This window comes from Cherax quadricarinatus, chromosome 81 (genome assembly GCF_038502225.1).
Source record: "Cherax quadricarinatus isolate ZL_2023a chromosome 81, ASM3850222v1, whole genome shotgun sequence".
NCBI lineage: Eukaryota > Metazoa > Arthropoda > Malacostraca > Decapoda > Parastacidae > Cherax > Cherax quadricarinatus.
Genome location: NC_091372.1, coordinates 11,075,610 through 11,147,698, shown reverse-complemented (window position 1 = coordinate 11,147,698; position 72,089 = coordinate 11,075,610). Strand labels below are relative to the sequence as shown.

General features: G+C 42.3%; 4 protein-coding genes and 1 long non-coding RNA gene across 10 annotated transcripts in view; 2 read left to right on the top strand and 3 right to left on the bottom strand.

The window, feature by feature from the left end:
• Window positions 1–191, top strand: part of LOC128699804 (E3 ubiquitin-protein ligase MARCHF6) — a 47,226-nt gene extending 47,035 nt beyond the window's left edge. Inside the window, exon 18 of the mRNA XM_070102409.1 lies at window positions 1–191. This exon is cut by the window's left edge and continues 693 nt beyond it. The gene's annotated coding sequence lies outside the window, so the exon portion shown is untranslated.
• Window positions 192–21,312: 21,121 nt separating this feature from the next.
• Window positions 21,313–32,573, bottom strand: LOC128699805 (uncharacterized). 5 transcript variants are annotated; one of them, XM_053792556.2, is made up of 11 exons: window positions 32,555–32,573; window positions 31,617–31,852; window positions 31,139–31,205; window positions 30,339–30,559; window positions 29,657–29,791; window positions 28,239–28,338; window positions 26,863–27,027; window positions 26,051–26,139; window positions 23,623–23,708; window positions 21,976–22,115; window positions 21,313–21,817 (listed from the first exon to the last, which is right to left on the bottom strand). In XM_053792556.2, exons 2-11 carry the CDS (start codon window positions 31,775–31,777, stop codon window positions 21,533–21,535), a joined length of 1,449 nt encoding a protein of 482 aa, XP_053648531.2. In that variant the 5' UTR covers window positions 31,778–31,852; window positions 32,555–32,573; the 3' UTR covers window positions 21,313–21,532. The 5 variants fall into 5 exon arrangements, with proteins under 5 accessions (XP_053648531.2, XP_053648529.2, XP_053648528.2 ...); XM_053792554.2 differs by having other exon boundaries at window positions 32,513–32,571; XM_053792553.2 differs by lacking the exon at window positions 32,555–32,573 and adding an exon at window positions 32,415–32,552.
• Window positions 32,574–35,019: 2,446 nt separating this feature from the next.
• LOC138855110 (uncharacterized) lies at window positions 35,020–35,210 on the top strand. The gene is made up of 2 exons (XR_011394264.1): window positions 35,020–35,083; window positions 35,130–35,210. It is a non-coding gene; the product is annotated as an uncharacterized lncRNA (long non-coding RNA).
• Window positions 35,211–35,306: 96 nt separating this feature from the next.
• LOC128699806 (uncharacterized) lies at window positions 35,307–55,232 on the bottom strand. Its single transcript, XM_070102406.1, has 7 exons — window positions 55,128–55,232; window positions 54,422–54,596; window positions 53,000–53,112; window positions 52,483–52,694; window positions 36,655–36,847; window positions 35,891–36,110; window positions 35,307–35,728 (listed from the first exon to the last, which is right to left on the bottom strand). Exons 2-7 carry the CDS (start codon window positions 54,592–54,594, stop codon window positions 35,536–35,538), a joined length of 1,104 nt encoding a protein of 367 aa, XP_069958507.1. The 5' UTR covers window positions 54,595–54,596; window positions 55,128–55,232; the 3' UTR covers window positions 35,307–35,535.
• A 9,522-nt stretch (window positions 55,233–64,754) lies between these two features.
• LOC128699745 (uncharacterized) overlaps window positions 64,755–72,089 on the bottom strand; it is an 8,149-nt gene continuing 814 nt past the window's right edge. Inside the window, exons 2-5 of one of the 2 annotated variants that reach the window (XM_070102400.1) lie at window positions 71,539–71,678; window positions 70,022–70,084; window positions 68,708–68,845; window positions 64,755–66,592 (exon numbers count right to left, since the gene is read on the bottom strand). In XM_070102400.1, the coding sequence (XP_069958501.1) occupies window positions 65,849–66,592; window positions 68,708–68,845; window positions 70,022–70,084; window positions 71,539–71,678 (1,085 nt within the window). In that variant the 3' untranslated portion in view covers window positions 64,755–65,848. The remainder of the gene's footprint in view (window positions 66,593–68,707; window positions 68,846–70,021; window positions 70,085–71,538; window positions 71,679–72,089) is intronic. The other variant, XM_070102401.1, reaches the window with a different exon arrangement.

Here is a 72,089-nt window from a genome sequence, read left to right as displayed (position 1 = left end):
GCATATATTTGAAAGAAAATTTTTTAACACACCGGCCATCTCCCAGCAAATCAGGGTGACCTGAAAAAGAAAAGACAAAAGTTTTTCTTTTTACATTTAGTAATTTATAGAGGAGGAGTTACTAGCCCCTTGCTCCCAGTATTTTAGTTGCCTCTTACCTGGAGTTTACCTGGAGAGAGTTCCGGGGGTCAGCGCCCCCGCGGCCCGGTCTGTGACCAGGCCTTATGACACATATGAGGAAGGATTCTTCTTCACTTTCCTACAGAATCGTACATTGTGTTCATTTTATGCATGTGTAGAGAGCTCACATTTCTTTAGTAGAGGAAAAAGGAGAAAAGAGAGAGAGATGGAAGACAGGGGTGTGAAGGAGGGTGTGGTGTAAGGTCCTGTGCCATACCTATGGAACATGTCCAGTGCATGATAGTAACTAGGGGCTACCACAGCACAGACACACGGCCTTAAGGAAATTGTATATATAAATTGGTTCTTGACCATTATCTACCCAGCAAGTAAAGAACAAAGGCACAATACTGTGACCAGAACAATAAACATGAAATGAACCAGCAGGAACAGCCTGGTTGACCAGGTAATCAGGCAAGTCTGACCCAGGGCCGGGCCGCAAGATTAGGAAAACTCGGAACCCATCAAAGTTATACATAGAGTAGGAATATTTTTGATAAAAACTAACCAAGAAAAAAAATAGACTAATTCAGCCTTTGGAACATGATAAATATTAAATCTGTAGTTCTTGACAATCTTTACCAAGTAAATATGAAATGAACATACACATAATTATTGCATTTGGTAAAAAAAAAGATATTTAAAAGTTTTTTGCTTCAATAAAGTATTTGCAATGATTGTAACTACAGCTCAGCATTCATAAGTGATTAATTGATTTCAAGCTGCTAATACCATGAGTGCAAAATTTTTATAAAGTGGGACTCTACTGTATGGTGAAATTAAAACTTAGGCTTGTGAGCACTTGCTAAAATATGTATGTGATCATTCTGGCATTGGTACATTCTCTGTTGGGTTTTTCCCTTAATTTACACCTTTTTCCATAACATAATAGTTTTGTATCACCTCTTTGTCCCTTCATGGCTAATAATATTTTAAATAACATCACTTCTCATTGTACAAATGAAAGATATTCCCTAATGATAGCCAACGCATAAGATAACAGGTAAATCTTGAACATCTACTTACATGCTTCTGTTTACATTCAGTATGCACTTTCTGGTATTATTTTTATATTTTCTGTAATCTCTCTAATTTAGGAGGCCTGGTGTAAGACCAGGTAGCAGGGGCGATGATCCTTACATCCGTTGATTGATATGTAGTCAGCCAGTGCAAGGTAGTGAAAGTGTTGTTGTTACCTAAATCACTTTTGCAAGCATATATACAGTGAGAGGATAATATTCTTGGTCTGAGACTGGGTCCCAGGGGTCAGTAATCCTTGGAACCATTAACAGATATAACTCCTTTCATGAGGTCAGAGAGACATAAAAAGTTTTGATAAATTCATATACAATATTGTATTTTCTAAGTGTTACTAGTTAATGGATCTTAATAATTCCAAACCAAGATTTTAATATACGAACTGTATTTTATTTCTGAATTAAAAACATGCTTTATAAGAACAATGTTAATTAGTGTTTAATGTGACTTTATTTCAGTATAATATGCAAAGGATAGCCATTAATACTTTTGTCTATTCATGTCATTTGTCCTTGCTTAATGATACAAGGTTATAAGGTGACCTTAAGAGACCAAAAATTTGGCTTGTATAGATCAGGCTTCGTACAGTAAACCCTCAGTTTAATAGGGAAAGGGAGTGGGTGGCCAGTAATGACGATTGTTGTAGATATGAGATTGTTTGCTGTGATCATAACAATAACAGTGGACTTTGACCATTTCCAAATCATTTGGCCCAGCACATTTTTTTTCCGGTATTTCTGAAGATTGTTAAATCTGGGGTTTACTGTAATAGTGCATGCTTACTGGCAGATGTAATTTTATTAAGAAATGGTGGTTATTATTATTGTGTCCTATAGATTACTGACTAAATCATAGTCTGAATCACTACAGAAGCTGTACCTTACAATCATTAAGAATGGGATCTCGGCTCATTTGTAACATACTAGTGATATGTTTTCATATGTTTTTCATAATACTGTATTTTTTTTTAAAAATCTAATGTTCTCCACATGATAATTAATATATACGTGTATGTTTACCTGATTATCTAATGTATCTTCTTTAGTTATATATCACAGTGCCCTCTTCTTCAGTATTGAATATCCAGGGTAAAGTACTGGCCCACAGCTGCATTTTATAACAAAAAAAGGCACAATACCGTGACTGGAACGATACACAAATAACCCACACATAAAAGAGAGAAGCTTACGACAACGTTTCGGTCCGACTTGGACCATTGACAAAGTCACACTGTGACTTTGTCAATGGTCCAAGTCGGACCGAAACGTCGTCGTAAGCTTCTCTCTTTTATGTGCGGGTTATTTGTGTATAGCTGCATTTTACACAATCTCTTGCCATTTTTTTTCATTTATCTGTATTTTTCTTTAGTAAGACCTGAATCTTTCATTTGCTTCTGAGTGTAAAATATCCCATTTATGCTTCCATTTTAAAAGCCTTGCTCAAATTTTTAAATTTCAGATATTAAATTGGTATGATTTTTTTAAATTGTGGAATTGTTTGTTCTATCTTGGTAATTAATAGGCAGAATTTGTTCATCACTGTTGATGAAGAATACTTGACATGATACAGTAGAGAACTTAATGTAACACTGTTTCATCTGTAGCCCATAAACTTGCATAGAGACAGAGACAGAGTGAAGTAGGAGTTGTATATTTCAACCTCTGAATGAGGTCTTCTTTAGCAGATAGGGTACAGAGGAGAAAATTGCAAATATATATGAGAAAAGTGCATCTGACTAATTTGGGTGTTGGTCTCTAGAAGACAAAGTAGGGACCATTAAGTTCAAGGTTTAATTGCATTGTTTTATGTTTTTTTTTTTCCATGTGGCGACTGCATTATATTGATCAAATTACACTATACCATTGTAAGTACTCGGAAGGAAACCAACGAACTCGTCAAATGTCATTTTTGAGAAAATTGCATAGAATCTTTTGCAACATGTTTGCAACAATATCTTGGTAATTAACCATACCATTTTGATCACACTAGTCTCAAATTTTACAGCATATTTAATGAGCTTTAAGATGATATGGCAAGTTCGTTGTTTTTCTCTGCAGCCAAATCACTGTTTTTGGACATGACCACATGGTTAAACATCCCTTTATTCTCATTGGGAAAGGGAGGGTAAAAGTGAGGAACGTATCACCCAGAGTGATGTATATGATACTCAAAAAATGATGGACGTTTTGGCAGAGAAAACGCAGGTATTGATCACTGGCAAGTTCGTTGGTTTTCTTTTCAGTGCCTCATGTTGTTTTAACCTTCTACACAACTACCAAAATGTGGAAAAAAGACATATGTGTAGCTCTGGACATTTTTTAGAGAAAATGTTGTGCCTTGAGCACTTTCTTCATTCTTAATACAGAGATAACTAAGAAATGAGTACAGGTACTCCTCACTTAACAACTGAGTTCCATTCCTAAGAGTAGGTTGGTAAGCGAATTGGTCATTAAGCGAGGAGCTGCCTCTTACCGATATTTCAGACGTGCTGTACTCCTTGTGGGTTTGTGTTAACCATCTTTAGATATTGTTTTAATGTCACCTTTGCACTATTTTTAACATTTTTCGGATGCAGCCTCTCCTCACTTAGTGTCGTACTTGTTTACTGATGCCTCGGACTTGTGACAGGCCCTCTGACTAGTATTCATACCTAAATAATGTATATTAGAGCTGATTTCCTCTATTCTGTTTATTTCAATATATGGTACACTACTGTATAAACATTCAGAAATATATCAGAAATGTTCTAAATGATGCAAAGGCGACATTGAAACAATATCAACGATGGTTGACACAAACTCACTACCATTATAATATGGTCCTCACTTAGCGACGAATTCGTTTAACGACGTGGTCTTAGAAACAGAACCCCGTCATTAAGTGAGGAGAGACTATATATAGTGGCAGGAGTCAGGTTGTATGCCCCGAGAGGGCACTAACAGTTGCTTGTTTCTGTATTAGGACTGAAGAAGCCGCTCATGGTGAAACATTTCCTGTATCAAATGTCCCGAACTGTACATAAGTGTCTTTTTCCACATCTTGTCAGCATCACTAAACCGTTTTTCAGTTGTGCTAGTGATGGACGTTTTAAACATACTATGGACATTGTGGCTTTACAAGGGGTCAGAATCATAATTCAGTTTTATTAATGTGTGAAAGTTATTTCATACATTTTTACTAAATTTTAATCATGTGAAGTTAAATGGTATTGCACTTCTCTTTGCAGTTAGAGGGTAATTTATAAACTTCATTCATCGGGCTTTTGAGAAAAAAGTGAGGAAATATCTGTGATAATGGTGGTGTTATTCTCTTTGGTTATAATAGGCCAGGTTAAGATTTTTATCAGGTGTTGTAAAGCTAAGTCTTTAGGGTAAGACATGAGACTGGAGACTTGAGCACTGTACAGGTGGTGCTCGATTTACATAGGGGTTATGCTCCGAGGAACCCATTGTAAGTTGAAAATGTCGTTAAGTCGGATCTGATATGATAAGTAATTAAATAAGTACCGTCACTGAATGTGTAAATAAACAAATAATTACGAGATGTTTCAATGTGAGCAGGGTAATGTTTTGTGAAGGGATTCAGGGAAACTGGTTAACCGGACTTGAGTCCTGGAAGTGGGAAGTACAATGCGTGCACTTTAAAGGATGGGTTTGGGATATTGAAAGTTTGGAGGGACATCTAAACTGTCGTATCTGAACGCCTCTGCAAAGACAGTGATTATCTATGAGGAATGGTGAAAGTGTTGAATGATGATAAAAGTTTCTTTTCTTTGTTTTTGGGTTTTTCTGTTTAGGTCACCCTGCCTGGGTAGGAAATGGCTGACATGTTAAAGAGAAAATTTACTGTAAGTACCAGTATTGAAAAGTAAGTCAGTGCATACAAGTTTATCCTATCAATAAATGTACTGTACAGTACAAAAAAAGTTTTGCAATTTTCTCACGGCATTGTAAAATCAAAATATTGTAAAACGAGGACCATATATACTTGTTTTGTGGTTTATAAATACATTTCCTTTCATTATTTAGTTTAAAGTGGAGATGTGTGGTCTTTGAATACAAATTTTTCAAATGTATACATTACCTCTGATAATTTGATTGTCATTGTACCAAAATTTATAAGTATGGAAAGACCTGTAGATTTGTGAACAGTTATAGGGTATTTTATAAAGGGGAAATATATTGCTCCATGTTGCTTTTATTGACCAGATTTGTAGGAGTATTACCAAATATTGCAATGTACTTCCATGGCAGAGGAGAACCATAAAAAAAAAAATTGGAAAGCAGTAGTGGGGTATACAGTGAATAACTAGTAAGCTTTTCCTCGGATCCTTTTCTATGTTAATTGGTATAGTGTGTAGTGTGCCAGCCTCATGCTTGTGTTGAGGGTTGAATCCTTGTGATTTATGGTACTCTGTATATGCACACTCACACTTGTGCACGTACACACACACATGCACGTACACATGCACACACATGCATGTACACAAACACACACACACACATGCACGTACACACACGTGCACGTACACACACGTGCACGTACACACACACACATTCACACTCTCATGCTGTTTCTGGCTTTCTCGTTCTTTCTCTTGTTTTCCTTTGTTCTTCTCTCTTTTATTCTCTCTCCTGCTCTCACAGTGTTATAGTGTATAAGAATTTTTATATTTGGAAGAAACACGAGAAGAATAATGAGAAAAATGCCCTCTGGGTGTATCAGTAGCAGCTGCCACAATAGTCAAAGCTTACACAATTAATGTTCCTAATTTATGTAAATGACTTGCCAGAAGGCACAAAAACTATACTTGCAGATGATGCGAAGATCGTATGCAAATTAAAAAAATACTTATCCATCTGCTCAATTTTTCATTCTTCCTGAATGTTAAATTGAGCAGATGGAGTGATGGATCATGGAATTTCGTGTTTCTGTGCACCTCTGGCAATATAGTGATAGTGTACGTGATGGTGAAAGTGTTTCTTTTTTGGGTCACCCTGCCTCAGTGGGAGACAGCCAGTGTGTTAAAAAAAAATAAGGCCACATGAATCATACTTGTACTGTATGGTGATAAAATATTAAAAGCATCTGACAGAGAGAAGAGAGATCTAAAGATCACAAGTGAAATTGCAACAAATTCATATACTGCTCTGACAAATTTTTAAATAGCTTTCAGTTATATAGATAGAACAATTCTGAAAAAATTGTTCACAATGTATTTTAGCCAAAATTGAAATATGCAGCAGTGCACTCTGCTTAAAATATGCAGCAGTGCACTCTGCTTAAAATATTATGCAGACAAGATATAAAAAGATCTTAAAGATGAGCTTAAAAAATGGCACTTAGGAACCATTTAATTTCTTAAGAACTACAATGATAAAATAGTTTATGATCTGCCCCGGTAGAGAATAAAAGTCAATACCACGGCTGGAGCAGTTCGCGAATACCTGCACGTATTTTATTTATTTTATTATCACACTGGCCGGTTCCCACCAAGGCAGGGTGGCCCGAAAAAGAAAAACTTTCACCATCATTCACTCCATCACTGTCTTGCCAGAAGGGTGCTTTACACTACAGTTTTTAAACTGCAACATTAACACCCCTCCTTCAGAGTGCAGGCACTGTACTTCCCATCTCCAGGACTCAAGATGGGAAGTACAGTGCCTGCACTCTGAAGGAGGGGTGTTAATGTTGCAGTTTATAAACTGTAGTGTAAAGCACCCTTCTGGCAAGACAGTGATGGAGTGAATGATGGTGAAAGTTTTTCTTTTTCGGGCCACCCTGCCTTGGTGGGAACCGGCCAGTGTGATAATAAAATAAATAAAATACGTGCAGGTATTCGCGAACTGCTCCAGCCGTGGTATTGACTTTATTGCACTTATGAGAGGAAATTCCAGACAATGTTTTGCACCATCCTGGTCAGCTGTGACTCGGTTAAAGACAACCAAAATATAATTTGGTGGTGTCTCAGAAGTGCAGGTTTTTGTGAAGCAAAGTAGATGTATCCAGTAAAGATGTGTAGGTCATTACATTTAGCAGAGTACTTGTATTGAACTTAAGGGGAGTAAAAGTTATTACAGCACTAAAGTATTTTCCCAAATATTTAATGTACTTACAAACTGTACAAAAAGAGGTTTAACATTTACGAAATAGCTGTCCGTCGGTGCAACACTGACTGCATGTGGGGCAGAATGCTGCGTGTTGATGTCCTGTGGGGAAATGTCATGAAATTTTGAAAAAAAAAAAAAAAATGTGCAATGTGGAGGCAATGTTCAAAATGCCAAATGGTACTAAGTCACAAATACTGCCTTCTGTACAGTGTTTAGTACCTAAATGTCATTTCCCTTTGTACAAACATTGTATCATGCTGAAATAAAGTATTATTTTTTTTTTTTTCAACAAGTCGGCCGTCTCCCACTGAGGCAGGGTGACCCAAAGAGAAAGAAAATCCCCAAAAAGAAAATACTTTCATCATCATTCAACACTTTCACCACACTCACACATAATCACTGTTTTTGCAGAGGTGCCCAGAATACAGCAGCTTAGAAGTATATATGTATAAAAATACACAATATATCTCTGCAAACTGCCAATTATTATTATTATAATGTGAGAGAAAATGACAAATTCTCAGCCACAATGAAATGTTTTGGGGTTTTTCATGCTTGTTAACACATTTTTGTAGAAGCCATGGCAAGCAGCACTATTTTCCTGGAACTAAGAGGTAAATGTGACAATATATCACATTATTAAAGTGGAAGCTCTAAACCTGTAGGGATCATGCAGTGTCAGAGAATGAAAAAAAATCCACCTCTTTTTACCAAAAGTGATCATCAAGGCACATCTAGAAGGATCAGAGTAAAGAAAACTTCATACCCAATGGTAATTTTTTCTTTTTAATTCGTGTAGGTCATTCAGTGCAGGATGGAGTGGAGGCTCGATCCTTCATTTGCTGAGCACAAGACAGACACTCATTCTATTTGTGCTTACCTAGCATATCAGTTAATGGTAATAAGTTGGGCATGCTGTGCCAAATTTATCAGTGGAAGACGAGGCAGTCAGACCCCCAGTCTTACAGAATTATGCACAGAAGACAGTGGAATAAGGGGGAATGAGCCTCGAAGCTGGTGTTCAGTACCTTACTTTTTATGAACCTAATGCATATTTCTTCATGTTGTCAGCATAACATTGCTGGGGAAATAGCATTGTTATGGCTGCTAGCCAAAAAAAGATCACTTCAAATACAAAATATTTGAAAATCAGCACTGAAGTAGAGTTAAAAGTGTGTGACATTAAGTGAAGAACATTAACCCATAAACAGTCCAAACGTTTACTGTATATGCGTTCTCTCACCCAGCACTCCAAGTATTTTGATTTTTTTTTTATAGAATTAGAGTGCATTTTTCTAAGTGTTATAGGATAAAAAAAATGTTTAGGATCATTACTTACTGAGATATTGAGGCTGCAAAGTTGGCACTGGATGCTCACCTGCCACTTGCAGAAGTGTTGCCAATATATCTTTTTTTCTCGTTTTTATATTTTATATAATTTTTATGTTTTGATAATTACAATTTATAGGAGTTCTTGTGACTTCATAGCCATTCTTTGTTCTGACACTGATGTTAGGTACTGAAATTGTTCTCATATTGTCACAAACACAATGACAGGTGAACACTTACACCTGCCTTGGTCATTTACTATTGATAGGAATATATACAAAGTATTTATAGGTCCCAACAATGTTTTGGATACGCAGGAGTATATAATATACTGTAATAATAATAATAATAAATTCCCTTGAAGCATGATGTGAGACAAAGTGTCAGTCACTGCTGACAGTGTAGTGGTGACATTTGATGAGCGTCCACAGCCCTGCCTTTATTTGTTTTCACTGTTACACACAAGCATGTCTATCTGTCTGTCTAGCTCTCCATCTATCTGTCTGTCTAACTCTCTGTTTATCTCTGTCTCTGCTTATCTGTCTCTCTGTCTGCTTGTCTCTCTCTGTCTGTCTCTCTCTTTCAGAGAGCGCCACTCGTGAACCACCAGGTATTACACACGACTTTGTCATCACGTCAGGTTCCTGAGCAAATATGAATACGTATATGTCAGTCATGTTTATGCATTAGATCGACAAGCACAGTGTAGCACTTTGTCTGGATTTTTTGGGTTATCCTAGGTAATTTACACTATGTATAATTGTATTTGTGTACCTGTGAGACAGAGATAGAGACAGATAGACAGAGGTAAACATAGATACGACAGACAGACAGATGGAGATAGAGCCAGCTAGCCAGCAGCCAGCCAGCCAGTTGGCCAGGCAGCCACCCCGCCAGCCAGCCAGTTGGCCAGGCAGCCACCCCGCCAGCCAGCCTGCCGAACACATATTACACTTTCCAGAATTGTTTCTCTTTACTTAAGGTATAGGTTATAAGACATTCTGAAAGGGTGTTGCACAAATGTTGCACATGGGTAATTATCGAGGTTTTTGATATTTCCTCGACCACTTATGGCCACATCCACCTCAAAGCCACTAAACTCGGGGTCAACATCACTTTCCTCTTAAAATGGGAGTGTTAATACTACATGTCAGTGAATCCCAGGTGTTTGCCATGCTGTTTGCTCAAGTTGGATCTCAATTGAACTGGTGCTCCCACAAGGTACTAAGTGGTCCCAGATTATTTTAATACTGTGCATTCTATGCTGACCAGGCACCGCAGGCCAGTCGTGCCAAATTTGGAGGCAGGAAGAATAAAATGTAGATCTACATTTGGGGCGCTAACAGTAAGGACATATGTATATATACATTTGGACCGTTTACGGGTTAATGAGAGGGAAAATTAGTGTTATGTTCCAGACAACTCCAAATTTGCTAATTTCCTTTTTACTATTGCACTTGTTAAAATTGCTGTATGCATAACTTAATTCTGGTAGTGCTGCTTTTGGAGATAAAAGTTTCAGGAGATAGATGATGCAAGTCTACTGGGTTAAGGTGCATGGTTATGGTTCCTCTGATGTAGATGCAGAGGTATCAGTACTTGACGGTTTTATTGAAGTGCTCACTTAATCTCTATAAATACATTCCTGGTATGTTTTTATCACTGGAGCACTAAATGTATAGAGCTGATCAGTAAAGTCCCCTCAAGGAAGGTTCCTTGATGCTGGTGAGGGGCTCTTGATCTAGGGAATTGGATGTGTGTTCCAGTTCCCCGAATTAAACCTGAATGCCTTCCACATCCCCCACAGGTGCTGTATGATTCTATGGGTTTAGTGTTTCCTCCCTTGATTTTAATAATAATAATGATCAGAAAACTTTGTTGCAAAGATGATTGCACTTTTGACACCTTGGTGTAAAAAATTATTGTACTTTTTAAACTGTTGCAGAGATAATTTGCACTTTTGAATTTGTCGCAAAGATGATTGCATTTTTTAAAACTTTGATACAAAGATTATTTCACTTTTAAAATTTTGTTGCAAAGTTTATCACACTTTAAAACTTTGTTGTAAAGGTTATTGCACTTTTCCAACCTTATTGCAAAGATTGGACTTTTCAAACTGTTGCCAAGATGATTGCACTTTTGAAACTTTGTTGCAAAGGTGATTGCACTTTTTTTTTTTCAAGTCGTCCAGCACCGAGCTTACACAGTTGTGAAGGTTCTCCTTCCTCCTCATACTCAACTTTTTAGTAGAATAGGTCTTTGTGTCTTATTATCTGAGCACTAAGATGGACAACTTTTTTTGTTCGGTTTTCTGCTGTCCACACATTAACTATTCCATCTTATTGAGCATAGTGACTTTGATATTCTTTGGAGCAAGTCATCCATGTTGCATAACTAACACATAGGTAACAGTTACACTCACAGCTTGTGAAAAAAAAAAACTCCAATATCTCGGCTATAAGTTGAAGACGTGCTTGTGCCTATCCTGGGATGGACTAATACACTGTTTTTTAAACCATGGAAGTAACAGTCTTTACTAAATGAACAAGCTCTTATTTTTTCTCGTCATTTCTAATTGTTTGACTGGTTGATTTAGTCACACAAATCTCTTGGGCAATTTCCATCACTAATTTTTTTTTTTTTTTTTTTTAACAAGTCAGCCTGTTATACAACTTTCCATCACAAGTATGCCATCTCATATTTATTATTCTTAGCACCTCCAGCATCACTGATATTCCTCTGATTCTTTAATGCTTTATGGAACGTTATATCCAATTTCTACAGAGTATTGAATCTCTTTGGTTGCACTCTTTGAATCAGGCTACAAAAAAAAAAAAACGTACAAAGCTGCATTGTAAGAGGGTTTGTGTTACGTCATGTACATTTCTGGAAGACGACTGGCATGTTAAAAAAAAAAAAATCTGTGAATGGTTCTGGGGATCATTGGCCCCACTGTCTAGTCTTAAGAGTTGCGGGATGCTATTCCTCGTGTGTTTAATGAAGAAATGTGTATTAATGCTTTGTTTTTTGCTTTTGATGCACAGTGCACCTTCCAAACACACACAAAAAGACAGACTTAAAAGAGGTCAAGACTTGCCCCAATATACATGTAATTAGGATCTAAAAACAGTAAAGGAAATCGTGAAATACAGTCATATTGGTAGCGTGTTTCTTGGGAGTCAAAGAAACAAGTTGTCGTAATGGGACAATGTTTCACTGCGTCGAGTACCCCGAATTAAGCCTGAATGCCTTCCACATCCCCCTCCAGGCGCTGTATAATCTTCCGGGTTTAGCGCTTCCCCTTGATTATAATAATAATTCACTGCGTTGAAACTTGAGTACAGTAAATCCTCACTTTAACAGACCAGTTGGGAAGGGGCGGAGCAGGTGGTTGGTGTTAGTAATTGTGGTGGATAGGGATAGGATTGTTGTGCTGTTATAATCAATGCACCCAGTGGATTTTGTCCTGTATTTCCGCAGTCTGCAAGTCTATTTAGTGTCTTTATTTATCTTAGGAAAGTCATTGTCCCGGTAAAAGTTTGCCATTCATGTTTGTGTTCATTTTAGTTGGCAGTGCACCATGTTATCCATATCTATATTTTCAAATTTATGTGAATCCATTTCTTCCTGATTTTAAACTTTATTATTGTGATTGTGCAATTTCACTTTGTACTTAAATTTTCGTTCTATTACTCTGTTTTGAATCCTTTGTAAGCCTGTTTTTTTTTTTTCAGTTTATTGCCAATACTGTATTTTTTGTAATGCTTTATTTCCTAAAACCTCCAAAAAAAAATAAATTTTTCTATTCATGTGGGAGGTCAACTTTTTAAATAAAAATAAAGCTATGAATGTTGTACATACACAATTTTTTATCTTATTGTATATATTTTTGCATTTACAGTATATATTATGGTCCCTGTCATGGCTATAGTTGCAGTGTTTAATATTCAAACATTAATCTTACTTTTGTATTGGTTTCTTCCTATTTTCTGGTTTCACGTACATTTTCAGCATTCTTTTTTATAGTTATACTTGCTGATGCAGCCATCATTCTTATATTGTAATTAATATATATATATATATATATATATATATATATATAGCCATACTAACATGCAGATCCTTGATATGAACCTTGGTAATTGATACTGACAAATTGGTTGAAAATGACACATGAAGAAACACTAGGACATTTATTAGAAACATTTCAGTCCTGGGACCTTGATCAAGGTCCCAGGACCAAAATGTTTTCTAATTAATGTCCTAGTGTTTGCTCACATGTCATTGTAAACCATGCAAATCTTTCAACACACAATTTAGTTATTTTGTGCTTGAGGAAGTGCTGAATCCGTAAGTGTCATACAGCGCCAGGGAGAGGGAGATCAGGTTTGAGTCGAGCAAAGGGAGACTACAGTAATTCCTCAACTTACGAAAACGTTGAGAATCTTCTGTGTAATATTCATAATACAGGAAGTCTTCAGCATACGAACACACTGGGGCCTTCTGTATTGTGTAAAATAATGATATACATATTATTATTATAATATATACAATCCAGAAGATTCTCAACGTGTTTTTTAAGTCGAGGACGTACTGTACTGCATAGCTTCATGTGCAACACCTGGGTTCTTTATGTAAAGATGTTTTTATAACGAGTGACTTTGTCAAGTCAGTCGTGGTATATCATTTCTGCAGTGAAGATTAAGTAGTTAGTTCCCAGTCTTGCAGAACTGCACAGAAGACAGTGGAAGTTGAGGTAAATAGCTTGGAAGCTGGTGTTCAGTACCTTTATGAACCTGATACTTAGGTGTTGCATGTACACTTCTTCACGTTGTCAGCATAACATTATGTGTAACTTCAATTACTTAGATCAAGCGCCTTTCACCAAAAATGAAAACACTCCCTTGAAGGGGCACTTTTCTAGCTTTTACATTGAATCACAAATCCAAATCACTAGGAAGTACAGTAGCTGGGGGGTATTTATAGAGGATATTGTAAATGGTACCTTGATATAACAGGAGCAAAAGCAAATTTTATAAGATTTTTTATATACACAAATGACAGTACTGACTAGCTGGGGATTAACAAACCTCCCAGCACGCTAGGCAAATTTTTTGATGCATTCATTCTCTAGGCCACCATGCACGGTGGCCTAGTGGACAAAGGCGTCCTGCCAGGAGGCTGGTTAAATATCCTGGGTTCATTTCCCAGCTAATCACAGTACTGTTATTTGTTTAAAACAATTTTGTGGATGCATTGATATATATACATGTATATATTTATCATGTATTTTCATACTTTGTGCCCTTCATAATTTCATTAATAAAGTGATTAACAGCTGCTCCATGATTAGGGGAATAAGCAAAAGAGGAAATTTGGACATTCGAACATTTAGTGCATAAATAGGCAGTCTGATAAAATTATAAATGTATTTAGTGTGGAGAACTGTTAGTTTTGTTTATTCCACTCTTGTGCATTTCCATGATGCTGTTCTTTTATTTAACAAAAGTAGTTTCAACCTGCCTATTAGTTATTAGGGAAATAGTCAATTTGAGTCGGTGAACCATTTGAATGGCATGAATTCTGGAATAATTTTAAATTTGCACTAATGATTGAAAAATGCCTAGAATCCAAATTTGAATGTTTCAACTTCCAAATGCAAACTGAAATGAAGTCTTGCCTTCAGCAAGAGAAAGTAATGATTGTCATTGTAATCTGCATAGTATATTTATATTTTAAAAAATGTGAAGTCATCTTGGGATGTTTTATAATTATAGAATATTGTGGGCTGTATGACCCGTATGGGTTCGTTTTTTACATTTGAAAATATTTTAAGGATTATGAGATTTTATTTAATTTGTAGCAAGTTATTGGTACTTGTGTATTTGTATACCGGTACATTTAATTGCCTTTTAGAAATACATGTATCATACCTGTGAGCTCCAGGAAATTTTAATCACTAAAATGCTCTAAATCCACATGGGTCAAAGAGAAAGGGCTAAGAATGAATATCTTTTTGATTATAATAAGAATGAATATAAATAAATATATAAAAGCTTTGGTACCTTTTTTTCATGAATTGGTATCAGTGTACTGATGGAAGCTTTTAAAATAAATTAGTAATTAGTTCCAGCCCAAGAGATTATAATGTACATTGTACTGTGATGTAAACAGAGGGTTATGTCGTTTCACAAACTTTCAGATTACGCTTTCCACAATCGTCTAGCAAATTTTTTTTCGCTTCATTTATTTAACCCTCCTTAGATATTTAATTTTGGAATGAATTTTTTTTTCTCTGCAAATATTTTGGTAAATGCTACTTATCTTGTACAAAACTGTAGTCAAAAAAATAAAAATTTATTATACTTCAAGGAAACTTCCCAATAATTTATTTTTTGTAAGTGAAATAGTTACATTTAATGATTATTTGTGTAATTCAAAAATTATTTTCTCCCTGGTTGAATTGCTAAGCCATGGGAACTTAGGCGGGTTTCTGTGAAACCATTATTAATTGTACGTGTTATATAGGTTTGTTATGACATTTACTCCAATATTGTAGTGCATCCGTGTCACAGCCTTGCTTGGGTCAACTTGTAGAAAGATGCATTAATGCGAGAACGGACCACAGCCGAGAAGTCAACGGCTGTATAGTATTCTCTGTACAACGAGGCGAGCCTTTTCAGGTTTAGCACTTAATTTGATTATTATTATTATTGTACAATGAGGTTAATGATCCAGTGACTCATAAAACCGCTTCCATTCTTCCTGCCTCTTTCTCTCCTCTCCCATCCTTGACCCCATTTCCATGTTCATACGCTCTCCCTTCAACTAGTGCCCATCAATCTAGAATTTTTTAAAGACTAAAGTAAAATTTGACATGTTAATTTTAAACCACTTTATACCATTTTTAACTAAATCCCCCCCCCCCCCCAGGTTTCTTAATTATGGGTAGTGGAAGAGATTTTTTTTTAAGAGCACAGCCTATCAGAAAAATTTAAACAGAAATAAAGCAATGACTTGGTTATTTTATGGGTTATCAATAGTGCTGTGTACTATTTGTTCACCCTTAATGTACATATTCAGATGTAAATATCATATATCATCTGCTTATGTGGAAATGTGTATAATAGCATTTTCTTTGAATAAATGTTTACTATTTTTTGTCTTTATGTATATACCTACAATCTTTGAAGGGCATTTTCAAAATAGAAACTAAATACAGTGGACCCCCGGTTAACGATATTTTTTCACTCCAGAAGTATGTTCAGGTGCCAGTACTGACCGAATTTGTTCCCATAAGGAATATTGTGAAGTAGATTAGTCCATTTCAGACCCCCAAACATACAGGTACAAACGCACTTACATAAATACACTTGCATAATTGGTCGCATTCGGAGGTAATCGTTATGCGGGGGTCCACTGTATATTAAACTTGAAGTGTTAATTCCACAGATCATACACCACTTGGGGAATGGGTAGTAATTAGATTCTGTCCTAGAGCCCTTTATCAGCATGCATTGCACAAGGTTGCAATATTTGCAGCTGCTCTTATCTACTTATAAAATTCCAGGACAGCAATTTAGCATACAATGGCTAAGAGGTGCGGTGGGTGTACTGCTGCTCCGAGTCCGAATGGGTATCTTATCTGGATGAAGCCTCTTAAAGTTCCCAGTTGGTGAACAGATTCATATTCTTGTATTAAAGAATTAGACATTTATTCCATGAACAGTGAACAACTACACGACAGAAAAACAGGTAAAGTACATCAGTCTCAGTTTACGGAGAAAAGTCAGGTCGAAATGCAGATGTTAAATTTTTCCATCGCAATATTCTTAAGTAATTATTTCAGCTAGATTAATATATTATTATTATTATAATCAAAAAGAAGCGCTAAGCCACAAGGGCTATACAGCGCTGCAGGGTAGGGAAGGAAGCAAGGGAATTGGATGGCAGAAGGGAGGGGGGATGATCAGCAGGTTACAGAAAACAGCGGGGCAGGGGATAGTACGGGGGTAGAGGGTAGCAAGAGATACAAGTAGAAAGGGCTGAAAGTATCAGAATTTGTGAAGTAAGTCAGTCGTTGTCAAAAAGTCAATGAGAGAGTCCGGATGAAAGGTGGGTCCATCAGCGAGAAGGGAAGGTAAAGAGAGAGCAGCGGGGCGAAGACGACGACAGAGGTAAATTTTGCGTGCTCGTTGATAAAGTGGGCAGTCCAACAGAATGTGGCTGACTGATAATGGAGCTTGGCAATTCTCACAGAGAGGAGCAAGACGCCTCTCCATGAGATATCCATGAGTAAGACGAGTATGGCCAATGCGAAGACGGGAGAGAGTAGTCTCCCAACCTCGACACTGGTGATAAGAAGACGGCCAGTAACCTATACTCGGTTTAATAGACTGAAGTTTGTTGCCGAGCATAGTAGACCAACGTTGTTGCCAACGGGTGTGAAGGTGGGAAGATATTACAGCAAAATAGTCCGTACATGGAATACCTCTATAAGAAACTGGTAGGTCATGTACTGCTGACCGCGCAGCAGTGTCTGCCTGTTCATTGCCCTGTACGTCAACATGACCAGGGACCCAACAAAAAACAATATCTTTATGCTTAGTAAAGATGCGGCGTAGCCAAAGTTGGATACGGAGGACTAAGGGGTGAGGTGTATCAAATTTTTGTATAGCCTGTAAAGCACTAAGGGAGTCTGAGACAACCACAAATGATGACACAGGCATAGATGCAATACGGATAAGTGCTGTAAGGATGGCATATAATTCAGCAGTAAAAATACTAGCTGAAGATAGTAAATGCCCTTGTACGATGCTGTCCGGAAACACTGCTGCGAATCCTACGCCGTCAGAAGACTTGGAGCCATCTGTGTACACAGCAATGGCATGAGAATGAGAGTGAAAGTGGTCAAGAAAAAGAGAGCGGGAAGCGACCGTAGACAGTTGGGCTTTCGAGCAAGGGAGGGAGAAAGAACAGACTCGAACAGCTGGAACTTCCCAGGGGGGTAGGGAAAAGTGAGATGCTACATGTACATAGAAAGGTGGTAGTTGAAGAGAAGACAAGAGCGAATGAAGGCGAAGAGAGAAGGGACGGAGTAAGCAGGGGCGGCGAACAAATAAAGAATGTCTACTAATATCAGTGACCATTCTATAAATGGAAGGATTGCGGAGATCATGAGAGCGTACATAGTAGCGCAGGCAATGGGCATCACGGCGATCGGATAAGGATGGAACGTTCGCTTCTGCATAGAGGCTTTCGACAGGGGAAGAGCGAAAAGCACCAAGGCATAAACGTAATCCTTGGTGATGAATGGGGTTAAGGCTAGAGAGAGTAGCAGGAGATGCCGCTGAATAGATCTGGTCACCATAATCAAGTTTCGATAAAATAAGGGTGGAATGTAGGTGAAGGAGGGTTCGACGATCAGCTCCCCACGAAAGATGAGCAAGGGTTTTAAGAAGGTTCAGCCGGCTGTGACAAGTTGCCTTCAGAGAGGTAATGTGAGGTTTCCAGGATAACCTACGATCAAAGAGGAGGCCCAGAAACTTGACTGTATCACGTTCAGGGATACGTGAGCCATAGAGGTACAAAGGATGATCAGAGATGACAGAGCGTCTAGTGAAAGTGATTTGGTGGGTTTTAGTGCTGGAAAATTTAAACCCATGTGTGGTGGCCCAATTGGAAACACGGTCGACTGCATGCTGGAGAGAAACTGTAAGGAGGTGACAGTCAGCGCCTGCACAGGCAATAGCAAAGTCATCAACATAGAGTGATGACCAAATATTTGATGGAAGACTAGAGGCCAAATCATTAATAGCAAGGAGAAAAAGTGTTGTGCTCAGAACACATCCCTGGGGGACACCTTCAGCTTGGACAAAGTCCGGGGAGAGCACATTATTAACCCGAACACGGAAATGCCTGTCAGTTAAAAAGTTCTTAAGGAAGGATGGTAGATTGCCTCGAAGGCCTAAGGAGTGGGCTTGGGCTAAAATATTATACCTCCAAGTTGTGTCATATGCCTTCTCAAGGTCAAAAAATATGGCAATAACTGAGTGGTTATTCGCAAAGGCATTACGAACATACGTATCCAAGTGCAGTAAGGGGTCTATGGTAGAACGTCCCTTACGAAAGCCATATTGACGAGTGGAGAGACTGTTGTGTGTCTCTAAATACCACACTAAACGTCTATTTACTAGACGTTCCATTACTTTGCAAACTGCACTGGTAAGAGCAATGGGACGATAGTGGGAGGTTTCATGTCCCGTAGTGCCTGGTTTGCGGAAAGGGAGAACAATGGCGGATTTCCACAGCTGTGGAAGAACTCCTTGTGACCAAATAAGATTGTAAAGGCGTAATAGGACTGCAAGGGCTGACTGATGTAAATGTTGTAGCATACGGATATGAATGTCGTCAGGCCCAGCTGCCGATGATCGACAAGCTGAGAGTGTTGCCTCCAGTTCTTGAAGTGTAAAAGGCACATTATACTGTTCTTCTCTGAGAGAAGAAAAGTCCAAGGGTGCTAACTCTCTGGCAGACTTTGAGGAAAGAAATGAGGGGCATAGATGGAGTCCCTGAGAAATACGGACCAGATGATTGCCAATTTCATTGGCAACATCTAGTGGGTTTGCTATATCAACACCGGCAACCCGCAGAACAGGAGCCGGGTCAGGAGAATATTTACCACTCAGTTTTCGTACTTTTTTCCAGACTGCACTCATAGAGGAAGCAGAGGTGATGGTGGAGACATAATCTCGCCAGCAAGTGCGTTTAGCGTCACGGATGACACGGCGAGCGATCGCACGCTTCTGTTTAAAATCAAGGAGTCGCTCTGTGGTTCTATTGTACCGGTACCTGCCCCATGCAGCGCATTTCAAACGTACTGCACGAGCACAAGCAGGAGACCACCAAGGCACGCATTTCTGAGAATGCCTGCCCGAAGTTTGGGGTATAGAATGAGAAGCTGCGGTGAAAACGGAGGACGAGAAGAGGTGTAAAAGCTCATCGATGGAGGACGAAGAAGGAACCTCTTTAAAAACAGTCAGGTGTGAGTAAAGGTTCCAATTTGCCCGATTAAATTGCCAGCGTGGGGTGCGAAGAGGTGGCGAATATGAAGGGGAAGTAAGAATGATTGGGAAATGATCACTGTCATGTAAGTCCGGGAGAACAGACCAAGTAAAGTCTAATGCGGCGGAGGAAGAGCAAACTGAGAGATCGATGCAAGAGAGAGTATGAGTCCGAGGATCAAAATGGGTGTGAGTACCTGTATTTAAAACATGGAGGGGGTGGGTGGCAAGAAAAGCCTCTAACTGAATTCCACGGGAATCACAGTGAGACCCTCCCCAGAGGAAATGGTGGGCATTAAAATCACCAAGTAACAGAATCGGTGGCGGTAATGACGAAACAAGGAAGGCAAAATCCGGAATAGATAATGCCCGAGAAGGAGAGAGATATAAAGAACAGAGCGTATACCACCTATGTAAGTGGATACGGGCTGCTGTGTAATGCAGCGAAGTATGAATAAATAGCTGATGGTACGGAATATCAGTGCGGAGAAGAAGGGCACTTTCATTAAAGGTCCCATCAGGAAAAGGATCTGAAGAATACAATAAATTATAGCCTGAGATGTGAGAAATAACAGCAGAGTGTAATTTTGGTTCCTGTAAGCAAACACCAACAGGGGCAAACTGGGAGAGTAACATCTGAAGCTCACCCCGATTACCCCTGAGGCCGCGTATATTCCACTGTAAAAAGGCCATGATTGGCAATGATAAAGATACTTGAAATCCGCAGGTAAGGGTTCCTACGTACTAGAAGGGTTAGAAAAGTCCACATGCGGAGGCAGTGGAAAATGTTCAAGCAGCGAAGGAACGGTGCGCTGTGAAGAAAGGAGTTGCGCAGATGGAGCAGAGGAGAGAGAAAGAGCGGAAGGTGGATCAGTGAAAATTGATGGTTTGGTCTCTGCAATATATTCAGAGATTGCTTCAAGTGTTTCGGAATTCAGAGATGTCGTATGGGAGACAATATTGGGAATGGTAGGGGGAGGATGAGTAAAGATTGGAACTGTATTGGACTGTACCAAGGTAGGGGGGGGGCGAAAGGGTGGAGGGAACTGGAGAAGCGTGGCAGGGGACAGAAGAGACAGGAACCTGGGAGGTGGCAGAAGAGGAAGAAACTTGGGAGGGAACAGGGGAGGAAGGTACATTACGAGGAGGAGGGTGAACCTCTGCACTTGTAACTGAGCCAGTGAGAGGGGAAGAACTAGGGACAGAGACAGGGAGGGTAAAATGAGGAGGTAGATTAATATAAAAAGTGCTATTTCAGCTAGAGTAGTGTATTATACACCACTCTTTATTTAACCATACTAAAGATCTGAAATACTGTTAAATTTTGAGCCTACTAATTGGTTATCTTTTAATACCTTCAATTAAGGCAATTTGCTATTCAATTTTTTGTTAAAATACGTCAGTACAGAAACCGATAAACTAAATATTTAAAAACTACAAAAACTTAAAATTTAAAATACAAGCAACTTGGGGAATCTTATATCATTAATTTAGTCATTTGGGTCAAGTTTATATGTAATGTCATGCTTCACTTAAGTAGGAAAATCTGTATAGGAAACTTTGCAACCAGTTGTGGAAATCACAATTTTCAATATTAATTATATTTTGTTTTATGCAATATAATTTTTTGTTGTAGCATGTGCAGCATGCTCAGTAAAACCTAGCATCATCCTTTTACTAAATTAGCATCTAATGTCTATGTACAGTGCATTTGTGGGTTATAGGGACAGATTTTTTCTTCTGTGCATGCTTCAGTTAATGCCTATGTACAACTCTCCATGTTCCTTTCGTCAACAAAGCTATTTTAAAAATTTAAAATACATTTATCACTTCCATTCCTTCTCCAGTTTTTGTCAAGGCAAGACATTTAGAGTTTCCATTTGTGTTGATCTGTGTCACAGAGCTGCTGCTACGCTTTATCGTAGACAAGTGCCATACTTGGGCACGTGATTTATGTCTAGCAAGAGTCTCCAGGTGCCTCATCGTGCGTGCAAAGGAGTCTGCAGTCTCCAGGGCCACCAGTGGGTTCTGTTGCACTTCCTTTGGTCGTGGTCTCAGTGAGTAATGTGCTTCCTTCCTGCCACCTTCATTCGTAGTCTGAAGGAAAAAAGCACCACCAAGAACTTGATCGTCTTATGGAAACAAGTCACTAACTTTCTCAGGTTATCCTAGGTAATTTGCACATGTTACTATTCATAACTGTACTTATGTGAACCTGTATCTATATAAACTTACAGGCGAGTTAGAACACTTACCATGAGGTGACTGGTAAAAGGGTAGGGACAGTCATCGAGGTCTGAGTAGGAATCAGAGTCTTCTTCAGGATCATAAGTATCATCAGAGTAGTCACTCTCTTCTGCCTGCTCCTTAATGGACTCATTCGCCACTAACATACCTGAAAGTATAATTAGTAGTAGTGCTATTTTCAAAGCAATTTGATGAAGGTCACTCAGTTTAATACCAATACAAAATTATGTGTAACACTAAAAGAAAAATTAACAGAACTATGAACAAGTGTTCATTATTATTATAATCAAGGGGACGCGCTAAACCCGGAGGATTATACAGCGCCTGGGGGGGGATGTGGAAGGCATTCAGGCTTAATTCGGGGAACTGGAGAACAGATCCAATTCCCTGAATCAAGAGCCCCTCACCAACGTCAAGGAACCTTCCTTGAGGGGAACAAGTGTTCAACAAATACAGATCATAGCAAGTTAAAATAACCAACGTCAATTAAAACTGTTAATTTAGAAGTATTTCTGTTACCGAGTCAACAGGTGTCATCTCGTGTAAACTGATGTTATTCAAACTTTGGTACATAATTTTTTTTTCATAATGGTCTCAAGGCACATGTGTTATAGACAAAATTCATTATGTAGACTTGACCTAGCATAACTCGTGTAGACAATGTAATTTACTTTCACAGGGTAATAGGTTAAATCTGGACAATTCATAATCAAGAGATTATTCGGATTATTAATTCTCAGTGTCAGTAATCCAGGATAACGTAATGAAAACAATGTGGTTTTTAGGATCCCCCTGTACATCCTTCCTAGGATGCCAATCACAACAGTGCCTCCCAGGTACCTATCCATTACTAGGTAACAGGTGGAAGGGGACTTGCTCCCATGATTTGACTATAGTGCCAGGTGGAATTGACGACAACCTACCCACCTGGGGGTAGAACTGACGACAACCTACCCACCAGGGGGTGGAACTGACAACCTACCCACCAGGGGGGTGGAACTGACGACAACCTACCTACCTACCTACCCACCAGGGGGGTGGAACTGACGACAACCTACCTACCTACCTACCCACCAGGGGGGTGGAACTGACGACAACCTACCTACCTACCTACCCACCAGGGGGGTGGAACTGACGACAACCTACCTACCTACCCACCAGGGGGGTGGAACTGACGACAACCTACCTACCTACCCACCAGGGGGGTGGAACTGACGACAACCTACCTACCTACCTACCTACCAGGGGGGTGGAACTGACGACAACCTACCTACCTACCCACCAGGGGGGTGGAACTGACAACCTACCTACCCACCAGGGGGGTGGAACTGACGACAACCTACCTACCTACCTACCCACCAGGGGGGTGGAACTGACGACAACCTACCTACCTACCCACCAGGGGGGTGGAACTGACGACAACCTACCTACCTACCTACCTACCCACCAGGGGGGTGGAACTGACGACAACCTACCTACCCACCAGGGGGTGGAACTGACGACAACCTACCTACCCACCAGGGGGTGGAACTGACGACAACCTACCTACCTACCCACCAGGGGGTGGAACTGACGACAACCTACCTACCCACCAGGGGGTGGAACTGACGACAACCTACCTACCCACCAGGGGGTGGAACTGACAAAATACTCACCAGGGGTAGAATTGATGAGGTTCTTTATTTCCTTGGTAGCAGAGGTCAGTTCCTCAAGTTTGGCTGCAGCTGCTGCAATTGGATCTCTGGAACAAACATACTGATTAAATACAGAACTTGAATCACTGCTAGGGAAAAAACCTGAAATAATTGGTTTAGCATCAATTTTGGTTTTAAATATATACATAGCTTGTACAGCATCAATAGACTTTGTACAGTGTGTAGGTCAAACTACATTAACGTAACTCAAAGCAATGTAATTCGTACATCCTTGCAATTACAGAAATGCAGTGACGTGACCAATAGAATATTCCATTAGTTCAGATGCTTCCCTCACTTATGTCTTGTTAGATAACCCGCTAAGTGATCAATCGGAGCACAGGTGAAAACATGGGTCGTGTTCCCTGACCTCTGCTGCCTCTGTTCACCTAGCAGTAAGTAGGTACCTGGGTGTTACTCGACTGCTGTGGGTCGCAATTTGGGGAGAGGATGAAATGATCGTAGTGGCTTTCTTCAGTTACTATGGGTTAATAATCCTGTCTTTGGTATCAAGCAACCGTCATTATACCAGTCCTGGGTATCAAGCAACTGTCATTATACCAGTCCTGGGTATCAAGCAACCATCATTATAGCAGTCCTGGGTATCAAGCAACCGTCATTATAGCAATCCTGGGTATCAAGCAACCATCATTATAGCAGTCCTGGGTATCAAGCAACTGTCATTATACCAGTCCTGGGTATCAAGCAACCGTCATTATACCAGTCCTGGGTATCAAGCAACCGTCATTATACCAGTCCTGGGTATCAAGCAACCGTCATTATACCAGTCCTGGGTATCAAACAACCGTCATTATACCAGTCCTGGGTATCAAGCAACTGTCATTATACCTGTCCTGGGTATCAAGCAACCGTCATACCAGTCCTGGGTATCAAGCAACCGTCATTATACCAGTCCTGGGTATCAAACAACCGTCATTATACCAGTCCTGGGTATCAAGCAACCGTCATTATAGCAGTCCTGGGTATCAAGCAACCGTCATTATACCAGTCCTGGGTATCAAGCAACCGTCATTATAGCAGTCCTGGGTATCAAGCAACCGTCATTATACCAGTCCTGGGTATCAAGCAACCGTCATTATAGCAGTCCTGGGTATCAAGCAACTGTCATTATACCAGTCCTGAGTATCAAGCAACCGTCATTATAGCAGTCCTGGGTATCAAGCAACTGTCATTATAGCAGTCCTGGGTATCAAGCAACTGTCATTATACCAGTCCTGAGTATCAAGCAACCATCATTATAGCAGTCCTGGGTATCAAGCAACCGTCATTATACCAGTCCTGGGTATCAAGCAACCATCATTATACCAGTCCTGAGTATCAAAACTGTCATTATAGCAGTCCTGGGTATCAAAACTGTCATTATACCAGTCCTGAGTATCAAAACTGTCATTATACCAGTCCTGAGTATCAAAACTGTCATTATACCAGTCCTGAGTATCAAAACTGTCATTATACCAGTCCTGAGTATCAAAACTGTCATTATACCAGTCCTGAGTATCAAAACTGTCATTATACCAGTCCTGAGTATCAAAACTGTCATTATACCAGTCCTGAGTATCAAAACTGTCATTATACCAGTCCTGAGTATCAAAACTGTCATTATACCAGTCCTGAGTATCAAAACTGTCATTATACCAGTCCTGAGTATCAAGCAACCATCATTATACCAGTCCTGAGTATCAAAACTGTCATATCAGTCCTGGGTATCAAGCAACCGTCATTATACCAGTCCTGAGTATCAAGCAACCATCATTATACCAGTCCTGAGTATCAAAACTGTCATTATACCAGTCCTGGGTATCAAGCAACCGTCATTATACCAGTCCTGAGTATCAAAACTGTCATTATAGCAGTCCTGGGTATCAAGCAACTGTCATTATACCAGTCCTGGGTATCAAGCAACCATCATTATACCAGTCCTGAGTATCAAAACTGTCATATCAGTCCTGGGTATCAAACAACCGTCATTATACCAATAACAACCTAGTTTACGCCTGTTGTTGTGCACTTGTTTAAGAGCAGTCCGGCACACAGCCAAATTTTCCACCCTGCTAAAAAAGGAAATAGAAACCCAGACCTTCATGTCTAAATTACCAATAACATATCTTACCCTAGATACACTACACATGTTAGGTTAGGCCAGGTAAAGTTCCTCAGGAAACAGGACAAGTGTTCCTGATGCAGGTTTGTCAGATGACCCGCCATCGGAGCTTTTGGTCATCTGACCAAGACCTTCCATTTGCTTACTCGTCCACCCCTTCAAAAATTAGGGTCATAGTTATAACCAACATAGTAAGTATATACTACACATGCTAATGTAACGAGAATATACTAGTGTTATACCTGTGAACATGTGTCAAACACTCGCCTGTATGATAACGCAGATTTAACCAGCAGCAGAAAGCAGCAGGTAGCAGCCAGACGTCTGATGACCCACACCATCACCTGCATGTCTGCCTGTGTACATACTAACAGTTATCTGACTGTAATTGTACATACTAACAGTTATCTGACTAATTGTACATACTAACAGTTATCTGGCTGTAATTGTACATACTAACAGTTATCTGACTAATTGTACATACTAACAGTTATCTGACTGTAATTGTACATACTAACAGTTATCTGACTGTAATTGTACATACTAACAGTTATCTGACTGTAATTGTACATACTAACAGTTATCTGACTGTAATTGTACATACTAACAGTTATCTGACTGTAATTGTACATACTAACAGTTATCTGACTGTAATTGTACATACTAACAGTTATCTGACTGTAATTGTACATACTAACAGTTATCTGACTGCAATTGTACATACTAACAGTTATCTGACTGCAATTGTACATACTAACAGTTATCTGACTGTAATTGTACATACTAACAGTTATCTGACTAATTGTACATACTAACAGTTATCTGACTAATTGTTCTGGGTTATTCAAAGGGATAAGGATGGAGGGGTATTTTTTGTTCGGGCTGGAGGTAAAGCCGTTTTATTGGATGATAAAACCAACTCAGAGGAACACCCATGAATGGAACTGACAAAGCTGTCTAATGCTGTGAATTACAGGCAAGGGGACAGGAGCTGAGGCTAAGCAGACAAAGAATGTGAAACTCTTTACACGATAATTAGCAGAAATTAGAAAGATGACTTGAGAACAGCCTGATCTAACCTGGGAGACGTCTGAATACAGGTAAGTGACCGTATTGTTAACCATGAACCTCTCTAGGGCCAAGGAGCAGGTCAGTGTTCCCATGCTGGGTATCCTGGCATCCTGGGTACGAGGAGAACAAGTCACTAGTAGTGTCACCAGCACACTTGCCACGTAGAACACAACCTGTGGTCAGTCACACAAAATAACTTGGTGGTAGTTAGCAAGTTCATGGCAAAAGAAAATTATAATCATGGGGGAGAGCTAAACCCGTAGGATTATACAGCGCCTGTGGGGGGGGGATGGAAGGTATGCCGACTCAATTCAGGAAACTGGAGCACAGATCCAATTCTCTAGATCAAGAGCCCGTCACCAGCGTCAAGGAACCTCCCTTGAGGGGTCAAAAGAACATAAGGAACACTGCAGCAGGCCTACTGGCCCATGCGAGGCAGGTCCAAGTCTCCTACAGGATTAAGCCAATGCCTTAACCTAGTTAGGTCAGGTCACATTCACTGCAGCAGGCCTGTTGCCCCATACCAGGCAGGTCCTTCACAATAGGTTCTCTACACACATGCTGCTGTATAGTCCTTGTGGCTTAGCGCTTCTTTTTTATTATAATAATAATAATACACACATGCTGCTATGTATGATAATCTATAACTATTTGTCTATATCCGAATAAACTTACTATCCCCCAACCCATTTTCAACGCTACTCCAGCAATAAACTTTGAACTTAACTAAGTTAATATATTCACCTAAGTTAATATATTCACTTAAGAAACCATAATTTTTTCAGGACCCAACAGGTACTGAATCAAATTCAGTCTATGGGAAATAATATACTAAACTGTGTGTCTGCTCAGCAGGCTTCAGTTAAAGGTCAAAGATACATCTTACTCGCGTAATTGTCTGTACTGTAAGTCAGTAATAAATACTATACTTCAGTGCAAATTCAACCTGCTTAATATATTCTGGCTTTCTTAAGTAAAGCTTACTTTATAATGCGACGTCTGGAGAACACTCCGAAAAGGTGATCTTAAAACACTGAACCAGGAGCTCTCCTAGCACCATATCTTACAGCATAGAACCAGGAGAACTCTCCTAGCAGCATATCTTACAGCATAGAACCAGGAGAACTCTCCTAGCAGCATATCTTACAGCATAGAACCAGGAAAACTCTCCTAGCACCATATCTTACAGCATAGAACCAGAACTCTCCTAGCACCATATCTTACAGCATAGAACCATGAGAACTCTCCTAGCACCATATCTTACAGCATAGAACCAGGAGAACTCTCCTAGCACCATATCTTACAGCATAGAACCAGGAGAACTCTCCTAGCACCATATCTTACAGCATAGAACCAGGAGAACTCTCCTAGCACCATATCTTACAGCATAGAACCAGGAGAACTCTCCTAGCAGCAAACTCTGCAGTTGGGCCACACGGTCAAATACGTCTATAATCAGTCCTCGCTGCTCAGCTGTTGATTCCCTGTGTGAGAAAGTCACATTCACCATGGATGCTGGAGATCTGGGAGAGAGATTTGCTCATAGGAAGGGAAAGGTAGCTCCAATTCCTTCGATTAAGAGCTTTTTACAGCCTTAATGATGTACCCCCCCCTCCCCATGAAAGTTAGGTTACACTAATGCATTATTCATTGTACTAGGTATTGAAAGAATGGGATCACCCATCAACAATGAGGGACTGACCACCTCAAACACCTCTTGTGTCTCCAGTATTGGAATCACCTCTATCAGACTGAAGAAGCCTGCTGTGTAGGTCAGTAAATATACCAAAGTGTTGCAGATGATTCTTACTCAACTTGGCGCTATTGTATACCATTTACAAAATTACTACAGCTTAAACCAGGGAACGTGTGGGGTTTGAACCCATGGCGAGTGTCTTAAAACTTCAGGCCAGTGCGTTAGTAATGGGGCCAGGTGTCTGCAATAATATTTATCCAACTAGTTGTACATAGTATGGTAAACAGTACCAACAAGATGGAGAATTATACATGTGCAACATCTAGGTATCTTTATTGTAGACGTTTCGCCCTCCAGTGACTATCAATACAAATTGTAGGACAATTAGAAGACAATAGAACTATATTCTTGAAGACTACGGTGCTCTTCAACTCCAAGAGGGAGTGATTACCTTATCATTTGTATATAGTTCGGTCTTCTAATTATGTCCTGGAATTTGTGTTGATAAAGCCACTGGATGGCGAAGCCTCTATAACAAAGATATTCAGATGTTGCACACATCTAATTCTTCATCCAACTAGTTCAAACCCCACCCGTTCCGTGGTTTATTTGAAATCATGCTACTACGATCTCGTGAAGAATGGCTTAAGCCTATTAAAGTTGAGGAGACCGTCCGATCCACGTGACTTCAATACATTAATTCCTATAGCCACAGGAAGGTAGTCAATAAAAACAGGATCACACTCTGCCTCGTCGTGTCCCCACAGTTACCACTTAACGGTATCTTTAAGGTACACGTATTATGTAAAGTAAAAGGACACAGGTGCAACTATTGTAACACTTTATTGTGGCAACGTTTCGCTCTCCAGGAGCTTTGTCAAGCCGGCTTGACAAAGCTCCTGGAGAGCGAAACGTTGCCACAATAAAATATCACATTAGTTGATCAGGCTCTGATCCACCAGGAGGCCTGGTCACAGACAGGGCCGCAGGGGCGTTGACCCCCCGGAACTCTCTCCAGGTAACTCCAGGTACTTGTGTCCTTTTACTTTACATGTTGTCGGTAATTCTACCAACACATATACACCTATGTCTGACTAAACATTAACCTGATCTCCGAGAAGGCATTCTTGAGTGCTTGACGGGACTCTGTGATCTGAGTGTCCATCTGTAGTTTAAGAGCGGCAGCAGAGTCCACTGCCTTGGACAGCTTCGAGCGGACCCTCTCTGACGCCTCCCGCAGGCTGGGGACAAACACTGTTAGTTTAATATCTAACCATACCACGGGCGGGACTTGAACCCGCGGTCAGTGTGTCTCAAAACTCCAGACCGTCACGTTAGCCACGGTCTGGAGTTTCGAGACTCTGACCGCGGGTTCAAGTCCCGCCCGTGGTATGGTTTGTTTGCAATCGTGTCATTACGATTTCGTGAGTCAGTTTAATATCTATTATGCGCCCCATACCCATCCTACCAAGGACTATTGAACTCTGTACTATAATCCATACTAGCCATACTGTAAAACACTTACAAATCACAGACACCCATTAGAAACATTGCAAAAGGGGTGTAGAATTTACATGATACAAGATCATTCAGAGCTCCCATTTTAACAATTCTATATTAACAAGGCACAATAGCCAAAATAAAATATCTAAGAAATTAAAATCCTTTCTCTAATAACTTTTATATATATATCATAACTTCCCTAACGTGTCAAGGTCTCGTCAGAAAACCCAAAACGAAGCCCGAAACATTTTATTAAAACGTAGGTCAGTTATCTTGGGTTGCGACCTGTGTACAGCATCAGTTGTGGCCTGATGCCATGCTTGAGCCTGGAGGAAGTGGCACATTGTCAGGGTGTTGGAGAGCATAGCAGAGTAGACTGAAGCAGTGCGGGAGTCCAGGTAGACCATACACTCTGACAAGGGCTGGTCTTTACTACATGGATACATGTCCCAACCAAACCGTGCCACGTAGCAATTGGTGAAGGCCAGTGCCAGGCGGCTCTGTACCTGGAAAATATGGCGTTTACAGAGACAGACTCGGAAGGCAGTAGACTACCATAATTAATAAGCCAGTGTGAGTATAATGGCTTGCAATACCGACAAGTTGGTAAGACATTATTAGTCATAGGGAGAGTGCTAAACACGTAGGGGATGTTATACATCGTCTGGGATGAATGGAAGGTAATCAGGCTCTATTCATGGAATGGGAGCACAGATCTAATTCCTTAGATCCTCAGCAGCAACCAGGAATATGCCTTAAGGGCCCAAAAACAGCTAAAACTGAATGGAACACACGTATTTCGGCAGAAAACTATCACTGGTTTCAATTTTTCGTGTTAAACACGAAAGTAAGTCTTAACTTGTTTAGAAAAAGGATCAACCAGGCTGGCCGCACGCAAACCGAAGTTTGGTATTAATGGTATTATTGCAGACAAGATATTGGGCAAAAAGTACACAGACGAGACTATTGTTGACATTTTACTGTAGCAACGTTCAACATGGCAAAGCTCCGGGAAAGAGAAACGTTGCCACAAGGAAATATCAAATTAGTCAAATCTCTGTCTTACGTCTCTCCAATTGACTCACCTCGTCAGTAAGGTCAGAACAACCCTCATGAAGATCCTTTAGGGTCTTCTGGTAACAGTCACCATACCTGTGGAGGACAATGTATATTCATGGATATAAATGGTATACAATACCGATGAATTAAGACAGTGCAACATCTGGGTATCATTAATTTGCGGAGTTTCGAGATCCAGTGGGTTTATCAACGCAATACAAGGGCGTAATATAAATACTGTAGAAGTGTATGGAAAAGACGTGGTAATCAGTCCCTCAGTCTCGAAGACTACGGTGCTCTTCAAGACTCTGGGGAGCAAGTTACACGAAGCTGTACACAAGCGTGTTCTGAAAATTTACTTTCTGAATATTGTAGACATTATTCCACTGATATTACCCCAAATTGTATGGTATTACAGCAGTATTGCCACCTTTCCATTTGTATGGCATTACCCCCACTTGTTATTTTCCCAGATTAATAGCACGGCAATACTTTACTACTAACCTCGGCATCTGAGATTCCTTAGTTATTAACTCGTACTGAAGTTTGCCTTCCCTGGCAGCGGCATCCATAGTGTCACTGGTAGGCATCGCTGGTGGTTTTCTTGCTGCCTCTCCCACCTGCATCACCACCACAGTCACCACCACACACCACCACAGCATCATCCACGAGGGTAGACAACCCTGGTTACGACTCTTGTGGGTAGTGGACGGAGTATCGACTCTTCACTAGTCTTTGACCTGATTAAAATACAGAGCATTACTGCTCTGCATTATTATTTATGTTTCGCCAATCAGTGGCTTTATCAGTACAGTACAGAGACAAACACGGAATACTGGAGAAGTAGATGAGGTATCAGTCCCTTAGCCGACCAGAATGTATATCTCACTTTAAATACTGAAATATTTGTAAGAAATATTTAAATATCAAACGGATTTGGCAAGAAAGTCCCATGGAAAAAAAAATACCGTGGTAAGAAAAGACACCGTGGCAACCCCGGTTTTTAGGAGAGTATTAGAGTGGACAAGTATTAGGGTTTCCTCCTGCAAGAACACTGCACTTATGATCAAAATTAAAACGGAAAGTGGAGTAAGAAAAGCAAATTTAGTCAACCACTTGAAGATCCACCTTCGGAGGAACACCACCACCGGGACACCGCCACCGGGGAAACACCACCACCGGGGAAACACCACCACCGGGGAAACACCGCTACCGGGGGGAACACCACCACCGGGGGGACCACCACCACCGGGGGGACCACCACCACCGGGGGACCACCACCACCGGGGGATTGTTACATACATATATCCTGTAGACAAAAATTCCATTCGATATATATTTTCACTACAACACAGACACGACGTATTCCACCCACAGTTCACTCAGACATAACACTGTACCGTCAGATCTAAACAAGACTCTGACATCCACACCTCACTGACCTCAGCAGACAACTGACTACATCACTCCATCAGAGTTGTGCTGTGGACGTCAGGTTAACTAGCCAACAATGCTACTTTTACTGAGGCTTAATTAACCCCCATCGACTACACCAGGGTCATTAATAAGGCTACAATGTCCCATGTAAACAGACAAAAATTCTCTTAATATCAATAACAGGGATTAACTCTGCGTGTATATACGCTGAGAGATACACGTCTCTCAGTGTATATACACAGTGTATATACACGTCTCTCAGTGTATATATCATGTGTAAATATTGCTTACCTGTTTGTCTTATCAGAGTCAGATGGGTAAACAGTGGGAAATATATAGGAAAAACAAATTTGACTAATCTTTTGACTACCGCCCATAGGATGGGTATGCGGGGCATTATAGATATTACACTAAATGAAAGGGTATATTACTCGAGATGTGTGTATGTGTGTATTCACCTATTTGTGGTTGCAGAGGTCGAGTCATAGCTCCTGGTCCCGCCTCTTCGCTGGTCGCTACTGGGTCCACTCTCTCTCCCTGCTCCATGAGCTTTATCATACCTCTTCTTAAAGTTATGTATGGATCCTGCATCGACTACGTCACTCTCCAGATTACCTTTGATATACCTTTGATGAGTTTCGAGAGTCTTATTCCCGGAGCCCGGCCATGGACCAGGCTCGTCTGGTACTAGCCTGGTCAATCAGGCTGTTGGTGGCTCACTGCCCCACATATCCACCACAGCCTAGTTGATCTGACACCTGGTTAAGATACTTCTCCAGTTTCCTCTTAAGACTTGTACTCTTATCCCCGCAGTGTTTCTGATATCTTCTGGTAAGATGTTGAATAACCCGGGGTCACGGATGTTGATACAGTGTTCCCTTATTGTGCCCACTGGACCCCTGCTTTTCACTGGGTTTATTTTGGACTTCCATATCTCTCGCTCCAGTAAACTGTTGTGGCAGTGTACAGATTTAAGATCATGTCCTTGAGTACTTTCCAGGTATATATTACGATATATTTGTCCTCCGCTCCAGTGAGTACATATTTAAGCCTTTAAGGAGTTCCCAGTAAACGATATCAGTATTTGTTCAGGATCTGATATCACTCCAACCCTGATACTTGATGCTGGTGAGAGGCTCTTGATCTATGGAATTGGATCTGTGCTCCAGTTCCCTGAATTTTGCCTGTATACCTTCAGTATCCCCCCCCCTCACACATGCGCTGTATAATCCTACGGGTTTAGCTTTCCACCATGATTGCAATCATAATCCACTTCCCGGCAACTCTTTGACTGTGTGTACTCACCTATTTGTACTCACCTATTTGTACTCACCTACTTGTACTCACCTATTTGTATTTACCTGTTTGTGGTTGCAGGGGTCGAATCAGGTATGCTACTGTCGATGTTCCCTGCCTCGTGACGTCGGTGATGAACCAACCCAGCAACAGATGCCCTACAATACACTGCTGTGATGTAAATGGTTTAAAAAAACTGACAAGTTGAAGAATGAGAGACTTGTTCAACATTTGGAAATCTTCAGTCCAATACAGAGAAGAACGGTGGAAGATGAGAAGTAGTTTGAGGTAATCAATCCTTCAGCCTGGAGTCGATGTCTTCAGTTTATCAGTCTTGAGATTAATGGACTGGGTCATTGGCCTAATTATTATTAATTAAATCCGTAATTATTAAACAAATTGCTTTTGTTTTCCAAATAAATTTCAGAGTAATTAAATAAAACCAGTTTATGAAAGATATGTTTTATTGCCTTTAATCTGCGAATATACATATACAAAGCAACCACAGGGGGAGTTGAATGATAGTTCTAGGCCTTTCGTGTTGCAATCAACATCGTCAGGAGCTTGCAATGTTGCTGAAATAGAGTCGGAAATTCAGGCAGGTCCGTTTATGAACGGATCAAAACTGATAGCCTCCCAGGTGCTATAAGATCCCCCTACAAGCTTAACGCTTGATAGCCTCCCAGGTGCTATAAGATCCCCCTACAAGCTTAACGCTTGATAGCCTCCCAGGTGCTATAAGATCCCCCTACAAGCTTAACGCTTGATAGCCTCCCAGGTGCTATAAGATCCCCCTACAAGCTTAACGCTTGATAGCCTCCCAGGTGCTATAAGATCCCCCTACAAGCTTAACGCTTGATAGCCTCCCAGGTGCTATAAGATCCCCCTACAAGCTTAAAGCTTGATAGCCTCCCAGGTGCTATAAGATCCCCCTACAAGCTTAACGCTTGATAGCCTCCCAGGTGCTATAAGATCCCCCTACAAGCTTAACGCTTGATAGCCTCCCAGGTGCTATAAGATCCCCCTACAAGCTTAACGCTTGATAGCCTCCCAGGTGCTATAAGATCCCCCTACAAGCTTAACGCTTGATAGCCTCCCAGGTGCTATAAGATCCCCCTACAAGCTTAACGCTTGATAGCCTCCCAGGTGCTATAAGATCCCCCTACAAGCTTAACGCTTGATAGCCTCCCAGGTGCTATAAGATCCCCCTACAAGCTTAACGCTTGATAGCCTCCCAGGTGCTATAAGATCCCCCTACAAGCTTAAAGCTTGATAGCCTCCCAGGTGCTATAAGATCCCCCTACAAGCTTAACGCTTGATAGCCTCCCAGGTGCTATAAGATCCCCCTACAAGCTTAACGCTTGATAGCCTCCCAGGTGCTATAAGATCCCCCTACAAGCTTAACGCTTGATAGCCTCCCAGGTGCTATAAGATCCCCCTACAAGCTTAACGCTTGATAGCCTCCCAGGTGCTATAAGATCCCCCTACAAGCTTAAAGCTTGATAGCCTCCCAGGTGCTATAAGATCCCCCTACAAGCTTAAAGCTTGCCAAATGTAAGAAAAATAACTTGCGTCAATCAACATAATAGTGAATACAGAATCATGCCCACTAATATAAAAGCTTTAAGTGGAGCTCTATCATGTTGATAAAGCTCTACACAGAGCAAGACGTCGCTTTCGGAAACGTCCGTCAGTTTAGACCGACGCTTTTAAGTCTTTCGATTAAGCCCTTGTACTCTGCATATTTCGTGGTCTTCTCCCAGAGCCAAGGACCGTAGAAGACCCTCTGGTCTGGGTCTTCAGTCAGTTGTGGAGTCCCGCTGGGCAGCACCTGGTTGATGTTACCATCGAATTTCGGCTCCAAGAAGAACGGCACTGAGAACCTGTTGGGAATTATTATTATTAATAGTAGTGGTAGTGGAAGTAGTGATCGTAGTAGTACCAGCAGCAGTAGTAGTACTAGTAGCAACAGTAGTAGTAGAAGTAGTAACTGTATTTACGTGTACCTGTACCTAAAATAACTTAATCCATTCTTTCGTTCTTACCGATCACCGCCGCACTCAACAACTCTGTGTCTCGTGGCTTTCAGGTTGCCACCGCTCATAGTGGACAACAGGACACCTATATTGACCACCAGGTGACCCCTGCGGTGAGGTACATCCAGCAGGGTGTCGTCCATCCAGCGAACTTGAAGACCAGGGTACTGCTGGAACGTGGCTAGTAGTGTCAGCATGACAGAATCTTGATGCTCGGCTGTTTGAATCACTGTAGAGAACATTGCATCAGTAACATGATGATATTTTGACTGGGCGTGAGAGTTACTGATGTGAGATACGAGAAAGTTATAACAGGGGATGGATAAGCGAATGTCGGGTGTATGTATGAACCAGTCCAGGATATCTTTATTTGCAGACGTCACGCCCTCCAGTGGCTTTATCAATACAAGGACATAATGTGAAGAATTATCTACAAAAAATGAAATAATCAGTTTCTCAGCCTGTGGGTAGTTGTCAAAAAGATTACAGAGGTACGTAAATGGGCCCAAGAACTGGGCCGCAAAGTTTTGATAGCGGAACAAGTTTCAAACGTAATAGGAAGAACCAACGCTCTTCGTCAAATAAAGACACCCAGATGTTGCACAGTATCTGAGGTTAATTCTTAGGAGGTTTTAGGGGAAGGTTAGATAAGTGGGTAGGCGGAAATGGTTGGTTTAGACTCTAGGCAATGGCCTGCAACAGACCAGCAGAGGCCAGCTACAATGTTCTTCCATTGTTATGCTTTTATTACACAATGGTGTGCTTATACTCACCGTATTCACCATCACGGGCCCACTCTGGGGCATCAGTCCTGGCTGGGTAGTGGATGAGGCGGAGGGTAGAGAGGTGACGGGGCACGAACAGTGACGTGAAGAAGTCACTGGGCGCGTCAAAACCTTCAGCAATGAGCCTTAACAACTCCAGCGCCGCCTCCGTCATCTTCTGATGATAGTTCTCCATCCATGTCTGAATCAAACATAAACACATAAGAAAGCAGTATCACAAGCCAGGCTGAGGGACTGACCACCTCAAAGCCATACCTATTCATGTGCCTACTACATACACAGAACAATACACACAAATATAAACCCTCCACTCAAACTTCTCCTCACCAACCTAAACAGGACACACGACCACAACACAAGACACAGATCTCTTTTTGATATACCTCGTGTCCATACCACACTGTGTAAAAACTCTATGCACATAAAGGGCCCCAAAATATGGAATTTATTACCAGAAGATATTAAAGTAACCCAGTCTGAAAACCAGCTTAAGACTCTTCTCAAAAGCCACTTAATCACCCTAGACTAAATGCTAAATACTCAGTATACACTTACTCACCTATGTCCTCCCACATCATAACTTCAACAATCACTTTGAACCTTTTATCCATTGTTGACAGGAATATAATTGAACATAATAGAGGTTCTCTTTGCATTGCAACCCACTATTTTAAATATAAAATTTCAATGTACTGTTTGTCAAGACATTAAATAAATAAATAAATAAGTTTAAAGGTACTGGACTGATTGCATCGTCTTCACATCTCTACTGCCTCTGCAAACTTTTCTTTGAGAAATAGACACATGTGAAACATCTGGGTATCTTTTATGTATACATTTCGCCATCCAGTGGCTTTATCTATACAAATTGTAGGACATAATTTGGAGACAGTAGAACTATATGCAAAAGATGGGGTAATCAGTCCCTCAGCCTTAAACTTGGTGTGTAGAGCACCGTAGTCGTGAAGAATCTAGAGCACGGGCAAGAAGGCTGGTTCTTATAGTAACTTTATTCAGGTGTACACAAATACAGTTACGTGGATTATCAAACATAGCAGCATATGTGTAGAGAACCAGGATAACCTGAAAAAAGTTAGTCAAAGTGACTTATTTCCATTGGGGTCTATTATATACTAACGTCAGGTGGAAAGGGACGGGTAGCAGACGAGGGCATTGTCACTGGTGGGCGGGATTCCCCAGTGGAAGTAGGTCATACCCATCTTGTCGGTACTGTATACCGTTCAACATCATGCAACATCATGGGATCTTGGTACAAAGACTTCAACGCTTGCCCAGCCTTTGGACGACGACCTACTTACACAAGTGGCAGGTCCCACTGTGATCCCGCCTCCTCCTGCTTCAACTCATCTGACTGCCGTATATAAGCCACCTCTCCGGCCCTATGCTGCACTTCCTACAAGAGTGATGGACTGAACACATCGATTTCAGGTTGAGGGACTGATTACCTCGAACTCCTCCTCTCCTTACCCATTTCTACTTTGTATTGGACTGATGAAGCCACTGTGTGGCGAAAAGTGTCCCAATTCTTCCACCGTTCATGTACAAAGTTTTCTGTACTCGAGTCACGAAGCCTGCTGTATGGGCGAAACGTTTCGGAATAAAGCTACCTAACTGTTTTTATATACCATTTTCAACGTAACTCCAGCAGGCCTACTGGCCCATACTAGGCAGGTCCTTTTCAGACCCAAACCGACTAACAAAATTATTTACTTAACCCTGAAATTACCTGGAGACTGGAGAGGGTTCCGGGGGTCAACGCCCCCGCGGCTCGGTCTGAGACCAGGCCTCATGGTGGATCAGGGTCTGATCAACCAGGCTGTTACTGCTGGCCGCATGCAAACTGACGTACGAACCACAGCCCGGTTGGTCAGGTACTGACTTTAGGTGCCTGTCCAGTGCCTTCTTGAAGACAGTCAGAGGTCTATTGGTAATCCCCCTTATGTATGCTGGGAGGCAATTGAACAGTCTTGGGCCCCAGACACTTATTGTGTTGTCTCTCAGTGTACTCGTGGCCCCCCTGCTTTTCATCGGGGGAATGTTGCATCTCCTGCCGAGTCTTTTGCTTTCATAGGGAGTGATTTTCGTGTGCAAGTTTGGCACTAATCCCTCTAGAATTTTCAAAGTGTATATTATCATGTATCTCTCTCGCCTGCGTTCGAGGGAATACAGATCAAGGACTTTCAACCGTTCCCAGTAGTTTAGGTGCTTTATTGTACTTATGTGTGTCGTGAAAGTTCTTTGTACACTCTCCAGGTGAGCTATTTCGCCAGCCTTGATGAGGGCAGTTAGTGTACAGCAGTATTCCAGCTTAGAGAGCACAAGCGATTTGAAGAGAATCATCATGGGCTTGGCGTCCCTAGTTTTGAAGATTCTCATTATCCATCCTATCATTTTCCTAGCAGATGAGGTAGATACATTGTTGTGGTCTTTGAAGGCGAGATCCTCTGACATTATCACTCCCAGGTCCTTCACATTACTTTTCCGCTCTATTGTATGGTTAGAATTTGCGCTATACCCTGACACATTTTTAATTTCCTCAAGTTTTCCATATCTGAGTAGTTGAAATTTCTCGTCGTTGAACTTCATATTGTTTTGAGTGGCCCATTTGAAGATTTGGTTGATGTCCGCTTGAAGTCTCGCAGTGTCTTCGATGGAGGTCACTGTCATGGTGATGCAGGTGTCATCCACAAAGGAAGACACGGAGCTATAGCTTACATCTCTGTCTATGTCTGATATGAAGATGAGGAATAGAATGGGAACAAGTACTGTACCTTGTGGAACAGAGCTTTTTACCATGGCTGCCTGGGACTTTACTCTGTTTACTACTACTCTTTGTGTTCTGTGTCAGGAAGTTGTAGATCCATCTACTCACTCTTCCTGTTATTCCTTTATCACGCATTTTGTGTGCTATTACACCATGGTCACACTTGTCAAAGGCTTTTGCAAAGTCTGTGTATACTATATTCAATCGTACTACATTTAATAAGGAATTTCGCCCACTGCTGGCTTAATACGACCACTGGCTAGCAAAAGTCTCATAAATATATTCTCTATTTAACCAATGTGTACGTGACGGAGCTGATCACGGGAACAGTACCTGGAGTTTACCTGGAGAGAGTTCCGGGGGTCAACGCCCCTGCGGCCCGGTCTGTGACCAGGCCTCCTGGTGGATCAGAGAATGATCAACCAGGTTGTTGCTGCTGGCTGCACGCAAACCAACGTACGAGCCACAGCCCGGCTGGTCAGGAACCGACTTTAGGTGCTTGTCCAGTGCCTGCTTGAAGACTGCCAGGGGTCTGTTGGTAATCCCCCTTATGTGTGCTGGGAGGCAGTTGAACAGTCTCGGGCCCCTGACACTTATTGTATGGTCTCTTAACGTGCTAGTGACACCCCTGCTTTTCATTGGGGGGATGGTGCATCGTCTGCCAAGTCTTTTGCTTTCGTAGTGAGTGATTTTCGTGTGCAAGTTCGGTACTAGTCCCTCTAGGATTTTCCAGGTGTATATAATCATGTATCTCTCCTGCCTGCGTTCCAGGGAGTACAGGTTTAGGAACCTCAAGCGTAGTGGACAATAACTTCAGTTTGTAAACAAGGCACACACTGAAGATTGAGACACTTATGCAACATATGGGAATCTTTATTCAGGAAACGTTTCGCCACACAGTGGCTTCATCAGTCCAATACAAAGCAGAAAGGCATACGGAGTGGAGGAGTTTGAGGTAATCAGTCCCTCAGCCTGGAGTCGATGTGTTCAGTCCATCAATCTTGTAGAATGTAGAGCATAGGGCCGTAGACGTGGCTTATATACTGTAGTGAGGTGAGGTGAAGCAGGCGGAGGCGGGGTCATAGTGGTACCATCCACTAGTCGAAGTAGTGAGGTGAGGTGAAGCAGGCGGAGGCGGGGTCATAGTGGTACCAACCACTAGTCGAAGTAGTGAGGTGAGGTGAAGCAGGCGGAGGCGGGGTCATAGTGGTACCAACCACTAGTCGAAGTAGTGAGGTGAGGTGAAGCAGGCGGAGGCGGGGTCATAGTGGTACCATCCACTAGTCGAAGTAGTCAGGTGAGGTGAAGCAGGAGGAGGCGGGGTCATAGTGGTACCATCCACTAGTCGAAGTAGTGAGGTGAGGTGAAGCAGGAGGAGGCGGGGTCATAGTGGTACCATCCACTAGTCGAAGTAGTCAGGTGAGGTGAAGCAGGAGGAGGCGGGGTCATAGTGGTACCATCCACTAGTCGAAGTAGTCAGGTGAGGTGAAGCAGGCGGAGGCGGGGTCATAGTGGTACCATCCACTAGTCGAAGTAGTCAGGTGAGGTGAAGCAGGAGGAGGCGGGGTCATAGTGGTACCATCCACTAGTCGAAGTAGTCAGGTGAGGTGAAGCAGGAGGAGGCGGGGTCATAGTGGTACCATCCACTAGTCGAAGTAGTCAGGTGAGGTGAAGCAGGAGGAGGCGGGGTCATAGTGGTACCATCCACTAGTCGAAGTAGTCAGGTGAGGTGAAGCAGGCGGAGGCGGGGTCATAGTGGTACCATCCACTAGTCGAAGTAGTCAGGTGAGGTGAAGCAGGAGGAGGCGGGGTCATAGTGGTACCATCCACTAGTCGAAGTAGTCAGGTGAGGTGAAGCAGGCGGAGGCGGGGTCATAGTGGTACCATCCACTAGTCGAAGTAGTCAGGTGAGGTGAAGCAGGCGGAGGCGGGGTCATAGTGGTACCATCCACTAGTCGAAGTAGTCAGGTGAGGTGAAGCAGGAGGAGGCGGGGTCATAGTGGTACCATCCACTAGTCGAAGTAGTCAGGTGAGGTGAAGCAGGAGGAGGCGGGGTCATAGTGGTACCATCCACTAGTCGAAGTAGTCAGGTGAGGTGAAGCAGGAGGAGGCGGGGTCATAGTGGTACCATCCACTAGTCGAAGTAGTCAGGTGAGGTGAAGCAGGCGGAGGCGGGGTCATAGTGGTACCATCCACTAGTCGAAGTAGTCAGGTGAGGTGAAGCAGGCGGAGGGGGGGTCATAGTGGTACCATCCACTAGTCGAAGTAGTCAGGTGAGGTGAAGCAGGCGGAGGCGGGGTCATAGTGGTACCATCCACTAGTCGAAGTAGTCAGGTGAGGTGAAGCAGGCGGAGGCGGGGTCATAGTGGTACCATCCACTAGTCGAAGTAGTCAGGTGAGGTGAAGCAGGAGGAGGCGGGGTCATAGTGGTACCATCCACTAGTCGAAGTAGTCAGGTGAGGTGAAGCAGGAGGAGGCGGGGTCATAGTGGTACCATCCACTAGTCGAAGTAGTCAGGTGAGGTGAAGCAGGAGGAGGCGGGGTCATAGTGGTACCATCCACTAGTCGAAGTAGTCAGGTGAGGTGAAGCAGGCGGAGGCGGGGTCATAGTGGTACCATCCACTAGTCGAAGTAGTCAGGTGAGGTGAAGCAGGCGGAGGCGGGGTCATAGTGGTACCATCCACTAGTCGAAGTAGTCAGGTGAGGTGAAGCAGGAGGAGGCGGGGTCATAGTGGTACCATCCACTAGTCGAAGTAGTCAGGTGAGGTGAAGCAGGCGGAGGCGGGGTCATAGTGGTACCATCCACTAGTCGAAGTAGTCAGGTGAGGTGAAGCAGGTGGAGGCGGGGTCATAGTGGTACCATCCACTAGTCGAAGTAGTCAGGTGAGGTGAAGCAGGAGGAGGCGGGGTCATAGTGGTACCATCCACTAGTCGAAGTAGTCAGGTGAGGTGAAGCAGGAGGAGGCGGGGTCATAGTGGTACCATCCACTAGTCGAAGTAGTCAGGTGAGGTGAAGCAGGTGGAGGCGGGGTCATAGTGGTACCATCCACTAGTCGAAGTAGTCAGGTGAGGTGAAGCAGGTGGAGGCGGGGTCATAGTGGTACCATCCACTAGTCGAAGTAGTCAGGTGAGGTGAAGCAGGAGGAGGCGGGGTCATAGTGGTACCATCCACTAGTCGAAGTAGTCAGGTGAGGTGAAGCAGGAGGAGGCGGGGTCATAGTGGTACCATCCACTAGTCGAAGTAGGTCTTCGTCCAAAGGTTGAACAAGTGTTGAAGAATTCTTTGTGTCAAGATCCCATGATGCTGCAGTGTCTGACAGTTGCTTCACCTCACTACAGTATATAAGCCACGTCTACGGCCCTATGCTGTACATTCTTCAAGATTTTTTTTTATATTTTATTTAAAACATCATAAATTACAAGGTAGTATAAAATATTAAATACCACAACAATACAGGATGTGGACAAAATTACGAAGAATTATAACACAAGTGCAAGAGAAAAAATTTTGAAACACGGAAAATACATACCCACCATTCACTGACACATATTATACAAAATGATAATATATCTGACACATACACACAAAACTGTTGGAGGGGGGGACGCCCCCCATGAAAACTCATCTATAAATACAGCCACAACATTCACACACGTATTGATCACAGCAGTGATCAAACATAAATTTTTGTAACTTTATATATACATGCAACTGATTATGAGATTTAACTTAAGAACAAAGTCTGGTAATTATCCGTCAACATTACTCTATAACAACAATAAGCATTACACAAAATTACATAAGTGTATAAAGCATTAACAACTACAAGATTCTTACAGCATACGTTGCATCAGCAACGAAACTTAATAACATTACAAAGGTGATGGAAAACAAATTATGTAAAAACTAATATAAAAGCCATCTAAGAGGAAATAAATTCCCTACAGAATTACAATAAATACTGCGAAAATACATTCCAGAAAAATTATCTTTGCAAAAACTGGTAGACTAACATGGACAGTGACTTCTATAACTCTCTTTTAATCTCAAGGACATAATTTATACAAATTTTGGGCTAATCAAAATCTTGCACACAAAACTTACATGTCAACACAGCACCACGCAGTACATACCTTCCCGACCCTCACATTCCTTCGCCAGTCCTTTACTTCATACACTCTCCCTCAGAAAAACTAATGTCAACCCGCTTGTAAAGGAAACCAGTCCTTTACGTATAATTAGCTCGCCAACTGAATGAGGCCATTGACCGTAATTTTGCAGTAGGTCTCCGGAAAACGTGCCCTCCACTGTCCCCCGTAAATAAGTTTGTTTCTGCAAACCGTTCTATATATGCCCGCCGGAATTGCCCTAATCCTAATTCTCCCCCTCCCGTGTCCCTCATCCCCCAGGAAATATACAGAAAATCCGCCACTACATACATAATTGCCCTTTTCACTTCTCTGGAGACCCCGCGTACTTCTAATGTTAAGGCTCGCAGGGTCTCTACATTACCCCCACCCATCAACCTAAAAACCTTCGCTAACCACACCCTTACCTCCCTCAACTCTTCACAGAAATAAACCGCATGAAAAGCTGTTTCCTGTTCTCCACAGTGATCGCAGGTCTGTTCCCTCACCAATCCCATTGAACACAAAACAGCTTTCGATGCTAATATCCCCATTATAAACCTATATACAAACTCCCGTACTCTCGGCATTAACTTAAGCTTTCGAAAGTCATTCCACATCATACCCCAATCATACAAGGGATAACCCGATACCCCCTGTATGATTTCCGGCCTCCTGCTCATCGTCACCAAACGCCTCACCCTAAGTTTTTCCACCTCCCTAATCAATAACAATAACCTCAGCATATCCTCGCATTCAATTAATTCTTTTCCGCTCCACCATCTCCGCACATCCTCCATCACTTTCCCCACTCTAACCCCTCTTTCCCCCCCCCTCCATAACGAACCTCTGTTTCACATATAAGGCCTTTACTCTCGGCCCCAACGCTAAAAGGCCTACTCCTCCACTGCGTATATTCGACATCACCACCTCCTTGCTTAGCCATGCCCTCCCGAAACCCCAAACATAACGTAATGCCCTCCTCTGAATCTCATATACGTCTGGGGTCCGCAGTGGATACACCACAGCCATACTCCACACTTTAATATAAACTAATGAATTTATGATTATCGCCCGCTGTTGTAAGGTGACGTCCCCCGCCCATAAACTCCTTAACCTTTTTACTGCCTTCTCCACCACCACCTCCGAATTCACCTGCCTAGCCTCCCGCGCATCTGTCATGTATATAACTCCACAAATTTATAGCCTAGCCACTACGTCCCACCCAAACTCCAACCCCAAGCCCTCCCCACCCAGGCACCCACCTCCAGCAAACTTGATTTTGCTCTGTTCACCCGCATGCCAGATGCCCTCCTGAAAAGCTCCAACACACTTTCCACCGTACGTAATCCCTCCACTCCGGCTATCAGAACAGTGGTATCGTCCACAAACCCCACCACATCTATACACCTATCCTTCTTCCCATTTAAAATCCCCCTCCCCTCAACGAGCCCATAAAACGGATGCTGCATACACGCAAACAATATCTGAGACAGGGGACACCCCTGTCTCAAACCCCTCTCCATCCTTACAGGCCTTCCCAACCTGCCATTAATTTGTACCCGCACCATTGCAGATGAATACATCGTATCAACCCACCTCACCACTCCCATGCTGAAACCGAGATGCAACAAACTAGCCCTCAGAAAGTTTCTATCCACATAGTCGTATGCATTTTCCCAATCAATACCCAAAAGCCCTCCCCCGTTGCAACCCTCCAAAAAATCCCTAATTCGGCCATGCCCATCTCTCATGCTTCTGTCCAGAATACCCATCTGCCCCTTATGAATAACCCCACCTAACACCTCCTTCATCCTATTGCCCAGTATCTTTGCGAAAATCTTGTAGTCGGCACACATTAGCGAAATAGCTCTGTACTCACTCAATACTCTTCCCTCTTGCTTTTTGCGTACTAATACGACTACACCCGTTCGCTGAGTCTGTCCTAACTGTCCCTCCCGTCGCATACAATTCATGACCCTCACCAGACAGTACTTAATGTGCTCCCATTGAATTCTATAAAAATCATTTGAAATCCCATCTATACCCGGTGCCTTGCCAGTACTCATGTTGAACACAGCCTCCTCAACTTCCCCCATGCTAATCTCACCTCCCATCCCCATGCCCTCCTCTTCACATGACCCTAAACCTCTCCCCCCCCACACCTCCTCAATAGCATCGCCCTCATCCCCCTTCCCCCACTTCTTTTGGAACCAGAAATCAGCATAATTGCTCATGCCTTCTGTAGTATTCAGTACCTGTCCCTTATGATAACCACCCATATCCTCACTTACCTCCAAGTTTAAAATAGTCGAATCCTTCTGCCTTACCCTAAAACCTCGCAAAACACTTCCCGAAGGTTTATCCCCCCACAGCACAGCCTCCATTCCTGCCCTTACACATACCACATCAAATCTACCATTATGTAACTCTGCCAACCTGTCCTTGAGTTGCACCATGTTTCCATACTGCCAACCCCCCTTCCTCATAACACCCATTTAGCTGATATTCAAAATAATTTTGCAACCCATACCTCCACCTTGCCTCTTCCCTTCCCTTCCTCTTATAGAAACCTGCTATACCCGGCTTAGCGTGCCTTTCCCACCATTCTAAGACACACGACTCCACCTCTCTAGAATCCCAAAAAGTTTGCCACCATTCCCCAAAAGCCATACTCACCTCCTCACTCCTCACGAGTCTTGCATTTAATTTCCAAAAACCCAATTGTATTCTAACCATACCCTCCCAATCAAGATCTGCCATAACTGCCCTATGATCAGAAAACCCCACATCAAAAGTCCTGACTCCCAACACACGTACAGCTTCCGTTGCATAGATCCTATCTAAGTTTGCAGCATAATCCCGTCTGACAAACGTATACTCAACCTGCCAACCACCCCTCCCCACAACATCCAAAACCCCCACGTCTCCAAACACATTACGTAACATGCCCAACATACACCCCGCCCCCCTCGGTTCCACATCCCCCCCCTAATAACACAATTCCAATCTCCCCCTATTACAGTGACTAAAGGTAAACCCCTTAAATAGTACATCAAAAATTCCCTCACAAAGTTCTCCTTGACTCATGCGTTGCCATCTGCCGGCATATACACTCCTATAAAACAAACCCTCGTTGCACCCCATTCTCCCTCCACCCTCACGACCCTCCCCCCCCTTCTCCCACCCCAAAATACGCAATGGACTGGTTTCCTTTACAGCCACAACAACCCCACCTTTCAACCTCAACGAGCCACTCACATACAACTTATATCCTATCAAAGACAACTCACAACCAAACTTATAATTGTGCTCCTGAATGAAACATATATCTACATTAAATCTCTTTAAAAACCATTCCACCCATACTCTTTTAACCTCGGCTCTCAGGCCATTAACATTTATCGTTACAACCTTGAATTATGACAGTAAAGGCGGCTTGCCCCACCGCTTTTGAAGGTTGCTCGAAATACGTGGCTGTTGACTATAGCCATGTTTGTCACTTGGTCTATCCAGACCTCCGATCCCCCCCTTTTCCTTCGACCCTTGCAGCACCACAGAACCGGTGCCACCATTCCCTGGGAGATCTAGCACGGTCTTCCAAGGTTTCTTTCCAGATCTCTGCCCTAGCGTTAAGACATCTTCCATATCAGACGTCCCAGCTGCTCGCTTACGTGTGCCATCTCCACACGTTGCCTCAGCATCCATGTCCTTCTGGTGCACCTCAACCACCACCGTGTGCTGCTTACTCTCGTTGCACAAGGTGTTCTCACACTCCTGTGCAACTGCTACCCCCTCCAATACCCTTCCGTCCTTCTCCCCTTCCTGACTGTCTTCCACCTCCCCCAAGAAGTCTTTCAAGACCTCGTCCAACAGACCATCCTGTTGTAAGTCACTTCTGTCAACAGTCGCATCCGTAGATGGTCGCTCAGACACAGTTCCCACAGGTAACGTGGCGCACGCTCCCAATTCCGACTCCGCTCTGTCTACTTCTTCACTCCAACTTCCAGACGCCTGTCTTGCAGCTTCACCTGTCCCAGGTGCCAAGGAGCCCAGCTGTCGTTCCACAGTTGTTGGCGCCTGTTCCCTCCATCCCTGCCTTTGATGACATTGGGCCGCCATATGGTCACAAGACCCGCACAGCCTACATGTCCGACGCTGTCCTGCATAATTTACATAAACCTGTGTTCTGAACTATTCCATCAGAACGTACGATGGTATAGGTTGTCTCAGTGTCATCTTCAATGTGAAAGATCCCTCTGGCAGTCCCATATAAGGCCCATCCTTCCACACTCCCAACTCTGCCGAATGGATCTTGCCATACCTACGGAATACCTCCACAACATCATATTCCAAGGCCTCAAAGGGGACATTTCTCACCTTTACCCACGTTACATAGCTTGATACGTCATGTAGGCAGACCTCCACTGCAGAATTAACGGTCATCCTCTTTTCTTGGAACGTGTCTACTATGCTGGAGTAAAACCCAGCACTCTTAAACTTGATAAAGATCCTGGACACTCCATTCACTGCTACACCATACAACTCGTCGTTCGGTATGCCGTACACATCGCGGATGATACTTGGCAGCAGCACCTGCATTGTAGAACTACTCAGGGTACCACGTACCAGCTCCACACAGACAGTATTTACCCTGCGTCCATGTCTGTCCGCCATTTTGATTGCTCAAAACAGGAAAACTGCACAGAAAACCAGACGATTCGGGAGCTACTGCGCAGCCTGTCCACACGGCCCGAGAGCGATGAGGACAATGATTCTATAAGATTGATGGACTGAATACATCGACTCCAAGCTGGGGGACTGATTACCTCAAACTCTTCCTCTCCTTATGCCTTTCTACTTTGTATTGGACTGATGAAGCCACTGTGTGGCGAAACGTTTCCTGAATAAAGATTTCCATATGTTGCATAAGTGTCTCAATCTTCAACTTGTCAGTTTTTCAAACCATTCATCACAAGACACACTGCGGGTTTATGGAATCTCTTGTGCAGACGTTTCGCCCACCGGGGACTTAATTCATAAACTGATACAGTCCCTGGTAAGTGAAATGTCTAATCCACAGAGTCCGTGATAAAGAAGGTCAGTAATCTGTCCTCTAATTCCCCTTACTGATTACAGATAACAGAATCACCACTGATAATTATCAGTAAACAACTGATAATTGAACCTATCACAAAAACTACTAGATACTGGGTACACAAACAAGCTATTACACTCTTATGGAGTTAGAGTGGTTGGTTAATGGAGATTAAATCCTATCTACTAAACGAGAGTCATTAAGGCTGGTTGGGTGGTTAATGGGGTTTAAAGCCTATCTACTAAACGAGGGTCATTAAGGCTGGTTGGGTGGTTAATGGGGTTTAAAGCCTATCTACTAAACGAGGGTCAGTAAGGCTGGTTGGATGGTTAATGGGGTTTCAAATCTATCTACTACACGAATGTCATTAAGGTTGCTTATCACCTGTACACCACCAGTAAAGAATACTTTGATAACTAAAACAGTGATTGATATAAACTACCAGTGTATATATTCTGTATGATTTACTAATCATACAGAATATATATATATATATATATATATATATATATATATATATATATATATATATATATATATATATATATATATATATATATATATATATATATATATATATATATATATATATATATATATATATATATATATATATATATATATATATATAGGATGGGGTCCACCTCTGGTGTAAATTGTGGGACCCATAGCCTCGGAGAAGTGGATAAAAAGGCTTCAAGGAAGAATATTTGGATTTCTTCCTGAAGCCATTTGAATATTCCACTTCCCCTACCACCCCATCTTTTAAACTATTTTTTTTACCAATAGGAATATTTTATTACATAATATGGCACAGAAGATTTAAGAGATACATTGTTGATATAAAGGTGGCATATACGGTACATGTTGTTACGTGTGTATCACCGATTATAAGGCGAAAATCTCATCCAGCTTCTCAGAGCTGGGGCGTGTGCCCAAAATGCAGCATGCATTACCCCTTTGAACAGCCGCACTGAGCCGCTGGAACAGAAAACTAGCTGCCCTGGGATCCCTAGTTACCCTGATGAGTCTTTTTCCCAGCTCCTTAAGGAAATTAGATGGACTCTTTCCCCATGAGCCAAGGGTCTCTGAGCCTATGGGAACAAACATATAATGATGGGCAAGTTCTCCCTATTTTCTAGACTTTTGGGACTCCCTAAAGCTGGCAGCTGCCCCTCCTTCCTCCCTGGTGTATTGGAGATAGGTATCAGCCAAGGTAGATGCACATGTATAGTCCCACACCACCTGCTTCCCATCTGTCCAGGCTTGAAGGGTGATACCATCTGGACGCTTCTGGCTGCCATCAGATCTGCGTAGTTGGGGTGGCTCCCTTACTGCTGGGCATCCAGCTGTTGTGAGGCTCCTCTTGATAATGTTATTAACCTCCTCATGTCTTGCAATCTTTCCCTCGGATTTACGGCACACAAGACCATGGTACCCGAATCGGTCTGCTGCTTCACTGCCACAAATACACCTGTGTTCGGCGAGAATAGGGGCGGCAAGTCGAAGGGCAACACCGATGCGGATGGTCTGTGGGTCGAGGCGTGTGCCAAGGCTGGAGTTGGGAACAGCCAACAGAAAGTCCCCAGCATGAGGGGCTCTCACTGCCAGCAGGCGGGCTCTATCCTTCCCTGACACACTCTGAAGCATCGTTGAGGCAATATTTTCCACTACTGGACCATCCCAGTGCGATTGTTTGTAGTTGTTGGGGAGAGCAGGTCTGGTTTCTGAGCCCGTTAGATTATCCCAGATCATTGCTCCGTCAATGAATTTTTGGTCCTGGGCTCCAATCTTGTCCCTAAGATGTTCAGGGAGAATCGCTGCTACAAGCTCTCTGGATGCAATACACGAGGACAGAAAAGCAGGTAACGCAATCTGTGATGACTTGCGGACACCAATGCCTCCTAGTCTGACTGGAAGTGTAGCTTGGTTCCACTGCCCGTCTTCTAGAGTAAGGTTAAGTACTTTCGTAAAAATCTCCCTCAGAATACTGTCATATTCGTGCAGTATAGGGTTATCATATGAAGGTGCACATCTTAGGAAATATGTCAACCTGGGCAGACTCAAGCACTTTGTGAGAAGGTACAAGGCATCGTGGGTGTCCAGATTGCTTATTCGTTGTTCCATTCTCCTTAACTCTTCCAATTTCTTCCTGAGAATTGTGTCAATGGCATTGCTTCCCAGAGGTGCTCCTAGCAAGACACTATTTGTGGGGGCAATGACTGCTGCTCCTGGTAGTTTTGATCTCACTGCATTTATCACTTGTTGACTGACTGAGATGATTTCACATTTGGATGGATTCAGGATGAGACCCATTTCCTGTCCCCGTGTCATTACCTGTGTAAGGTCATGTAGGAGGGACTCCTTTGTACCTGCTAGTGTGCCATCATCTAGGAACCAGATGTTTAGCTCGCTGGTCAGTCTGACTGTGATTTCCCTAACTGCAATACAGAAGAGAAATGGTGCAAGAGGATCTCCTTGTTGGACACCCTCCGATGATGTGATTTCATGCTCTCCAAAGAGAAGCATTGATTCCTTGCTATACCCAGCTGAAACAAAAGGGAAGAGACCAGGGAAATGTTCTTGTACTGCTGCTAATACCACGTCTCTTTTCAGGAGATTGAACGCATTCTTGAAATCTAATTTTACCACTGCATTGTCCTCAGGCAGGTTGTTGATATATGCCCTTGTTGCATGAACCGCTGCTTCACTTCCTTGAGAGACCCCAAAGCCAAGCTGGTTTGGTTGAAGCATCATGGCTGCCTGTGCACGAATACTTCGGACAGCAGCTTTGGATACGAGGCGGCGTAACGTGTTGCCTACTGCAATTGGTCGAATTCCTCCATCCTTCTTTTTAAGTGCACAAAGTGTTGCACCAAAAAAGAAAGGTCTAATTTCATCAGGAATCAGACCAGCCAAGGAATTGTTGACGAACCTTGTGATCTCTGAAAGCAGTGTCTCTGCAATTTCCCCAATAACTGGATTAACCATTTCCTTTAAATGCTGTGGCCTTATTCCAGTGTAACCCCCAGCAGAGCCAGATGGGAACGACATTATTGCTTTGTAAATGTCTGAGTCTTCCACAATCAATGGTTCCATAGTGGGGACAGAGGTGTTGGAACTGTTGGTGCCACTGGTTTCCCTGGCAGGGTGCTTTCCTCTAAGTGCTTCAGCCGTGTCAGCATCCCTGGGAGCAACTATATATATATATATATATATATATATATATATATATATATATATATATATATATATATATATATATATATATATATATATATATGCAAAACAACCACTCTGAAAGAATAGAGAAATTCCAAGCGCTTTCGTGACTACTCACATTATCAAGGAACTATAGTTCCTTGATAATGTGAGTAGTCACGAAAGCGCTTGGAATTTCTCTATTCTTTCAGAGTGGTTGTTTTGCATATTCTGAAATCACCTGTTTACTGTGATCTTATTGCATATATATATATATATATATATATATATATATATATATATATATATATATATATATATATATATATATATATATATATATATATATATATATATATATATATATATATATATATATGTATATATATATATATATATATATATATATATATATATATATATATATATATATATATATATATATATATATATATTAATATATTTATATTAAATACATCTTTAATATATTGCGTTACATGGCCCATTAGTATTTACTCTTAAAAACTCTCAAACCAAATTTTTTTTTTCCTGTTTTACATATGTTTAATTTCTCGTTATGCTATAGATTACATTGAGTTCTCACCTTGAAGTATTTAGCAGTGGCTGTGTGTCCTGAGGGGTCGTCTGGCCACTGATTCTCCTCGTAGAAAAATTGGATCATGAACGACTCCAGGTTCGTCGATTCCGTGTCCTTGGTCTTTAGCGACTCCGGGTTCATCGGCTCCGTGTCCATCTTGGTCTTTAGCGACTCCGGGTTCATCGGCTCCGTGTCCATCTTCGGACCAATCTCAAACCCTACCGAGACCAAACGTCTTTATGCAAAAATACTTTATGGAAATAACTCACTTTGTAGTCTTGAAGGAACTGAAGTTCCTTCAAGACTACGGAAGATGAGGTAATCAGTCCCTCCAAGGCTGAGGGACTGATTACCTCATCTGTATATAATTCTTCACATAATGTCTTTGTATTGTACTTATAAAGCCACTGGAGGGCGAAACGTCTGTCGGTATTATGTACAATTTATATACAGTATTCATCAAGCTAAAAATATTCATAATATTGTTTGTAATTGTTTCAGTATATGTTGAGGACGTACTTACCCTCTTTGTGAGACACTTCCCCAGGGATAACTGGAAAGTAACCTCGGTACTCATTCTTGCACTCGGGGTTGAAACACTTCCTTGAGATCTTCATCCTGTCCTCCAAGGGTAAACTGTGAGGAGTAGATGGCGGTCAGCAGGCAGTGAGGTCAGGTCACTTGGGGAGAGGAAGGGGGTAATCAAGACTATGCTTATTCCTGCCAAATTCGGGCATGAGAGAATGTTGTAGAGAGAGGAAGTCGGCGGTAGGCTGTAAATACCATGTCTACCCGATAATACCACATTCTTCTGCCACTAATAATAATAATCTTTATTTCTACCAGTACATGTACAAGGTATACAGACCATAGCTGACATCAATGACATACTACTATACAGAAAGTACCTTGTTATGCTGAGCATTTGCCGCAAATTAGGTGAATTTTCTCCCAGAATGCGACCCACACCAGTCCACTAACACCCAGGTACCTATTTTACTGCTATGTGAACAGTGACAGCAGATGTCTTAAGGAAACACATCCGGAGATCGAACCACAGACTTCAGTGTGTGAGTTGAGTGCGCTAGCAACCCAACTGCGGATAATTAACATTACGGAGGCACATAATGGGTCCAGGGACTGTACCTCAACATTACAGAGGCACATAATGGGTTCAGGAACTGTACCTCAACATTACAGAGGCACATAATGGGTCCAGGGACTGTTCCTCAACATTACAGAGGCACATAATGGGTCCAGGGACTGTTCCTCAACATTACAGAGGGACATAATGGGTCAAGGGACTGTACCTCAACATTACAGAGGCACATAATGGGTCCAGGGACTGTACCTCAACATTACAGAGGCACATAATGGGTCCAGGGACTGTTCCTCAACATTACAGAGGCACATAATGGGTCCAGGAACTGTACCTCAACATTACAAAGGCACATAATGGGCCGGGGACTGGGCCGCAGAGTTCTGTTAGCTAAACAAGACACTGATAATGAAGTGTCAACTGGTCATCAAGACCTATGTTGTTAGGTAAGACACATATGCAACAGTTAGGTATCTTTATTTCGAAACGTTTCGCCTACACAGTAGGCTTCTTCAGTAGAGTACAGAAAAGTTGATAGAAGCAGAAGATACTTGAAGACGATGTAATCAGCCCATCACCCTTGAAGTTCTGAGGTTTTGTGATGGACTGATTACATCGTCTTCAAATATCTTATGTCTTGTAATAAAGTTGGTAGAATTACCGACAATATGTAAAGTAAAAGGACACAAGTGCAGCTAATGTGACATTTATTCTGGAGAGCGAAACGTTGCCACAATAAATGTCACATTAGCTGCACTTGTGTCCTTTTACTTTACATATCTTATGTCTTACCTAACAACCTGTCGGTATTTTATACCAATTTAATGTTCACTCATCAAGACCTACCTGAAGAACCAGCGAGTGAGTCGAAGTAGCTCATTCTCGTCGTAGCCGTCGACACCAGTGAGGTAGGTGAAGCCGACGGTTGTAAGGGCCTCCCGAAGCTGTCGAACCAGGGACCCTCGGGTCGAACCCTTGGCCAGGCGCAGGTCGATCACAGGAAGCTCCTTCTTCGACATGTCTGAGGACCCAGATATGTGAATATATATATATATATATATATATATATATATATATATATATATATTTGGAGAGTTCACCCCGCGGACAGCAAGAATTGAGCTGTTACACAACAAGACGGGCAGCAACCTTTGTTAAACCTTATGTAGAGAGAGAGAGAGAGAGAGAGAGAGAGAGAGAGAGAGTGAGTGAGTCTGTACTTTGGCACTTTCTGTGAGAGGAGAGAGTCTGTACTCCAGTACTAATTGTGAAAGGAGACATTCTGGACTCTGGTACTGTGACAAGAGAAAGTCTGAACTCTAGTACTGTGACAAGAGAAAGTCTGACCTCTGGTATTAACTATGAAAAGAGAAAGTCTGGACTCTAGTACTGTGACAAGAGAAAGTCTGAACTCTCGTATTAACTGTGACAAGAGAAAGTCTGGACTCTAGTACTGTGACAAGAGAAAGTCTGACCTCTGGTATTAACTATGAAAAGAGAAAGTCTGGACTCTAGTACTGTGACAAGAGAAAGTGTTGACTCAGGTACTAACCGTGAGAGGAGAGAGAGAGAAAGAGAGTCCGGGTTCTTACACCTTCACACACCCAGGACAGAGAGAGTAATGCTATCAACACATACTCACAGTGTCTCACCCTCCGAGCATGACTCTGCATGACGAGCATGACTCTGCAAAGCCGAGGGACTGATTACCTTATCTTTTGTATATAGTTCTACTGTCTTCCTATTATGTCCTAGAATCTGTATTGATAAAGCCACTGGATGGCGAAACGTCTACAATAAAGATATCCAGATGTTGCACATGTGTCTTAACTTAACTGCAACATCATGGAATCTTGGTTCAGAGGACATCTACAAGACCTTCTTCACAGCTGCTGCAACTAACCCATCTCTTTGGGAAGGACCTACTTCCACTGGGGAATCCCGCCTACCAGTGACTTTGCCCTCGTCTGCTGCCCGTCCCTATCCACTGACGCCTATATAACCACCAGTCTTCTTGTCTTTGCTCCAGATTCTCCTCCACCACGATGCTGTGAACACTAACTCCAAGGCCGAGGGACTGATTACCTCATCTTTTGTATATAGTTCTACTGTCTTCCTATTATGTCCTAGAATCTGTATTGATAAAGCCACTGGATGGCGAAACGTCTACAATAAAGATATCCAGATGTTGCATATGTGTCTTAACTTTCATATTGTCGGTATTTTATACCTTTCTTGCACAACATGACTCTGCATAACATCCCATCTCATTACGAGACATTAGAGCAAACAACCCCACTTAAACTGCAGTACAATGTACCACTTAAGTTAAAAGAGGAGGAGCACTTTGTAAACAAAGTTTGTAGAATTACCGACAATATGTAAAGTAGTAGGTTGGTAGACAGCAACCACCCAGGGAAGTACTACCGTCCTGCCAGATGACTGTGAAACAAAAACCTGTAACTGTTTTGCATGATGGTAGGATTGCTGGTTTCTTTTTCTGTCTCATAAACACGCTAAGATAACAGGGATATCTTGCTACTCCTACTTACACTTTGGTCACACTTCACAGACACGCACATGCATATATATATATATACATACATCTAGGTTTTTCTCCTTTTTCTAAATAGCTCTTGTTCTTTTTTATTTCTTCTATTGTCCATGGGGAAGTGGAAAAGAATCTTTCCTCCGTAAGCCATGCGTGTCGTATGAGGCGACTAAAATGCCGGGAGCAATGGGCTAGTAACCCCTTCTCCTGTATACAATTACTAAAAAAGAGAAGAAGAAAAACTTTATAAAACTGGGTTGCTTAAATGTGCGTGGATGTAGTGCGGATGACAAGAAACAGATGATTGCTGATGTTATGAATGAAAAGAAGTTGGATGTCCTGGCCCTAAGCGAAACAAAGCTGAAGGGGGTAGGAGAGTTTCAGTGGGGGGAAATAAATGGGATTAAATCTGGAGTATCTGAGAGAGTTAGAGCAAAGGAAGGGGTAGCAGTAATGTTAAATGATCAGTTATGGAAGGAGAAAAGAGAATATGAATGTGTAAATTCAAGAATTATGTGGATTAAAGTAAAGGTTGGATGCGAGAAGTGGGTCATAATAAGCGTGTATGCACCTGGAGAAGAGAGGAATGCAGAGGAGAGAGAGAGATTTTGAGAGATGTTAAGTGAATGTATAGGAGCCTTTGAACCAAGTGAGAGAGTAATTGTGGTAGGGGACTTGAATGCTAAAGTAGGAGAAACTTTTAGAGAGGGTGTGGTAGGTAAGTTTGGGGTGCCAGGTGTAAATGATAATGGGAGCCCTTTGATTGAACTTTGTATAGAAAGGGGTTTAGTTATAGGTAATACATATTTTAAGAAAAAGAGGATAAATAAGTATACACGATATGATGTAGGGCGAAATGACAGTAGTTTGTTGGATTATGTATTGGTAGATAAAAGACTGTTGAGTAGACTTCAGGATGTACATGTTTATAGAGGGGCCACAGATATATCAGATCACTTTCTAGTTGTAGCTACACTGAGAGTAAAAGGTAGATGGGATACAAGGAGAATAGAAGCATCAGGGAAGAGAGAGGTGAAGGTTTATAAACTAAAAGAGGAGGCAGTTAGGGTAAGATATAAACAGCTATTGGAGGATAGATGGGCTAATGAGAGCATAGGCAATGGGGTCGAAGAGGTATGGGGTAGGTTTAAAAATGTAGTGTTAGAGTGTTCAGCAGAAGTTTGTGGTTACAGGAAAGTGGGTGCAGGAGGGAAGAGGAGCGATTGGTGGAATGATGATGTAAAGAGAGTAGTAAGGGAGAAAAAGTTAGCATATGAGAAGTTTTTACAAAGTAGAAGTGATGCAAGGAGGGAAGAGTATATGGAGAAAAAGAGAGAAGTTAAGAGAGTGGTGAAGCAATGTAAAAAGAGAGCAAATGAGAGAGTGGGTGAGATGTTATCAACAAATTTTGTTGAAAATAAGAAAAAGTTTTGGAGTGAGATTAACAAGTTAAGAAAGCCTAGAGAACAAATGAATTTGTCAGTTAAAAATAGGAGAGGAGAGTTATTAAATGGAGAGTTAGAGGTATTGGGAAGATGGAAGGAATATTTTGAGGAATTGTTAAATGTTGATGAAGATAGGGAAGCTGTGATTTCGTGTATAGGGCAAGGAGGAATAACATCTTGTAGGAGTGAGGAAGAGCCAGTTGTGAGTGTGGGGGAAGTTCGTGAGGCAGTAGGTAAAATGAAAGGGGGTAAGGCAGCCGGGATTGATGGGATAAAGATAGAAATGTTAAAAGCAGGTGGGGATATAGTTTTGGAGTGGTTGGTGCAATTATTTAATAAATGTATGGAAGAGGGTAAGGTACCTAGGGATTGGCAGAGAGCATGCATAGTTCCTTTGTATAAAGGCAAAGGGGATAAAAGAGAGTGCAAAAATTATAGGGGGATAAGTCTGTTGAGTGTACCTGGTAAAGTGTATGGTAGAGTTATAATTGAAAGAATTAAGAGTAAGACGGAGAATAGGATAGCAGATGAACAAGGAGGCTTTAGGAAAGGTAGGGGGTGTGTGGACCAGGTGTTTACAGTGAAACATATAAGTGAACAGTATTTAGATAAGGCTAAAGAGGTCTTTGTGGCATTTATGGATTTGGAAAAGGCGTATGACAGGGTGGATAGGGGGGCAATGTGGCAGATGTTGCAAGTGTATGGTGTAGGAGGTAGGTTACTGAAAGCAGTGAAGAGTTTTTACGAGGATAGTGAGGCTCAAGTTAGAGTATGTAGGAAAGAGGGAAATTTTTTCCCAGTAAAAGTAGGCCTTAGACAAGGATGTGTGATGTCACCGTGGTTGTTTAATATATTTATAGATGGGGTTGTAAGAGAAGTAAATGCGAGGGTCTTGGCAAGAGGCGTGGAGTTAAAAGATAAAGAATCACACACAAAGTGGGAGTTGTCACAGCTGCTCTTTGCTGATGACACTGTGCTCTTGGGAGATTCTGAAGAGAAGTTGCAGAGATTGGTGGATGAATTTGGTAGGGTGTGCAAAAGAAGAAAATTAAAGGTGAATACAGGAAAGAGTAAGGTTATGAGGATAACAAAAAGATTAGGTGATGAAAGATTGAATATCAGATTGGAGGGAGAGAGTATGGAGGAGGTGAACGTATTCAGATATTTGGGAGTGGACGTGTCAGCGGATGGGTCTATGAAAGATGAGGTGAATCATAGAATTGATGAGGGAAAAAGAGTGAGTGGTGCACTTAGGAGTCTGTGGAGACAAAGAACTTTGTCCTTGGAGGCAAAGAGGGGAATGTATGAGAGTATAGTTTTACCAACGCTCTTATATGGGTGTGAAGCGTGGGCGATGAATGTTGCAGCGAGGAGAAGGCTGGAGGCAGTGGAGATGTCATGTCTGAGGGCAATGTGTGGTGTGAATATAATGCAGAGAATTCGTAGTTTGGAAGTTAGGAGGAGGTGCGGGATTACCAAAACTGTTGTCCACAGGGCTGAGGAAGGGTTGTTGAGGTGGTTCGGACATGTAGAGAGAATGGAGCGAAACAGAATGACTTCAAGAGTGTATCAGTCTGTAGTGGAAGGAAGGCGGGGTAGGGGTCGGCCTAGGAAGGGTTGGAGGGAGGGGGTAAAGGAGGTTTTGTGTGCGAGGGGCTTGGACTTCCAGCAGGCATGCGTGAGCGTGTTTGATAGGAGTGAATGGAGACAAATGGTTTTTAATACTTGACGTGCTGTTGGAGTGTGAGCAAAGTAACATTTATGAAGGGATTCAGGGAAACCGGCAGGCCGGACTTGAGTCCTGGAGATGGGAAGTACAGTGCCTGCACTCTGAAGGAGGGGTGTTAATGTTGCAGTTTAAAAACTGTAGTGTGAAGCACCCTTCTGGCAAGACAGTGATGGAGTGAATGATGGTGAAAGTTTTTCTTTTTCGGGCCACCCTGCCTTGGTGGGAATCGGCCGGTGTGATAATAAAAAAATAATAATGTAAAGTAAAAGGACACAAGTGCAACTAATGTGACATTTATTGTGGCAACGTTTCGCTCTCCAGGAGCTTTATCAAGCCTACTGTGTAGGCGAAACGTTTCGAAATAAAGATACCTAACTGTTGTATATGTGTCTTACCTAACAATCTGTCGGTATTAAACATAAGAACATAAGAAAGGAGGAACACTGCAGCAGGCCTGTTGGCCCATACTAGGCAGGTCCTTTACAATTCATCCCACTAACAAACATTTGACCAATCCAATTTTCAATGCCACCCAAGAAATAAGCTCTGATGTGAAAGTCCCACTCAAATCCAACCCCTCCCACTCATGTACTTATCCAACCTAAATTTGAAACTACCCAAAGTCCCAGCCTCAATAACCCAACTAGGTAGACTGTTCCACTCATCTATTACCCTATTTCCAAACCAATACTTTCCTATGTCCTTCCTGAATCTAAACTTATCTAATTTAAATTCATTACTGCGGGTTCTCTCTTGGAGAGACATCCTCAAGACCTTATTAATATCCCCTTTATTAATACCTATCTTCCACTTATACACTTCGATCAGGTCTCCCCTCATTCTTCGTCTAACAAGTGAATGTAACTTAAGAGTCTTCAATCTTTCTTCATAAGGAAGATTTCTAATGCTATGTATTAATTTAGTCATCCTACGCTGAATGTTTTCTAACGAATTTATGTCCATTCTATAATATGGAGACCAGAACTGAGCTGCATAATCTAGGTGAGGCCTTACTAATGATGTATAAAGCTGCAGTATGACACTTACACTTCTTGATATAAATCCAATTAATCTATTTGCCTTATTACGTACGCTTAGGCATTGCTGTCTTGGTTTAAGGTTGCTGCTCACCATAACCCCCAAGTCCTTTTCGCAATCTGTATGGCTAAGTTCTACATCATTTAACTTATAAGTACTAGGGTTATGGACACTCCCAAGCTTCAGAACCTTGCATTTATCTACATTGAACTGCATCTGCCACTTTTCTGACCAAGAATAGAGTTTGTTTAAATCCTCCTGAAGTTCCATAACATCTACGTTTGAATCAATTATCTTACCTATCTTTGTGTTATCGGCGAATTTGCTCATATCACTAGTAATTCCCTCATCAAGATCATTGATATATATTATAAACAACAACGGGCCCAAGACTGATCCCTGTGGAAGGCCACTTGTTACAGATCCCCACTCGGATTTAACCCCATTTATGGACACTCTCTGCTTCCTGTCAGTGAGCCATGACTCGATCCACGAGAGCAATTTTCCCCCAATGCCATGAGCTGCCACTTTCTTTAACAGTCTATGGTGCGGAACTCTATCAAAAGCCTTACTAAAATCTAAGTAAATAATATCAAATTCTTTATCGTGGTCAACAGCCTCAAAAGCTTTACTGAAGAAAGTTAATAAATTAGTTAGACAAGACCGGCCTCTTGTGAATCCATGCTGAGTATCATTAATCAAGCTATGCTTATCGAGATGGCTTCTTATAATCTCAGCTGTAATTGACTCTAGTAATTTGCCTACAATTGAGGTCAGGCTTATTGGGCGGTAATTTGACGGTAACGATTTGTCCCCTGTTTTAAAAATAGGAATTACATTAGCCGTCTTCCACATATCAGACACTACACCTGTTTGAAGAGATAAATTAAAAATATTAGTTAATGGCTCACAGAGTTCCATTTTGCATTCCTTAAGAACCCTTGAAAAAACCTCATCAGGACCCGGCGACTTATTTTGCTTCAGTCTGTCTATCTGCCTCACAACCATCTCACTAGTGACTGTGATGTTACATAATTTATCTTCTTCTAGCCCACTATAAAAATTAATTACTGGAATATTGTTAGTGTCTTCCTGTGTAAAAACTGAGAGAAAATAATTATTAAAAATCGAGCACATTTCATTCTCTTTGTCAGTAAGGTGCCCATAGTTATTTTTAAGGGGACCTATCTCATCTCTGACTTTTGTTCTATAGACCTGGAAAAAACTTTTTGGGTTAGTTTTAGAATCCCTAGCAACTTTAATTTCATAGTCCCTTTTAGCTTTTCTTATCCCCTTTTTAATGTCCCTCTTAATGTCAATATACTGATTCATAAGATGACCCTCACCTCTTTTGATACGCCTATAAATTCCTTTCTTATGCCCTAGTAGATATTTGAGCCTATTATTCATCCATTTTGGGTCATTTCTATTTGATCTAATTTCTTTATATGGGATAAACGTTCTTTGAGCAGCATGTATAGTGTTCAGAAAACTGTCATATTGATAGCTTACTTCGTTACCCCAGTCAACAGATGATAAGTGTTCTCTGAGCCCATCGTAATCTGCTAAGCGAAAATCTGGGACTGTTACTGAGTTATCGCTACTATCGTACTTCCATTCAATGCTAAATGTAATTGATTTGTGGTCGCTAGCACCCAGTTCCTCTGAAACTTCTAAATTATTAACAAGGGATTCATTGTTTGCCAGAACTAAGTCAAGCAGGTTATTTCCCCTTGTAGGTTCTGTCACAAACTGCTTCAAAAAACAATCCTGAACTACTTCTAAGAAGTCGTATGATTCTAAATTCCCAGTCAAGAAATTCCAATCAACATGACTAAAGTTAAAGTCTCCTAGAATTACTACATTATCGTGCCTTGTGGCCTTAACAATTTCCTCCCATAGTAGTCTCCCCTGGTCCCTATCTAAGTTTGGGGGACGGTATATCACTCCTAAAATCAGTTTTTCATGCCCCTCTGAAAATTCTATCCAAACAGACTCTGTATGTGTTACTTCAGACTTAATACCCGTTTTTATGCAACAGTTCAAGCGATCTCGGACATACAATGCCACCCCACCCCCCTTCCCGATACTTCTATCTACTTGGAACAATTTAAAACCCTGAATATGACATTCCGCAGGCATGTCCCGACTTTTTGAATTAAACCACGTCTCAGTTAAGGCAAATACATCAATGTTACCTGCACTAGCAACTAATCTCAACTCGTCCATCTTATTCCTAGCACTACGGCAATTAGCATAATAAACATTGAAAGACTCTCCTTTCTCTTTACCCTTCCTGCTCATTTCTGTTTCTCTACTAAACCTATTACTGTCCTTATCACCCAAGAATCAACACTTAGGAATGCAATAGACATAAATGCTTACTGCGCATGTTCTTTGATTATCTCGCATATTTTTAATGTGATAGATGTTTGTGCGTCGGAATAATGATATAGCATCCATTACCATCATTACTTACGTGGAGTACCTGGAGCGAGTTCCTGGGGTCAACGCCCCTGCGGCCCGGTCTGTGACCAGGCCTCATGGTGGAACAGGGCCTGATCAACCAGGCTGTTACTGCTGGCTGCACGCAATCCAACGTACGAGCCACAGCCTGGCTGGTCAGGTACCGACTTTAGGTGCTTGTCCAGTGCCTGCTTGAAGACTGCCAGGGGTCTATTGGTAATCCCCCTTATGTATGCTGGGAGGCAGTTGAACAGTCTCGGGCCCCTGACACTTATTGTATGGTCTCTTAACGTGCTAGTGACACCCCTGCTTTTCATTGGGGGGATGGTGCATCGTCTGCCGAGTCTTTTGCTTTCGTAGTGAGTGATTTTCGTGTGCAAGTTCGGTACTAGTCCCTCTAGGATTTTTCAGGTGTATATAATCATGTATCTCTCCCGCCTGCGTTCCAGGGAATACAGGTTTAGGAACCTCAAGCGCTCCCAGTAATTGAGGTGTTTTATCTCCGTTATGCGCGCCGTGAAGGTTCTTTGTACATTTTCTAGGTCAGCAATTTCACCTGCCTTGAAAGGTGGTGTTAGTGTGCAGCAATATTCCAGCCTAGATAGAACAAGTGACCTGAAGAGTGTCATCATGGGCTTGGCATCCCTAGTTTTGAAGGTTCTCATTATCCATCCTGTCATTTTTCTAGCAGATGCGATTGATACAATGTTATGGTCCTTGAAGGTGAGATCCTCCGACATGATCACTCCCAGGTCTTTGACGTTGGTGTTTCGCTCTATTTTGTGGCCAGAATTTGTTTTGTACTCTGATAAAGTTTTAATTTCCTCATGTTTACCATATCTGAGTAAAATTTCTCATCGTTGAACTTCACATTGTTTTCTGCAGCCCACTGAAAGATTTGGTTTGCAGTGTCTGCAATGTCCTCCTGGAGCCTTGCAGTGTATGCAATGTCCTCCTGGAGCCTTACAATGTCTGCAATGTCCTCCTGGAGCCTTACAGTGTCTGCAATGTCCTCCTGGAGCCTTGCAGGGTCTGCAATGTCCGCCTGGAGCCTTGCAGAGTCTGCAATGTCCTCCTGGAGCCTTACAGTGTATGCAATGTCCTCCTGGAGCCTTACAGTGTCTGCAATGTCCTCCTGGAGCCTTGCAGGGTCTGCAATGTCCGCCTGGAGCCTTGCAGTGTCTGCAATGTCCGCCTGGAGCCTTGCAGTGTCTGCAATGTCCTCCTGGAGCCTTGCAGTGTCTGCAATGTCCTCCTGGAGCCTTGCAGTGTCTGCAGTGTCCTCCTGGAGCCTTGTAGTGTCTGCAATGTCCTCCTGGAGCCTTGCAGTGTCTACAATGGAAGACACTGTCATGCAGTGAAGCAAGGGAAAGCTGATAAGATATGCCTTTTTTTAAGTCTAAAATTAACTAACCCACGAGTTAGAAATTGAAATTAGGCACTTGTTATGGTTTGATGTGAAAAATTTCGACTTGGATTTCCTGTTCATTTTTGTATATATATATATATATATATATATATATATATATATATATATATATATATATATATATATATATATATATATAAATATATAAAGAATTCGCAAGAGCAGGCGAAATATACACAAACACTGATCTCTGGCTGAAGAAGACTCGAACCTACGAACCTTGGGACAAGGTACGCAGTGCTTCACCAATCTACCCACACTGGACAATTCCTTGCATTGTTAATATCTCTAGTAAGGCTGATGCATGCAGGGGATGAGATGAAAAGCTGTAAGCCTTCTCCCTGATAGCTGGCTGCCTTGGATCAAACGTGTAGCGCAAGCTACACGCCAAGGTATTGTCCGATGTGGGTAGATTGGTAAAGCACTGCGTACCTTGTCCCAAGGTTCGTAGGTTCGAGTCTCCTTCAGCCAGAGATCAGTATATATATATATATATATATAACTGGTTTAGATCAATAAAATTTTGGTTTGGAATGCTGGCTTTATTCTATTCTACGCAACATGTATATATTTACTAAACAAAAGCAGAGGGTTAAATACAAGCTTAACGATTTAGATAACTGCAACTGGGTCAATAGATGTCCGCAGTTATAGCTATACAGTTAAGAATCATGAGTTATATATCTGAAGTTTGATGTCTCACACCATGCTGTGTCCACACTTGACTTCAAGTTATAGCGTCTCTGTTTACAAAAAATAATGGGTGTTTTAAATGCTTAAAACAGTGGATAATTATTGATATTATAATCATCAATGTGGTCTTTTGGAATTGGATATTTATGTACAGTTGAGGACATTTACGAAAGGATGGATTATCATTAATAAATAGTACTGCGAACAAGTGGCTTTTGTCCAGAGTTCGTCGGTATCATCATACTGTTTGTCATGTGTTGGTACTGATGGCAGAGATGGTGAACAGTGTCGACAACAGCAGAATCAACGTTAATGCTTGGTGAACTTGCTTGATCTAGCTTGCTTCTCTTAGTTACTGAGAGATGTTACAGAGCTCAAACGTGATCTGGTGGAGATACAACTGGAGAAAAAAACGTGTGCAAGAAAATGTCGCTGGGTGAGTGACAACAACAGTGTAGAGCAATGGTCAAGCATGTCTGTGTTCAACGTGGATTAACACAGTGAACGAGACGTGCAGAGGTCAAGCGAGTTAAACGAGGGTCATCATCAAGGACATTCACTATCCACTGACAAATAACACTAACCATGGAGGATGGTAGATCAAGGAACCAGCAGACTAGTGAACAGGATTTAAGCTGTTACAAGTCTGAAGGATCTAGCCTAGATGTTGTCTAGAATACTAGAACAACAAGACATTATCATAGTTCTGATTCACGGGTCATTATTTCTAAATTAGTTAGATGTAAAACATTGTCTTTCTCTAGATAGACAAACTATTCTCCTGGAGGTGTTCTTGGCGGAGGTAGTGGTGATATTGTACCACCAGAGGACAGTAGATGGAGGGTCGTCCTAGTGGTTAGTGGGGATGAGCCACTAACTTAGTTGGTGATCGTCTTGGCAGTGGTGGAACTAGTAACCTGCCTTACTGTCGTACGTTCTTCTCAGTGGTAGTAGTAGGTACCTGCCTCACTGGTCGTACGTTCTTCTCAGTGGTAGTAGTAGGTACCTGCCTCACTGGTCGTACGTTCTTCTCAGTGGTAGTAGTAGGCACCTGCCTCACTGGTCGTACGTTCTTCTCAGTGGTAGTAGTAGGTACCTGCCTCACTGGTCGTACGTTCTTCTCAGTGGTAGTAGTAGGTACCTGCCTCACTGGTCGTACGTTCTTCTCAGTGGTAGTAGTAGGTACCTGCCTCACTGGTCGTATGTTCTTCTCAGTGGTAGTAGTAGGTACCTGCCTCACTGGTCGTACGTTCTTCTCAGTGGTAGTAGTAGGTACCTGCCTCACTGGTCGTACGTTCTTCTCAGTGGTAGTAGTAGGTACCTGCCTCACTGGTCGTACGTTCTTCTCAGTGGTAGTAGTAGGTACCTGCCTCACTGGTCGTACGTTCTTCTCAGTGGTAGTAGTAGGCACCTGCCTCACTGGTCGTACGTTCTTCTCAGTGGTAGTAGTAGGTACCTGCCTCACTGGTCGTACGTTCTTCTCAGTGGTAGTAGTAGGTACCTGCCTCACTGGTCGTACGTTCTTCTCAGTGGTAGTAGTAGGTACCTGCCTCACTGGTCGTATGTTCTTCTCAGTGGTAGTAGTAGGTACCTGCCTCACTGGTCGTACGTTCTTCTCAGTGGTAGTAGTAGGTACCTGCCTCACTGGTCGTGAGTTGAAATCAGCCTGCAAAAAATCATTAAACGAAAGAATTAAACAATGAAAAAATACCAACCCATAGGGAGCCTAGACACAGGGGTCGTCCCACTGCCTAGACACAAGGGTCATCCCTCTACCTAGACACAAAGGTCATCCCACTGCCTAGACAAGGGTCATCCCACTACCTAAGCACAAGGGGTTATTCCACAGCCTAGACACAAGGGTCATCCCACTGCCTAGACACAAGGGTCATCCCACTGCCTAGACACAAGGGTCATCCCATAGCCTAGACACGGGGGTCATCCCACAGCTTAGACACGGGGGGGTCATCCCATAGCTTAGACACAGGGGTCATCCCACAGCTTAGACACGGGGGGGTCATCCCATAGCTTAGACATAGGGGTCATCCCACAGCTTAGACACGGGGGGTTCATCCCATAGCTTAGACACAGGGGTCATCCCATAGCTTAGACACAGGGGTCATCCCATAGCTTAGACACAGGGGTCATCCCATAGCTTAGACACAGGGGTCATCCTATAGCCTAAACACGAGGGTCTTCCCACAGTCACTAACAACAACAGACATAGCCCCTCTCGACAAAGGTAGCAGTAAAACAATAGCAACTAATAGCACTAATGTCCCACGTCATAAAAAGTTTTTAAAGGATTTTCAAAAGCAAGATCGCCAACCATTTGGATTCCCAATAATTGCACAACCGAGGGCAGCATGGATTTAGAGCAGGTCGTCCCTGCCTCTCTCAAATACTGGACCACTATGATATAGTCTTGGATGGTCACTACTGCCTCTCACAACTACTGGACCACTATGATATAGTCTTGGATGGTCACTCCTGCCTCTCACAACTACTGGACCACTATGACATGGTCTTGGATGGTCACTCCTGCCTCTCACAACTACTGGATCACTATGATATAGTCTTGGATGGTCACTCCTGCCTCTCACAACGACTGGACCACTATGATATAGTCTTGGATGGTCACTCCTGCCTCTCACAACTACTGGACCACTATGACATGGTCTTGGATGGTCACTCCTGCCTCTCACAACTACTGGATCACTATGATATAGTCTTGGATGGTCACTCTTGCCTCTCACAACTACTGGACCACTATGATATAGTCTTCGATGCGCTGGAGGACAAACAGAATGCAGATGTAGTATACGAAAGCTTATGACAAGTGTGACCATGGTGTAATAGCACACAAAATGGGTGATAAAGGAATAACAGGAAGAGTGAGTAGATGGATCTATAAATTCGCAATAAATAGAACACAAAGAGTAATAGTAAACAGAGTAAAGTCTGAGACGACTACAGTGAAATGTTTTGCTCCACAAGGCACAGTACTCGTTCCCATCCTGTTCCTCATCCTCATATCTGACACAGACAGGGATGTAAGCCATAGCACTGTGTCCTTAGCTGATGATACCAGAATCTGCATAACAGTGTCATCCACTGAGGACACTGTAAATCTCTAGGCGGATATCAAACAAATCTTTAAATTGGCCTCAGAAAACAATACGAATTACTCCGATATGGAAAACTCGAGGAATGAAAACTGTATCAGAGTATAAAACAAATTCCAATCACACAATAGAGCGAAAAACTGATGTGAAGGACCTGGGAGTGATAATGTCAGAGGATCTCACCTTCAAAGGCCACAACAATGTATTTACCTCATCTGCTAGAAAATTTTAGGATGGATAATGAGAACCTTCAAAACTAGGGATGCCAAGCCCATGATAAATCTCTTCAAATCGCTTGTGCTCTCTAGGGTGTAATATTGTGGTTCACTAATGATCCCTTCAAGGGGCGAAATTGCTGACCTGGAGAATATACAGAGAACTTTCACTTCACTTATAAATATCAAAAATTCCCTAAATTACCGAGAACGGTTGAAGTCCCTTGACCTGTACTCCTTGGAACGCAGGCGAGAAAGATACATCATTGAAGCTTCGTTAAGGGAAAGGAAAAAAGCACTGACACAGAATCTAAGTTTCCTGAGGTTAAGTGGAAACTTTGACAATAACAGAACTTACGCCAGTGAAGTTCACTGTAAGGCGCTACAACAGATCTTACGCCAGTGAAGGTCACTGTAAGGTGCTACAACAGTGATACTTACGCTACCAAAACTTAAGGGTGATTCTGGAGGATTGTGAACCTGGGAGGAGAATCTTACACTGCTGTCACTGTCATTGCTGCTGATTTCAGAGATGCTGGAGTCAGCAGAGTCACTCAGTGATCGTGATTCAGAGTCATCCTGCCAATAAATGGTTCACAGAACCAACAAGATTATAAATTAGACACATGTGCAACATTTAATAATAATAATAATAATAATAATAATAATAATAATAATAATAATAATAATAATAATAATAATAATAATAATAATTTCAATAAGTTGGCCGTCTCCCACCGAGGCAGGGTGACCCAAAAAAGAAAGAAAATCGCCAAAAAGAAAATACTTTCATCATCATTCAACACTTTCACCACACTCACACATTATCACTGCTTTTGCAGAGGTACAACAGTTTAGAAGCATATACGTATAAAGATACACAACATATCCCTCCAAACTGCCAATATCCCAAACCCCTCCTTTAAAGTGCAGGCATTGTACTTCCCATTTCCAGGACTCAAGTCCGACTATATGAAAATAACCGGTTTCCCTGAATCCCTTCACTAAATATTACCCTGCTCACACTCCAACAGCTCGTCAGGTCCCAAGTACCATTCGTCTCCATTCACTCCTATCTAACACGCTCAGGCATGCCTGCTGGAAGTCCAAGCCCCTTGCCCACAAAACCTCCTTTACCCCCTCCCTCCAACCTTTCCGAGGACGACCCCTACCCCTCCTTCCTTCCCCTATAGATTTAATAATAATAATAATAATAATAATAATAATAATAATAATAATAATAATAATAATAATAATAATCTTTATTTCTACCAATACATGGTATAACTTATACAGACCATAGCTGACACCCATGACATACTATATAGAAAGTCCCTGGTTAAGCAGAGCATTTCCTGCAACTTAGGTTAATTTTGTCCCCAGGATGCCACCCACACCAGTCCACTAACACCCAGGTACCTACTTACTGCTAGGTGAACAGGGACAATAGGTATAAGGTGATTAACACCCAGGTACCTACTTACTACTAGGTGAACAGGGACAGCAGGTGTAAAGTGACTAACACCCAGGTGTTAGCCACCTCACACCTGTTGTCACTGTTCACCTAGCAGTAAGTAGGTACCCGATAATACAATTGAAAACTAAAATTGGATCATTAATATGGATTATTTTTCATTAAATATTTCGAAGTTTCGGTGAAAACTGGAGCCGTCGTCAGACATTTAAAATTTTGGTTACGTTATGGGTGTAAATAATTGAATTAAAAGTGTATTGTGTTAGAGGTGGTATACTTACGTCACTCTGGCTGAAGGGAGGAGAGATGGGTCTGTTCCCATGAATGGGTGAAGGTGGGGAATCCTGGGGATGAGAAATTGAAGGAGAATTTAATACCGTGAGTTTAGCGATTCTCATTTGTTTCTTATGTAGGTTTAGATATGATTTTTATAGTGTTCTTATTGAGTGTTTCATCTCTCTCTCTCTCTCTCTCTCTCTCTCTCTCTCTCTCTCTCTCTCACATACACACACACGCACCGGGAGCTGTGAATCGATCCCTGCAACCACAATTAGGTGAGTACATAGTTTTAAGATGAGGTACGGTAAGGCTCTTGGAGCAGGGAGAGTGGACCTAGTAGCGACTAGGGAAGAGGTGGGACCAGAACCTGGGAATCGACCCCTGCAACCACAAATAGGTGAGTACACACACACACACACACACATACACACACCCCGCCAAATGCAAAGTCATGAAGATCGGGGAAGGGCACAGAAGACCGCAGACGGAGTATAGGCTAGGTGGCCAAAGACTGCAAACCTCGCTCAAAGAGAAAGATCTTGGGGTGAGTATAACACCGAGCATGTCTCCGGAAGCACACATCAACCAGATAACTGCTGCAGCATATGGGCGCCTGGCAAACCTGAGAACAGCGTTCCGATACCTTAGTAAGGAATCTTTCAAGACACTGTACACAGTGTACGTCAGGCCCATACTGGAGTATGTAGCACCAGTTTAGAACCCACACTTGATCAAGCACGTCAAGAAATTAGAGAAAGTGCAAAGGTTTGCGACAAGATTAGTTCCAGAGCTAAGGGGAATGTCCTATGAAGAAAGGTTGAGGGAAAGCGGCCTGACGACACTGGAGGAGAGGAGGGTCAGGGGAGACATGATAACGACATAAAATACTGCGTGGAATAGACAAGGTGGAAAAAGACAGGATGTTCCAGGCAGCGGAATAGCCTAGAAAGTGACATAGTGGAGGCGGAAACCATAAATAGTTTTAAGACGAGGTTTGATAAAGCTCATGGAGTAGGAAGAGAGAGGACCCAGTAGCAACCAGTGAAGAGGCGGGGCCAGGAGCTAGGACTCGACCCCTGCAACCACAAATAGGGGAGTACAAATAGGTGAGTACACACACACACACACACACACACACACACACACACACACACACACACACACACACACACAATACTGCGTGGAATAGACAAGGTGGACAAGGACAGGATGTTCCAGGGAGGGGACACAGAAACAAGAGGCCACAATTGGAAGTTGAAGACACAAATGAGTCAGAGAGATAGTAGGAAGTATTTCTTCAGTCATAGAGTTGTAAGGCAGTGGAATAGCCTAGAAAATGACGTAGTGGAGGCAGGAACCATACACAGTTTTAAGACGAGGTTTGATAAAGCTCATGGAGCGGGGAGAGAGAGGGCCTAGTAGCAACCGGTGAAGAGGCGGGGCCAGGAGCTAGGACTCGACCCCTGCAACCACAAATAGGGGAGTACAAATAGGTGAGTACACAGGTAACTCCACCCACCACGTTAGAAGGCTGCGGGAACTGGGCGCTGCGGGCATCTCTGACTTGACTGGGTGGCACTGGGTTGCTAATGCCAGAAAGAGGAATCTCAGTGGTGGAGGTGGTGGTAGGAGGGCCAAACAGCGGACCACCCTGGGCAGCTGAAGTAAGTAACATTATTTAGACACAGGTAAACGTAAGTACAAACATCTTACATAACATGAGAAATGGCTAAGAAACTAACAAAAAGTGGAGGACCTATATTTTTAGGGGCCTTAACCTTGAACTGTTATGGTGTCCCTGAACCTTGAGCTGTTATGGTGTCCCTGAACCTTGAACTGTTATGGTGTCCCTGAACCTTGAGCTGTTATGGTGTCCCTGAACCTTGAACTGTTATGGTGTCCCTGAACCTTGAGCTGTTATGGTGTCCCTGAACCTTGAACTGTTATGGTGTCCCTGAACCTTGAACTGTTATGGTGTCCCTGAACCTTGAACTGTTATGGTGCCCCTGAACCTTGAACTGTTATGGGGTCCCTGAAGCTTGAACTGTCATGGGGTTCCTGAAGCTTGAA

Bases quoted from the DNA above. Each gene is read 5' to 3' on its own strand.
- LOC128699805 (XM_053792556.2), bottom strand. From the start codon at position 31,777: ATGATGCTGTGGTGGTGTGTGGTGGTGACTGTGGTGGTGATGCAGGTG. The intron at 27,028-28,238 runs GTAAGATATGGT...GACTGACCACAG, and splicing joins AGTTCTCCTGGTTCTATGCT to GTTGTGTTCTACGTGGCAAG. The intron at 26,140-26,862 runs GTTAGATCAGGC...GTATGTACACAG, and splicing joins TGTATTCAGACGTCTCCCAG to GCAGACATGCAGGTGATGGT.
- LOC128699806 (XM_070102406.1), bottom strand. From the start codon at position 54,594: ATGTCGAAGAAGGAGCTTCCTGTGATCGACCTGCGCCTGGCCAAGGGT. The intron at 53,113-54,421 runs GTAGGTCTTGAT...TACTCCTCACAG, and splicing joins CTCACTCGCTGGTTCTTCAG to TTTACCCTTGGAGGACAGGA. The intron at 36,848-52,482 runs GTGAGAACTCAA...TGTTTGATTCAG, and splicing joins CCACTGCTAAATACTTCAAG to ACATGGATGGAGAACTATCA.